At 45.3% G+C, this 59,835-nt stretch overlaps 2 protein-coding genes across 8 annotated transcripts; both read right to left on the reverse strand.

Annotated features, from left to right (window-relative positions):
• Positions 1-1,554: 1,554 nt before the first annotated feature.
• LOC149341333 (cyclin-dependent kinase 6-like) lies at positions 1,555-5,783 on the reverse strand. The gene is made up of 3 exons (XM_089543373.1): positions 5,543-5,783; positions 2,860-3,506; positions 1,555-2,532 (listed from the first exon to the last, which is right to left on the reverse strand). The coding sequence occupies exons 2-3, from the start codon at positions 3,457-3,459 to the stop codon at positions 2,164-2,166; spliced, it is 969 nt and encodes a 322-aa protein (XP_089399499.1). The 5' UTR covers positions 3,460-3,506; positions 5,543-5,783; the 3' UTR covers positions 1,555-2,163.
• Positions 5,784-6,445: 662 nt separating this feature from the next.
• On the reverse strand, positions 6,446-58,982 carry LOC149341334 (uncharacterized). Of its 7 annotated transcripts, XM_089543369.1 has the most exons (19): positions 58,667-58,706; positions 55,583-55,662; positions 54,648-54,932; positions 53,344-53,398; positions 49,178-49,287; positions 46,930-47,033; positions 45,283-45,376; positions 44,062-44,331; positions 42,962-43,366; positions 40,440-40,585; positions 35,936-36,109; positions 32,728-32,766; positions 29,291-29,373; positions 25,699-25,770; positions 23,085-23,202; positions 19,541-19,629; positions 18,509-18,768; positions 16,814-16,914; positions 6,446-7,717 (listed from the first exon to the last, which is right to left on the reverse strand). In XM_089543369.1, exons 3-19 carry the CDS (start codon positions 54,672-54,674, stop codon positions 7,582-7,584), a joined length of 2,283 nt encoding a protein of 760 aa, XP_089399495.1. In that variant the 5' UTR covers positions 54,675-54,932; positions 55,583-55,662; positions 58,667-58,706; the 3' UTR covers positions 6,446-7,581. The 7 variants fall into 7 exon arrangements, with proteins under 7 accessions (XP_089399495.1, XP_089399493.1, XP_089399492.1 ...); XM_089543367.1 differs by lacking the exon at positions 54,648-54,932 and having other exon boundaries at positions 42,962-43,363; positions 58,667-58,982; XM_089543366.1 differs by lacking the exon at positions 54,648-54,932 and having other exon boundaries at positions 58,667-58,982.
• Positions 58,983-59,835: the final 853 nt, after the last annotated feature.

Below are 59,835 nucleotides of genomic sequence, written 5' to 3' on the forward strand. Positions count from 1 at the left end.
TTGACAAGCACATTTGCAGACTCGCCGTCATGATGGACCTACTTTCAACTCCCACATTTTTCGTTTGTGGGAGATGGTACAGCCTCATTAACCCTTTCACTGCCGCTCCCAAGATAACTTCGGTCACAACACATGCACACTCCCTGCCGATCCCGATAATGCTCGTGAAAAAAAAAACAAAAAAAAAACGATGCAAACATGTCATGCCATCTATAGAGAGGCCCCATAAATTCATACAACCTGTAGGGTAAATTTCAAACAACAGATGGAGCGCATGTTTCTACATCCGCGTCGCTTTGCTTTGGTCTCAGCACAGCAGCCAAGGCGAGGCAGCGTGCCACATGCGTCCACGCTTTGACGTAAGAAATTCAAGAACTGTTGATGAATTCAGACTCCAATGATAGTGACAAGGAAGCAGCCTATCTAAGTGTCTTGTCGAGTGATGACAGCGATGAAGAGCCCCTACCACCGAAAAATCCACGTAAGAAGAGGAAATCCGACGGGCGAGATTTCTCCTGGAAGATTTATTTTAGTATAACTAACATTTATAACATTACCCTGAATAAAAATGACATGTCCTGCAAAGCATCCCAGTGCATTACTGGCATAAAATTTCCAGGAAACTAACGTGCAAAAAAAAACCCGGCAGGAAGTGTGCAGCGATGGGTAAAAAAACCTGGCAGTGAAAGGGTTAAGCACTTGCGAATTCACTGCCAGAACCGTAAGCTCCAACAATGTGTTGCCCAGCTTACTGGGACAGTATCTTGTACTTCATTCAGCTTGGCACTCTCCATCCTTGAATCCTTCTCTTCCCAAACCTAGCATACATTCAAGCTGGTTTGGGTACTTGGGCAAACATGCATCCCTTAAACCTCTCAAACAGTGGCTTTAGGCATTCTTGGTAATCAGAGCACTCATGCACTAGCCTGCGAATGTTTCAACCAGCGTCAGGAGATGGCTATACTGAGACAGCTCTCAATTCACTTTCTCCTCTCACACTGACAAGCCCTCTTGGTATCACTTCCTCTACCTCACTCCTCTCTCTCTTGTCAATGCGCTGTTATCTGGCAATAACTGCTGGTTGACACCTCGCCACCACTTTCTTTTGCTCCAACTTCTACCCACCTTCAACATAACCTGGTTTCTGCCTTTGTTGTTTGGCAGGCATGAAGAGGTCAGAGATACCCTTTAATGCTCACACGAGATAGCTTAGCATCCATGTGTCATTAACGATAGTTCCAACATTCTCTCCAAAGGCACCTGGACAAAATGAGCCACTTCACCCGCAAGGAAGGGTGATTTTGAGCTGAGATGAGGGGCATGGACTGGGTGAAGGTTGTTTCAGCGTAAATGCATTCCCAGAGAGGTTATAAAGATGGCCCCCACATTATCTGCAGTGCCATTGACTACGGTTTTCTTGTATACAGTTAATATACTTGTCAACGAAGAGGCAAGCACCAAATGCTTGCAGAAAGGTAGTTGGACTGCGCTGTCATCAAGACTGCACAGTAAAAACTGAACAACCAGCGCAGAAAAACAGGCATGCTCCACAAAAATGTCCAGCCTCCCAGTTTGATATCATCCAGACAAATGCCCTGCTTCACTGCTGTGCAAGACAACTGTGTAAATAGCACAAAGAGAAATACTGCAATCCATTCTGTGTGATGTTATGGCACTTCAATATGCCCACGAAGCTGTTTGTAAATGCCTGCTTCATCACAAGAGTGCATGTTTGGCACAGTTCCAGTGTTCACTGCTGGAAAAGGTAACCGTACATATGTCAAAGAAATGGAATATTAAATTCATTCCACCATTGGCACCATGGCACTGCTTACAGAGGTAGTTCATGTCCAGAGAACTATCCACAAGTACCTGCCTTGACACAAAAGCACATGTTTGCCATAGTTCCAGCCTCAGGCAGTGTCATGCAATTAATTGGGAGACATTCAAGGAAGGAGGGAATAATAATTCCCTCAGAGAACATCTCAAAGCTCATTCACAATTCCATGCGGCCAGATCAAATTTTTAAGCGAGACCTGAGCGACCATATCCTGCACTTAAGGCTCGCACTGGCGACAGCCACACTGAGGCCATTTTCGCAATGCTCCTTTAGACTTGCAGCAGCTGCTATGCAGGAAGAACTGGCTGTTTGTATAAATGCAATCAGGACACACTTTCTTCACCAACATTGGCCAAACATGGGTGTCTCAGAGCAGCCTTCGCTGTGATGCGATGGTGAGGGCCAAAACGCAGCATCTGGTGGAGCAGGTCGAGGAAGGGAGGTTCTAGCTGCGGCACAGCTTGCTCAAGGGAGGTTCCGCAGGAACTAAAGTTTGAGAATGCCTGCCTTGAAACTGCAGCATCAGCTGGCCACTCCTCCTCAGGTGGGAGCCCCATCACATCCAAGATCCGTGTTAGCTGGTCCGTCTCAGAGCGACCCCCAAAGAGTGGCTTGCGGCGTGCCATCTCCGCCAGGATGCATCCACAGCTCCACAAATCCACTGGTGAGCCATAGTTGGCTTGGAGGAGCACCTGTGAAGGTTTTACTAGTCTTAAAAGGGCAGCACTAAAACGCTTGCATAAATAAAGGAAAGCACATAGTATTGTTCCCCTTTGAGACTTAAGCAAGTTACTAGTGTCCTAAGGGCTTCTACTACCTATCTGTTTGCTTTCACATGCATGTACATACTTCATCAATCAATAACCATTATTTTCTGTCTTGACGACTCAGAAAAAGAGCTGATATGCCCACCAAGGTCCTTTCCAGTTAATTTCACATAATTATGTGATATTTGGACTCCTAAGAAGAATTTGTGAGCAGCCACTCATTCAACGAAACATTACCCCAGGCATACATACCTCAGGTGGGCGGTACCAAAGGGTGACGACCACAGGCGTCAATGACATCTCCCGCTCATAGAGACGAGCCAAGCCAAAGTCGGCCAGCTTGAGTTGCTGCTGAGCAGTTACGAGCACATTCTGAGGCTTCAGGTCACGGTGAACAATTCGATGCGAATGCAGGAACTCCACTCCAGTCAGCAGCTGCTTGAGCAGCCAAGCAACGAGTGCAGGGTCTAGGCCTGGCTCTGGGCATCGCTCTAAGAAGCCAGCCAAGTCCTGGTCAATGTGCTCAAAAACAAGGAAGAGGACCAGCTCACGCTCCAACCGGTTGCCATGGCAGATGTCCAGCAAGCGTACCACATTGGGATGCTGTGCAGCATCCAGCTGCCGAAGAAGGCCAATTTCACGCAGAGTTCCAGTTGGGATCCCTTCTTCATTCAGTGACACACGCACTTTCTTGAGAGCAACAAAGCGTCCCTCATTCTGCCGGTCCCGGGCCTTGTATACAGTGCCGAAGGCTCCAGTGCCAATCTGGGCAATTTCCTCATAGGCACTGCCATTTGTGATCCCCTCCACAGCCATGTCTGTTAAACAGGCATCAGCGGCTGGCCTAGACATAATTAAGGACAACCTGGCCAAAAGTGCACACTGCTTCTTTCAGGAACCTGCAAGTACATCATATTCCCAATTAGTGGGATGTCACATTGAAACTAATAAAAAATGAATACTTCTGAATTCCTAGCCATTACTGACTTCCTCAGGTGCTGCTTTGGAAAGAAACTGATGACATCATCGAAGTCAGCAACTGCAAAACATGACTCTTCTGTTGCATTCTACAGAAAGTTTTAGTGTCTCACTAGCAACAGTGGCACCTATCTGGCTACAGGATGCCGACTATAGTGTTGATGAGGTGTTTCATGGGTTTCGATGTGCTTGCAGGAAGTGATTGTTGTTGACCTGTGCTGAAATGGCACAGAACTGGTTATCCCTCTTCTCAACTTTTGCTTTCTTTTCCTTGACTGCATGTATGCAGAAGCTTTGGCACTTGAAAGAAGAAGATGCACAACACAGACAACACAGGAGGAAGACAGACAGACGTCTGTCTGTCTTCTTTCAGTGTTGTCTGTTTTGTGCATCTTCTTTTTTCAAAACCACACATCAGCTAGTCCCTCAGAATGTATTACTAAGCTTGGCACTGTTTACAGTGAGAAAGCATTGACTTTCATGTCAATTGTTGTAACCTGAAAAATATACTCAAAGCCAGGAAACAAATAAGGTGAAACAAAGAGATCCATGGAATTTAAGCACTGTGGAAACAGAAAAAGAGGAATGACAAGTTAAACAAAAGCAAAATGTGACTTTAGGAAGGTAGCAGCCTTGATTCATGAACAAAGTTTTGCACAGCACAATGGACATTTCAGTGGCTGCACTCAAATATATCCTGTCTGCTGCTTGTGTTTATATTCCTTTGATGGTTTCAATATTCTCAATGACATCTCAGCATTTTTAAATGGAGGTGCACTCCATTGTGTTTTCTTTAAAGTTTTTGATAGCTCCCAGCACTGTGTAAAGTAAAAGCATCCAGGCTGCAGAAGCTCATTCTTTCCTAAAATCAATGGGCATACCCCAGTATACTGACTTTCATAGAGGTGCATGGGCCTTATATTTTTTACTGGTGCCTTCTTAAAATCACTACGAGGTCAGCTGCAGTTTGCCGCTGCCTTAAACTAGTCATCAATTTGCCCCATCATGTTCCTGTGAAGCAATTCCAACTGCATGCGACATAAACATAATCACCAGAATACTTTGGGTTGAAAAATGCGCTACCTTAGTGCACACAAAGTGTGTTTTAATGAGAGAGGGCACTGTAAGCCATATATAGTAGGTGCACTTTTACTTACTGTTATACTGCTTTTGGGTCCGAAAGTTGAGCTTTAAGGTTTTAAGAACTGGGAAATGCTGCACAAACATACTTTTGTGTACAAGTACTTATGAACACAAGAATGCACTGTAAGCAGTGTTTAAAAGGCGCACTTTTATTGTTAAAACCTTGAAGTCCCAAAGTTTAGCTTTAGTAGTTATATCTGAACTTGCTTTCGAGGCTACTACTTCTCGCACGGAGGCTTTACCCAGGATAGTTCAGCTGCACAGTTATGTCCGCTAATGCACCCATTCACCATTTAAATTTAAAAGTTCCCGACCTCGGTCATCTAGGCCGGGCTGCTGTGGACACCTGTTAAAGTGGTGCGTAACCACGGAACGGACTGACCAAGGTTTAGGTCCGGTAAATCCCGCCCACTGTTGTGGCTCACAACAATATCTGAAACCTAGATGTCGAACAACACAATATTTGGTTTCGCAGAAAACGGCACGCAACTCTTGCCACGCAAGAAACGCGCATCAGTAAACTTTAATGCTAACCGCGCTGAGTCAGCTCTGTACACATTCACAAAACAGAGGAAGGGAACGAAAAAGACGAAGCGAGCGGACGCAATCGCGTTTGGCCAGCGCGTTCTTGCAGAGAAGCTGGTGCCACGGCCGGCGGCACCATGCTTACAGCTCGCTGCCGGCTGGCCTGCCATGCAGCGTTTCTACAAAATTACTCCAACTAAAATGCGGCCCTGTGAAAGGTGAGACTTCACGCTTTTCTGCTCAGTAGATTTTGTCATGACGCTCACAAACTTACGCTCGCGCTACTTACCGGCGGCGAGCTGGTACTGAATGTTTATGTCCCACGGAGCCTTGCAGTAGGACGTACAATGCCCGATTGCACCTACAGCTAACCTACTTAACCGTCGTAGTACGAGTTACGAATAGCTTCCTGTGAGGAATCAGTGTTCCCGTCATAACGCAATCATTATTTTGGAAGTGGACGCGTCCACCAGGCTTTCATTGTTCCAAGCAGCTATCAAAAGGCGAACCGAAGAAGACCGCATGATGTCGATGGCAATGTGCAAACGCCAAAACAAAACTGGGTCTGAGTAGTCAGGTGGTTATCGCACAGCGCAGTCAGCGTGCATGTTGAAAGCAGCGTCAATAATACGACGGCACACGGACCTTACCTTACTATTGAATAATGCTGTATGTCAAATTGTTCTGAACAAAGATTAACTGGCTTTGCGAAAACGAAACGCATTTTTTTTTTTTTACCTGTCAGAATGTACTATACCTTGCTACAGTCACGTCATGCATTTGGCAGCAGTGCTCGGCAGCACGCATTTCTAATAACAAAATTCCTTTCGCAAGAACCTTTTGTGAGGTAACTGAATCTCGACACCACATTCTTGCTTTTTACCACATGAACTGGTAATGAAGTTATTTCCTGAAAATAGCAAACAAAACTATTCTTTCCAGGGGTGCACTGCTCCATGTTGGTAAACACTGACACGGTCGCTGTGATCGCCTTTGTACTGGCAACAGTAATAATCGTCCTCAGAAGATCTCTCCGCAAGATGGTGATCCTGTGCATCATCTTCCCAATCATGCCGATGCTGACTCTGGTCGCCATCAACAGTCTTCATCCTGGGACTGAACTGCTGGCAACTCTGACAGTGATTGCAATCATCAGTTATCTCCGACGCAAGCTGTTCTACAACTAGAAGAATGCCGCGTAAAAATGCCGACGTTTATTTACTATTTACATGACATGCAGTGAGAAGAAATACTGCACAAACAATACAGGTTGTCAAATTAACATAAATGAACACTCGTGCTACTTAAAAGATCTCAACGTTCATTGTCTTTTGTACAGTTTACACAAACAAAACAATTTGAACATGAACTTTTGTACAGTGTAATGGAATCAGAAAAAAAAAACTCCTGCCAAAGACATTATATTGATGAATTTCCTGGCTGGGTGTAGCAGTGAATAATGATGCCAAGTGGCTTGGTCCAGGAGACTTTAGAGGTGACCACAGAACACCAGACAGCAACTCAGTAAACGGGGGAACACAGAGGGCTGGTGTCAACATAGCTGGCATGGTTGTACAAGTAGTGCCATGAAAGGCCTGTGTCTACCTCACAGCTAACACCGCTGGCTGTAAAGTTCCTGCTCACCCGGAGCATGCCATAAGTTAAAGGGAGCAAGACTCTCACATCACAAGTAATATACAAATATACAAGACACAGACGAGTCATTAAAAAGAACTGTAACCTTTCCTTAGGAAAGTTTGTTTCGTGTGGCATGGGCTGCAACACAGGTTGAATCTCCTGTGTCAGCTACTGGCTTGCCTGCCAGCACCCAAAAACTGAAACACTGGGCCAATGTGACAGCAGCTGCCACAACACTAACAATGAGGTCTCTCTAATGAACAAAACTGTGTGTGAGAGAGAGAAAGAGCAATGAAAGATCAACCTACGCTGCCACACATAGGGGGAAAGGCTTGTTGAGAGCTTTGCTCAGCCTTTGCTTTGACTCTGTTTCCTTTTATTTTCTCCCCAGGAGAGACGAAGCCAGTAAAAGACTCATGTAAAACCGTCCCTCCTGAGTGTAGGGTTGAAATGCAGAGCTCCCAACATGGGGAACCATGTTGCTAATCTCTGAACAGCGATGAGGTGTATAAAACAATAAAATTACATTCTCAGTAACTTTCCCTGCAGTCTGTTCAAGCTGGGAGGCCTGCCCAACAAATGGGACACACGTGGCTAGCCCCAAGTGTGAACAGTTGACAAAGCTTCCTGACGCGTAGCATCATGAGAATGTGTCCTGTACAGGTGGTGCTGAGGTGATGCGTGCGGCTCCTAGCTATTGCTTGGCTGGCGAGAGGTGGGCAGCGAGGAGCCTCGGTGCGATGAATTCTCGGCAGAGGACACTCCTTCTGGGTGCACCATCGCTGGCCGGCCAGGGAAGCCTTGCTGTGAAGCTGCACTCAGCTCGGTTGCCTGCAGGCACGATAGATGGCAGTGGTTTGATTGCTGAGCAAGTTAAACTCCCGACAACACTAAAACACAAATGTGTCTGTCCGTCAAAGATTACGGTACATGCTGGCGTAAAAGCATGCAGCAATATCAGGCAGAAAAGAAAGTTTGCATGAGCGCAGGCAAGCAACTAAGTGGGAATGAATAAAGAAGAAATGCTGACAGAGACTGGAGGCATTTGACAGCATAGAGTAAGAAGTGACAACAAAGTGGCTCAAGAGGCATGCTCCGAAAGTGTATGCAGGTTCTTCACAACATTGATTACATGTCGCTTGGTTGGTGACAATCAGCCCCACAAGGAATGAAGAAAATGCACGGAGCTGCTCTTTCGGCCATAAGACAACAGCTGCAAGAGACAAGCCGGGAGCTGTTAACAACATTGAATTCTATTAAATTCAATGTTCCTTCCACCACTTGCCAATTAAGCAAACCTGGTCAAAGTGATCAAATCATTTTATCTAGAAAGTGAAGCTGTGGAACTACCGAACTCAAATAATGAAAGAGGTGCTCCGGTGTTACGTCAAAGCAGAACCTATGAGAAGCAGCACTTCATGCAAAGCGCAGACAGAGACACATGCAAAAACAGGTTCAATTCCTAACATGTGCTAAGCACAGAGACACAGAGACGCATGCACAAAGAAGAGAACTTCAGTTCCTCCATTGGCATGCTGTCGTGTTAGAAATTTAATTTCTAAAAAAGTAAATAAAGAAAAGCCTTTTTTTTTTCGATTTATGCAGGATCAAAGGACGATTTTTTTTTAATTCGCATGACAACTACAGCAGAGTGTGGATAGAAGGGGAGCGAAAATTTGCTCGAATTATTTGAAATGCAAACTAAAGGTGGCCGGCAGCCTGAACAGAATGAGGGGCTGATGTACTGCAGCACACGTCCCCAAACAAAGGCTGGGGAAAGGGCAGAGTGCAGAAAAACAAATAAAGGAACAAATGTTCCGATTTGCTAGGATGGTGACAGAGCAATGTCATGCATGGTGCAAGCTGGGCAGCGAGAGCAGTGCATGAATGGCAATAACAGAAAGCTGAGCGTGCACACAGCCACACCAGCACCGTAAAAGTCGTGCACTCGATGGGGTCATATGATAAGCTACCATGGCTACTGGCACTCACTGCTCTCCACTAGGCACAAAGCATAGCTGCACTGCCATGCCCCACTGGCCGCAAAATGTTTGCTGCGTGGCCTGTTCGAATTGACTGTTACATATGTATAGTCATGCATAATATCACTGTTTTTTTTTCTCTCTGAAACACATGTGAAAGCTCTCTGAAAGTTAAAATTCAAATTAACCTCATCCTACTGCACTACAAAATGATTCCGTCTGTCTTTCTTTCACTTCAAAAACCACTTACTTGGACTTCACAATTTTGTTGTGGTTCATTTGTTTCAATGACTCTCCACTTCAACTACAAAGCTGTGTTGTGTTGGGTTTTATGGCACATAGGCGACTGAGGCCATCATGTGCCAAGCACAAGGTATTGCAAAAGTTTTTTGTTGAATATTGTAGACATGTAGAAAGTCATCACTGGTGTCATCACCTTTTGAACACATACACAAATTTTAGAAATGGCTACTAGTAAAAGTTTTAAAGGGGGCTGGAAAACCTCAGTAGCTTTCCTTGGCTGGACAAGGATATCGAGACTCCCAACCAATCAAAATAAAAACCTCAGCCTCCTTCTCAGGCGTGAAAAAGAGGCTGAGGTGTATTAGAACTAGAACAGACCAGTGGGTAAAAAATTTTGGAGTAAGAAATCCCGTTTCTTTAAGAAAGCTAAAAACACATGATATATCAACAACTGCATCATCTCCTAAAAGCAGTGTGGGATGAAAAGGGATGTATGATTTCATTATAAAACTGAATAAAGTACTTTTTCCTTAGTTTTTCCAATTTCGTACAAGAGAATAAAATGTGGTTAATCGTAACTTCAACACCGCATTCTTCGCAAATAGGTTGATCTTGTTTAGTGAGTAGGAAATTGTGTGTGAAGTTCGTGTGTCCTATACGAAGACAACAAATAATGACTTCCTTGAAGCGTTCCTTGACTTCCTTGACATCGCACAGTACACGGGCCTCTAGAATTTCTCCTCCAAATAAATTTCAGCCGCCGCGGCCGGGATCGAACCCGCGTCTTTTGGGTCAGCAGCCGAGCACCATAACCACTGAGCCACCACGGCGGCTATTTCTAGAGTGGAGAGCTGTAAGTAAACTAAGGGAGTCTGTAAATAATACTGTTTCTGAGGTTTTCATTTACTATTTTTTTACGGCTAAGCAAACAGCGTAACATTCGGCTGTGAAAATTGATGCACACTGCGGAAGTCTCATTATTTCCTTTTCATGCCCTCGTACTACTGCACTTCCTATGTAGGCATCTGTTTTTGAACCGTCAGTACAAAAGTCCGTAAAACCATTGTATTTTTCCTCGAGTGCAAGAAATTCTTGTACTATATGTTGTTGTGGGGTTTGCTTTTTGTGGAACAGTGAAAGAGGGAAATCGCATTTCGCAGAAAAGTTGTACCATGGAGATAGTGACTCTCGTCTGAGCGCAATGTCAGGTAATGTGTTCAGTACGCCGAGACTCTGGCATATCTCTTCAAAACACAGGAGTAGTGGCTTGGTAGTTTGCGATTTGTTATTAAAGAGTGTTCTGGATGGACACTTTGTAACTATTTCATAACAGATATGTTTCGGTAGGGAACAGATGTTTAGAATGTATGAGCATGTGAGCATGATTTTTCTGTTTGTAAGTGATGGTTCATTAGTTTCAACATAAAGATTGTTTATAGGCGATGTCCTATAAGCACCAGTTGAAAGATATAAACCTAAATAATGCACTGGGTCGAATCGTTTCAAGTACAATGGCCTTGCTGAATCGTATACTATACTACCATAGTCTAAGCAGGATCGTACCACAGAGCGATAAATTTTTAGAAGGCCTGCCCTGTCAGAACCCTAGCGTTTATGTGAGAGGACTTTGAGTATGTTCAGTGATCGAGAAGTTTTCTTTATTAACATGTTAATATGAGGCAGGAAAGTGAGTTTTTTGTCAACTGTTATACCTAAAGAAAAGATTTGTGTTCATTTTTTATGGGCAACTCGGTTTTGTTCAGATGCAGGGTCGAATTTGCCTGTAATCCTCGTTTGAGTGAGAAAATAATGGCTACTGTTTGCTGAGCTGAAAACTGGAAACCGTTTCTGTCTGCCCATGATGGTAGTTTGTTTATTGTTAACCGTGTTTGTCTTTCACATGTTGATTTGTTAGAGGATGTGCAAGCTATCTCGAGGTCGTCTACATAAAGTGAATACATAACGGACCTAGATATTATTTTGTTAAGAGAATTCATTTTTACAATAAAGAGAGTTGTGCTTAAAATACACCCTTGAGGCACTCCATTTTCCCGAATAAAATTCCTCAAAAGGGTTGAACCTAATGGTTTTTATCTAAATTAACGGTTAGATAAAAAGTCTTTAATGGAGTTCAGCATTCTGCCACGGATGCCGAGTTCAGCTAAGTCCTGAAGAATCCCGAACCTCCAGGTTGTATCATACGCTTTTTCTAAATCAAAAAAGACAGCAAGACAGTGTTGTTTGTGTATAAAAGCTTCTCTGACAGTATTTTCAAGATGGACTAGGTGATTTGTAGTGGAACATCCCTTTTTAAAACCACACTGATGGATATCAAGAGGTTCACAGGACTGAAGAACAAAGGTTAATCTTATATCCAGGACACTTTCAAAGGATTTGGCGAGGCAACTGGTAAGGGCTATGGATCTATAGCTGCTAGGAGACGTTGGGGGTTTACTAGGTTTAAGAAACTGTACAATAATAGCTTTTTTCCAGGCCTCAGGTATTTTGCCTGATATCCAGACTGTGTTAAAGAACCTTAAAAGCGCTTCTACGGCAGGCTCGGAAAGATGGGCAAGCATTTCATAATGTATTTGGTTGGATCTTGGAGCAGTTTTTTTTCCGGCAGACAGTACTCTATTTCTTGATTTCTTGGAGATTGTTGTACTATCGGGGACAAAAGTGGTATACTCCACGCGACCGGAGCCGGAGCAACGGAAAACTGCGTTTCAACGCCATCTGAAGGCGGCATCTCTGACCCAGACAGCCAATCTGTGACCTTTATTATCAGCAGGCATGTCGCTTGACTCGTTTCAATGTTTCGTGCTTTTGCTTGCCAAAATGCCGAGCGGCGCCGCAGCAGTAGCAATCTGGTGGCCCTCTTTTCATTTTGTGTCTTCTTTTTTTCAATGCGCGTTCGAGATACGGCTTGAGAGCCGGCGCGCGCACCGTCATTATGCGATCAAATGCCCATGCGCGCATGGCTAACTTGTCGTGTAAGCAGCGCATTTTTGAATCATTGAAACGAGCCGAGCGGCAGGCCTGCTTATAATAAAGATCACAGATTGGCTATCTGGGTCCGAGATGGCGCCTGTAGATGGCGTTGCAACGCAGTTTTCCGTTGCTCCGGCTCCTGCCGCGTGGAGTATACCACTTTTGTCCCTGATAGTACTTTCCACTAGCACCTCCACTTGTTGGAAGTCTTTTTGTTTTCTGGCTGTGTTTTTGTGTTCTAAAAAAGACTGCGTATAGTGTGATGAACTTGAAACTGCAGCGAAATGTTCCCCCAATATGTCTGCCTGTTCCCCTGTGCTTGTTTGTGGGCCAGGTGTTGTCAATAAAGGAATTGTGAATGGTGAAAAGCTGCCATTTAATTTTCAAACCTGCTCCCACATTTTTTTAGATGTGATTTGACTGTTTATAGAAGAGACGTAACTCTGCCATGATGATTTCTCGGCACTGCGACAGACGTACCGAGCTTTAGCTCTTGCCTTTTTAAAATTTATGAGATTCTCATGTGTTGGATACCTGCGAAACTTACCCCAAGCTCTATTTTGTTGTTTTTTTGCTTCCTTGCAGTCTTTTGTCCACCAGACTTTGTGATTTTGTGACCACACTCCTGACGACTGTGGAATAGCTAAGTGTGCGGTAGTTATGATACAATTTGTAAACTTTTCATTTATCTTTTCATTTATCGTTGGTGAGATTTTCTAAAACTGTATTTTCTAAAGTTGCCTTTGCTCTAAAAAGTGACCAGTCGGCGAGGTGAAGCTTCCAGCGCCATGGTTTTGTTGGGATTATTTCTGGTGAGGAAGTTGAAGTGATTAGCATAGGGAGGTGATCACTGGCATATAGGTTGTCAATTACATCCCATTTAAAATCGTTAAAAACAGATGATAAACTAAATGACAAATCTAAACAGGTCATTTTCCCCGAGGTAGGGGAGCAAGCAGTATGTGGCTTTTTCTGTATTTAAAAGACATAAATTACTTGTGAGGATGAAATCTTTGATTATTTGACCCCTACAGTCACAGCGCTCGCTTCCCCAAAAAGGGAAGTGAGCATTAAAATCCCCAACTACTAAATATGGTTCTGGAAGTTCATCGATGAGGTTTTGTAGATCGTGGACTGTTAGTGTAAAATGTGGAGGAATATATACAGAACAGATAGAAATTGTTTTATAGCTGATGACACTGACCGCAACGGCTTCAAGTTTTTTTGGGGGGTTTGATTTCTCTAGCAGGAACACCGCTTTGTACGACAATAGTGATGCCTCCCGAGAGTCTATTTGCCTGCTCGCAATCGCGTCTAAAAGTTTTATAATATCCAAGAATATTTACATGTTGTGGACCAAGATTGGTTTCCTGAAGACATAAAGCTACAGGTAACATTGACCCTAGAATATGGGTTATGTCACTGTAATTTTTTAGGCGTCCTCTACAGTTCCACTGTATTAAAAAAAGTCATGTTTGTGTGTTTTGGGTGGGAATGGAAGAAATTGACTTCGATTTTGGGCCTGTAATGAGGGCTCGGTCTTTTTTGTGCTCAAGAGAGCTGTTCCGCCGCAGCAACGCGGGCGGATTGGGAGTTATGTCCATCACCTCACAGGAGGTGCTGAAGGACCGCGGAGATGCCGTGGGTGTGTGGGTGTCAGGCCTCCCCCGGGAGGGGGAAGTCCTGCGGGGTGCCGACCCGTGGGCCGGTGCTCCCTGTTTTAGAGATGGCAGGGCAGCCTGCTCTGCATCTGTCCGGGGCGCAGATGGCCCTGCGTCAGGCTCCCTATGCGTGGCCTGGGCAGCTGCCGAAGGCCGGTGTGGTGTGCCGCCCCATCATACCGCATCGGCGAAATTTGCTCTTGCTGTGAAGAGGAATGTGCCTTGTGTTTGTCTGAATTGTTGACGTGCTTCCTTGAAAGTTCTCTTTTGTTTTTATGGTTATTATCTCCTTTTCTTTCTTCCAGGTCGGACACGACCTTGATTGGTTGGTTGGTTTATGGGCTTTAACGTCCCAAAGCGACTAAGGCTATGAGAGACGCCGTAGTGGAGGGCTCCAGAAATTTCGACCACCTGGGGTTCTTTAAAGTGCACTGACATCGCACAGTACACGGGCCTCTAGCATTTCTCCTCCAAAGAAATTCAACCGCTGCGGCCGGGATCGAACCCGCGTCTTTCGGGTCAGCAGCAGAGCGCCATAACCACTGAGCCACTGCGGCGGCCGGACACGACCTTGAGTACGTGGGGTGATCCCCTTCACAGTTAGCGCACTGCGGTGCAGCATTGCAATTCTCGGATTCATGATCCTGTAATGAACATCTGGCACAGGTTTTGCGGCCACGACAACTATGAGAGCCATGACCAAATTTTTGACATCTGAAGCAGCGGCGAGGATCTGGGACAAAGGGTCATACAGTTACTTTCAAATATCCTACTTCTATGGATTCTGGGAGCTGGCTAGAGGCAAAAATGAGGACTATATGCTTTGTGGGTATTTCTTTATTATCTTTATGGGTGTTTATTCTTTGGACTTCAGTGACGTTTTGTTCTTTAAGGCCCTCCAGCATCAGTAAAACCCCCTCCGGGGCATGTTGGTTCATAGCTGGCAAGAATAAGCTGGCAGAAGCGCCTGTTCATAGCTGGCAGAAGCGCCTGTCCTGTCGTTTTTCCTCCTTCTTTGTGTCGTCTTGTTGCGCTTTTATTCTTGCCCTCCAGCATTTCTTCCTCGGTGAGATTCAAGAAATTATATTCTGAAATGACACCTTTGACTGTGTTCAGTGCACTAATAGAGACAGCAATTTTTCCTAAGTTTGTTAAATGACCAAAAAATCGGTTTTCAAAAGTGACGTTTCTGGAATCTCCAGCTATTATTTTCCAATTGTACCAATTTTTTGCTTCAACAAATCAGCATTTTAACCATGATATTAAATTGAGATCATGGTGTGAGCTGAATTTATGCAGGAGCAGAAAATTCAATGGCATGAAAATTTTGGACATCTGGCTGTCTTAGTATGTCGATATCTCAACATCTAGGACAGATAGAGATGTCATATTGTTTGTTAAAGAAAGCTGAAGGCAAAATGTGTGCAATAATCGAAGCAGATTTGTTCAATCGCACTTCAAAAATTTATAATTTCGCAAAGTTTATCGATGCATTCCACTCACGCCTTGAATATTGATATTCCAAGTGCTGTAAAATTACTAATGAGGGTAAAATAGAAAAATGGTTCTGAATTATTGCACTCGTTACCCACCATACTGTGTAGCCATGGGTTAAAAATGACTTTTCATTGAGCAGTTTTTTTTGCACCGGGGTACTAATGAATGACTAGTTAAAATTAGTTATCTTGGGAACCAACTAATTTATGAGAAAGGTAATTTCATTGTTGAAATCGGTACAAAAAACTGAGCAAGGTGGTGTAGTTTCAGTAGGATTGGACTAAAAATAAAGAAAATAGGTCTAAGACCAGTGTCTCCCCTTATTCTTCAGACTTCAGTGACGTTTTGTTCTTCAAGGCCCTCCAGCATTTCTTCCTCGGTGAAATTCAAGAAATCATATTCTGAAATGACCCCTTTGACTGTGTTCAGTGATCGATGTGCACTAACCGAGACAGCAATTTTTCCTAAGTTCGTTAAATCTGATTGTTTTGAATATTGTGTTTGGCCATGGATCTGGAGGAGGATGTCGCCGCTGACTAGTTTTGTTACCTTGTAGCCAAGGCCCAAGGCTTCAGTCAGAGATTTAGAGACTATGAACGGGGCTATTTTTCTGGGTAGGATTTCCACTTCTTCGCTATGTATGACATGATATTTCGGGAACATTTCCTGTTTTTTGGTTATGAACTGAGCAGTTACTTCGGTCCGCCCTCTTTTCTGAGGGCGATCACATTGTGGGGGAGCGGGAGCCATAGAATGTATGCGTTTTTTAGCTGTGGTGCCAGCCACCCACCATGGAGCCCAACGAGGGGATGCGGCAGGAACTTGAAAGCAAGCCCTGCCCATGCCAGTTGTACACCCCAACTATAACCCAGTATGACGTAACCCAGGGTAGTTCGCCACACAAGGTTAACCCTCGCCGCCTGGAAAAAGGAAAAAGCCAATAAGAGAGGAGACGACAGGAAAGTTTTAAGAAAGAAAATAGGAAAGTGAAAGATGAAGGGGAGGACAGGAAAAGGCGACTGCCGATTTCCCCCGGTCAGGTTAGGCCGGAGGTGCCATCTACAGGAAGCTGGGGCCAAAGTGGTGTGTTGCCTCCGCCGAGGGCCCTTAAAGGTCCAAACGCTCGGCATCGGCTCAACCACCAGGATCCCCTTTTCCCCGAAAACGGCAATGCCACACATGGCTAAGCGCGGATGCTCGGGTCCGTGGTGGCGCACTGCTCACCATCATCCCCCTGCGGGGATGTCCCTGCGGATGCTCAGGTACCCGTGGTGTCACCACTCACCAACGTCTGCATGCTGTAGACGCCCCCCTGCGGGGAACTTCAACTACAAAAGGTGAAACTCCACACACCCAATTTTGATGTGATGATGCTCAATGTACTGATGCTTGATTGCATGATGAAGTACACTGGCCAACCTACGCAGCCTGAGGCCAGAGAATAGTGTGCCATCACATGTGACACTTGGTCAATCATTTTGGTTTTGGCTCCGATTTCTTTTATAGTTGGGATTGCTTTTTCGTCACCGCATTTATTGCTAATGTGAGCTTGCCTGGTGTGGCTGGTGATCGGCACTTGGCTGCGCTGTGGAGGGGAAGCCGAGTGGGAAACCCAGTGGCACTCCGGCATGCTTCTCCATGGAACAGCCCTGCGCAAGTTACGCAGTAGGACAGAAATTGAGATGCGTCTCTTTACATTATCAATGCTTAGTGAAAGATATGCAAGAACCCTTGTGAGGAAGGTTCAATAATTTTTCATGTGCAGAATCACATGCTGTAGCTTGGTCAGCTGGGAACACTAAGGCTTTCAAATGTGCTCACTCACTTGCCCGCTCACTCATGCACGCATGCACCTTTTTTAAAATGAACAAACCTAGCAAAAGAGTTCAGAACAGCAGTGCCAAGGCTTCAGTCATTTTTTTTTTTTTTTCCAGCATTGGTCTAAACAAGCTCTGAACCAAACAGTGGAGTTCTACAGAAACGCACAATGCACACATAATCCACACATTTTACAGCTACTTTCAAAACCATAGCATGGACCCTTTAACCCTTTGACTGTTTTTGCCGTACGGGTACTACGGCCGCATTCCGTCCCACGGCGTTTTTGCCGTTCGGGCACTGCGCTGACCGCTCGTTTGAAATTTCGCGCCTTTCTGAAAAGATGCGTGCTCTGGGATGTGCTGCCATCTTCTGAGAAGTACAAGAACTGCCAAGATAGAGCTTATGTTACCATCTTCCGGCAAAAAAAGCAAACTTCGTGTGGCTATCGGTGTTGGCCGTGGATTGCAACGGCGCGACCACACACCGTGGACGCGGCGTCGTGGTTTCAGTTTCTCTTTTCGCAATCGCAACAGAAGCGCAAAATTTGACTTTTGTGTTTGCTGGGACTTTAGTTCTTTCTCGGAGGTGCTGCTGCCACCTTCAGCAACTTATAAAAAAATGTTACAAAATTGCCTATGCTACAATCTTATGGAAGAAAAAATTCTTATTGTGACCTCAGCTCGCCCGCGCACTTTCGGATGCTCTGTGAGATTGCACCGATGCTCCGTGAGATCGCACCGGAAACGCCAAAGCTGATTTCTATCTTTGCCGAAACCCTTCCGGAGGCCCGTAGACCTGATGTTTATCTTTGTTGAGACTCTCTCGGTTTATCAGCCCTCACGGAGTGTCATTGCTCTCCAGTTTAGTTAAAGCTTGTGGCGGTTCGGGTGCCTAGTAGCACTGCGTTATGGCTGCACAGGCTGCATTCCCTTTGGAATGCAGCCTGCCACTTTGCCATTTTTGTTTGTTTTTCAAGGATCCTATGTAGTATTGAAAATTTTCATCGTTTTTATTGATGCTGTAATTGTAATCATCTCTCTATACATTTTTCGCCTATTTATTCTAACTTTGTGAGTTTTATTTGTTTGAAATCGCCAATAAAAAAATTTGACACTGAGGGCGAATTTTTTTCGAGAATATTCGACAGTCAAAGGGTTAAGTGCCTTGTCAACACTGTACTGTCACACAAATACATGTACGACATATATTGTCACAGCAGCGCAACACTCTCCTAATGCAAGTTCATGTTGTCCAGCATTATCGTTCAAATAAAATTGCACTTTTGTAACAACAGATCCGTAACTAGATTCATCGGCTAAGGAGCCATGTGCATGTGCTTATGTTTATACTATGCAACTCTTCTGTGAAATAATGCATGTTCTATTCTACTTCTCTTCCCTTCACACACACACAGGTACACACCGAAGACGCAGACATGCTTGCCCTCGTGGCAAAGCTCATGCTTGCAGCTGCGTTTGCCTCTGCAGTGGCCTGGGACACAAGAGGCACGGGAGGGCTGGACGTAGGCACCATGGGAGAGGCCGTACCCCCGCCCAGGGGCCCTAACAGGCGTGCACTGACAGCCAGCAGTTGGTCCCGGCGCGCCTGCAGGCCACTGATGCGGGACTCCAGCTCCATGTTCTCCGAGCGCAGCTGGTGCAGACATGACAGCAGTGATGCGACTGCAACAGGCACACGCCACGTAAGTAAGGCACGCTTCCATCAACTCGTCTGCAAGTCTTTTTTTTTTATGCATTGAGCTGCAATTTTTCAGTATGGATGACCAACTAGCCTGCACCTTTACGCTTCCATTTCTGTGAATAGAGCAGATGTGGAAGTCACTGCGTGTCTCGAGAGATGGGGTTGTCCACTTCTAAGGTAAACACATATGCATGCATGCTTGGTACTTGCGAACTAATGAGCATGTGCAGACAGCGCGAGAGGTGGCTGGTGTGGTTTCCTTGTACTACATGCACAATAATGAGGACACCAATCTTCATGAGGACATCACACCTCACACTCCTGCATACACCTTAGAAGTGGACCACCTTGTACAGGTGCTGTCAGAAGTAAATTGAAGGCAATATTAATAAAAAAAATTAATCATTAATAAAGAGAAAAAGAATTGAAATTATTTAAGTCAGATGGCATTGATTTAAAACAGCACAATCATTCGGCAACACACTTTTACGTTGTTTAATTATGGAACTTGTCAAAAGGAGCAGGCAAGTTCTCCATGACAGTTATTTCATTACGCATGCAGTATGAATGCAAAAAAAATTAAAAATGGAAGGCTCATGACAGCATGGGGACAGGAACTGCTGAAATGTTAGTGGTGCGTGTGTGCTACCATGATCACTATCATGATCAGTTGGGCAGCTATCATGATTGCTGCCTGACTGCACAGACACAGCTAAAAGGGCAAGCAAGAAAAAGTAGCAGCACTTCACTCACTGTCAAAGTGCTGGGCCTGCCTCATGAGAAAGCTGGAGCCCTGGTCCCATTGACGCTCCAGCAGCTGCTCCAGTGTTTGCGGAAGCAATCTGCCAAAGCAGCAACATGTACAGAGTGAGCGCAAAGATGGATAATGCTTGCCTGTGCTCAAAACACTCGAGAGTGTGCACTGGGAGAGAGCAGCACCCAGGTACAGATGAGTGATTGTGTAAAACGGAGTCTGCAGGTACCAGTTAATAACAAGTGCCAGCAATTACATGCAACTCCTCTGCATGCAGGTCTGAATGCATCCCTCTAAATGAGGACAAGGAGCTACAGCGTCACTGAAAGGACTTTTTTCTTTTTTGGTTGCAACAACAGACCGGCAGTGAATGCTGTAGAAGCCCAAAAATGCTAAAAATGAAGAAAATATTTAAAACAGATCACTGCCCACCATTACTACAATGCAATAAAGTAAGTACATATTGTCACGGCTAGACAGTCAGGACAGCCAGGACACGGTTTTACTGGGAAGCGCCAGGTAGCAGCGAACTCCCGAGCGGAACAAGAAGAAGCGACGACGAAGAAGAAGCACTGCCCGCCACCATGGCTAAGGCTAGCCAGAATAGCGGTTCAGGCCGTTCGGCCGGAAGACCGCGCCACGAGAATTCCCAGGAATGTGGCATTGCTCCCCCCCTCTGGAAAGGGCCGCCCTCGGCGCGGCAGGGCGTGTGGACCGACAGCCGTTTCCCCGGGCACGGGATTTTGGGGCACGAACACCTGTTGTTCATGGAGTGCCCGTGCAGAGGTGCAGTAGTCCTGGTGCATATAGCAGTTATCGGCGATTACTGGTATTTCAGTAGAAGCCAATCACGGGCTCTTCGTCGGTGGGCTCGTCGGGTCAGGTGGTCGTTGGTCTCGTCGTCGCTGCAAATTGTCGAGTGGAGGCTCTTGTCTCTTTCTAGCTGCGGTGAACCTACCCCCCAGAGGACGCCGTCTTCAGTTTTCCTGCCGTGGGAACGTACCTCTGAATTCGCCAGAGGTCGACAGGCAGCTGGGAAAAGAGAATCTCCTTGGCGATGGGGATCGAGACCGACGTCATGGCATAGTCTGAGCCTGCAAGTTGGACGTCAGGTACTGCTCAATCTCCTGAGGTTGCTTGCCGTAGCATGGTCAAGGAGCGTCTGAAGCAAAACCCCTTAAACCCATTCGACGATAGGGGCAGTGGCGCAGGATGTGGCCGGGCTCACCGCAGTGGTAACAGAGTGGCCGGTCCCTCGGCGTTCTCGACACGTCCGCTTTACGCATGGCGGGCCGGAATTCCTGCGGCACGGTGGTGGGCACAGCTGGACGTGGGTACTGCACAGCCGGCACAGGTGAAAAAGCTTGTGCCACTGCCGCAGGCCGTCAAAGTGCCTCGCTGTAGGTCATGATATAGGGTTGCGGCTCCGGAACAACTGGTGCTGGCTGCACCACTAGCCGGATTTCATCCCGCACCACGTCCGACAGTGCGGCGACGCTGGCCTGTGGAGCTTCGAAGCGGAGTTTCGCGAGTTCTTCACGAACGATGCTCCTGACGAGCTCTTGAAGATCTTCAGCAGGCAGATTTGAGCGGCTGCCATACTAGCCTGCCGGCCATACTGCGCGCCGTGTTCCTGCAAGAAGCGCTCCATGCTCATTGCCTCCCTTGTAAAATCAGCCACTGTCCTTGGAGGGACGCGGACAAGTCCAGCAAACAGCTGTTCCTTAACAACCCGCATTAGGTGCCACACTTTCTTGGCCTCGGCCATAGCAGGGTCGGCTCGATTGAAGAGGCACATCATGTCCTCAACGAACATGGTGACGCTCTCATTTTGCTGCTGCGACCTCGAGTGCAGAGCGACTAACGCCTTCTCTTTTCTTTCACTGGTGCCGAATGTCACCAGCAACTCGCGACGAAAAACTTCCCAGGTGGCAAAAGAGGTCTCGTGGTTCTCGAACCAGATCTTTGCTGAGTCCTCTAGCGCGAAGTAGACGTTCCTCAACTTGCGCTCACCGTCCCACTGGTCGAAGGCTGCCACACAGTCGAAACTGGCCAACCAATCTTCAACGTCCTCGAACCTGTCACCGTGGAACGTCGGAGGTGACCACGGCACGTGGAGTACGAACGGCGCGTCAGCTCCAAAACGTTGAGTGGTATGGCTACCAGTGGTGGATGTCATATTCCTTGCCGGTTTTGTCAGGCCGCTGAACTCTGGCTGTAGGCCTCACAGACGGCGGCTCGCTTTGTGGTCGGGGGTTCTGTCCACGCACTGAGAACTAGCTTCAAAAGCGTCTTCGGAGTCAGTGTACATGGGACGTTACCCAGCCGGCTCCACCAAATATGTCACAGCTAGACAGTCGGGACAGCCAGGACACCTTTTACTGGGACGCTCCAGGCAGCAGCGAATTCCCGAGTGGAACACGAAGAAACGACGACCAAGAAGAAGCACTGCCCGCCACCATGGCTAAGGCTAGCCAGAATAGCGGTTAAGGCAGTTCGGCCGAGAGACGGCGCCACGAGAATGCCCAGGAATGTGGCAATATAAATAAAACAAGAAGTCAACAAGGCACACACAAAAAAGCACAATTTTGCATACAATTGGTTTGGTTTGGTTTGGTTTATGGGGTTTAACGTCCCAAAGCGACTAAGGCTATGAGAGACGCTGTAGTGGAGGGCTCCGGAAATTTCGACCACCTGGGGTTCTTTAACGTGCACTGACATCGCACAGTACACGGGCCTCGAATTTCTCCTCCAAAGAAATTCAGCCGCTGCGACCGGGATCGAACCCGCGTTTTGCATACAATTAACAAAACCACGAACGTACACCAGTAAGCAAGACAAAATGTTCTGCATTCGTACCCAGCTACATCAAACTACCACTTATAATGGGCAACTGACACAAACTCTTCATATTACCTGAGGTAAGCATACACAGAACAAGTTGGCTGCTTTCCTTCAGCACAGGGACATGAGCAAATTCCTCTTTTCACCCTTTCAATGACTACTTATTATCATTACAATACGGGCACAATATTATGTTCTGCATTTCTCCAAGCACTTGGCATGCGTATGTAAAAGGAGGGACAGCAGGCTAGGGACGACGGGACGCTCGCTACCAGATCTGATTTTAACAGCTGCCAGTAGTCGGTGCCCCCTCCCCTCTTCCACTCGTCCCTTGTTAAGTGTCGCACGAAACGTGCCGCTACGCCTGAAGAAACAGCACAACGTGGAAGATTTCCTTCACACTGTGGGAAAGTTGCTGTCCTCAAAGCATGCCAACCACAGAATGCCTAGCACAGTAGAACTCCTCAACATTAAATGCCAATATTACAAGTTAAAAAAAAAGTAATACTTTCAATTTAAGAAAGTAATCATGTTAAGCTAAGTGTTGTTTTCTTAGGCAATCTATTGGCACTACTGGGGCACCAAAGAAGTGCAACGTCCGTTCTAAGCACTCATAAGCCTTACTATTATGATCCAAGCTTTCGCACTAGCTACAGCCATGTAACAGGGGAATGATGTGATAAAGATATGCTCACTAACCCTGGCACCGAGGCTGGTTCAGGCCAGGCAGGGCTCCGAGGCACGCTGGTACGAGGTGGCCCCAGCTGGCACGTTGAGGCCCAGTTCTCGGGAGGCAACGTTGCAGACGTTCGGCCCCCTGTGCCACAGAAAATGCACTGCTCCAGGATCGCACTTTGACTTGCACCTCCAGTGCAGACTTCATTTATCTAGCATTTCTGCTCAGAGAGGAAGTGGAGATGCACAGACGTCAACCAGATGGGTGCTCGAGTTAGCTACCCTGCACTGAGGGAAAGAGAAGACTGGTTCTGAGGAGGAACGAAAAGGACGAAGTAAGCAACGCATCCTCAGTTTCGATGCCAGTCTGATCGGTCAGTTTCTGCAAATCAAGGCAGAAAGTTGAACGAGTGGCGTACGTTCGTCCTCGAGAAACAGCAGCACCAAATGAACATGGGTGCAAAATAAGAACACTGCTTCCTTGTCATGTTGCCTTCTCTGTTTGTGTCCATGTAATGCTATTGTTCCCAGAAAATCAAGCCCTCTTCCACTAAGTAGTTTTTACACCCTCCCAGTCGCCAGCCTTCATGCCAACTCCGCACATGAAATGAGAGGAGTGAGAGCACCCCATCACTAGAAACTGTGGGGACGCCTTCGTCCCCTGCGTTCACTTTCCCGCATTGCACCCCCTACTGTAGTTAGCTCCTCCGAAACGCGCTCTTCTCAGTTTTGGTTACTTTAACTAACAGAAGAGGGCGCTCGCGTCGTAGCGACACCAGCGCCACGGATGGCGTTTTGCTGCGCGCGCGCGAGGGATAGCTGGCTCTCTTCTGCTCGGCACCGGGAAGCGACCGGACGTTTCGCTCGCAGCTCCGCTCTTCGTCGACGGGCGCCTCTTGGTCGGACTTGCTCCCGCCGAGCCCGTCCCGCTCGGCCTCGGAGTTTATCCCTTTGCCCTACCGTGGGCGAACGTTCGCTCGTAACCTTGCTGGTGAGTCGGACATCCTCGATTCCTCAGTGTATTTTGTTGCTAGCTGGCGTTATTGTTGTTATAGCAATAAATGCCTTGTTTGTGTCAGCCAGTGTGTCGTTCCTTTGTTCCCGCAGAGCAAGGCCCGCCGTGGTCGGCGTGCGCTCGGTAGGGCTCGCGACTGCGGGGTGGGGTCCGCGCGGTTTTGAACCATGTCAGCCGCGGTTAAACGGGGAGAACGTATTTATCTCCCCGATTTTAAACCCCACAAAACATACAGCCAAACTTCATCAATTCGAAGTCATTGGGGCAGCAAAATATATTAGAATATTCGAATTAACGAGCACAGCAAAAAAAAAATGGGGGGGGGGGGAGTGGGGGGAGCAAAAAGTTTATTTGCAGCAATGTGCTACCTCTACTGGACAAACTTAGTGATTACTTAGAATAATCAGCGATGCTTGTAGCCTAAATCCTAACCGTGGCGTACCACACAAAGAAACGATGCAGGCCGCCATGGAGCACAGTCACCATTCCACAAGCACAAAGCAAGAATGGTCACATTGTGGGACACGCATCGACACTGCAAAGGCCAGGGAGTGTTTAGATGCCTTGAAGAAGTGCCAAGCGCTACTGACACTGAAACCGGTATCTGAATACCTGCTGAATATCAGTACAGCATGTCTCCTCTGCACAAGCATGCTTTGACAGCCCACAAGTCTTATCCTGGGCCAGCTTTTGTCCTGGGAGTACTGGACATGGGGTGCTTCCACCTATCAAGCATTAGAATCACTCTGCAGTGTTACCTCGTGGCTTCGAAGGGTCGTCACTTCACGGGGTTTTCAGCGAAATCGAGATCAGGCATCCCCACATGGCACCCCAAGTCTTCAAATTAACCGGGCTGGTGCAGGCTGCCAGTTCGAATTATCTGGTAAAATTTGTGTTAAAATTATGGGACTGGAAAAATTCTTTGAATTACCTCAGATCTCAAAATAACAGAGTTCGAATTATGGGGTTTTATTGTAACACTGGCACGGGGCAAACTCATTTTCTTTTTTCTTCACGAGGCTATGACAGTTTCGCATCACTAGCACCACACTGGGACAAGTAAATGAACAAAGGCATCCACAGGATATGTACCAATTATGTGGCTGGCATTAGAATAAATGGGGTACTGACTGAGGACATCAGTAAATTACATGCATGCCTTTCTACTTATGTGATAACAAGAAGGCTAGTGTGACTTCAAATTAATGAGGGCATACCGCATGCAGAATGCCATTACTGACTGTAAGAATAAAATCAGTATACAGCTCTTGTAAGCAAGTGCCCATTATGCAACTGTACTGCCAACAACACTGAAAATGGCAAGTTTAAGAACAAAGACTTGCACAGTAGAAATACAAGGACAAGATTAATTTTTCACTCAAAACACAGTCATGTTTCTCAAAGCCACATAGTTCTGCTCATATCCGTGAAGTAATGACGTAGAATTCCTTGCACACATCTTACAAAAAGCATAAGCTGTAAGCACGTTACAAAATTAAGCAAAGATGATCACTGTGCCCGGTGACAGGCCATATTCATGGAAGGTAGAGAACAGCAAATTTGAGGTGTTTTGCTTTGAAGCATAACAGCAAGCTGGCAATCCACGATCCACAACGTCCTTACCACTTTTGTCATCATGGTCCTCAGGGGGTTGCATCTTGGCTTGAATGCTGCTGGACTCTAACGTGGCATCATCTGGCCAGCCAAAAAGCATAGGAGAGAAAGATGTGTCATAAAAAAGCCAAATGCAGCTGCAACTGTCATTGCTCAGAAAATAATTACACAATTCAGCAGCGGATAAAACTGTTCTTTTTCTACAAAAAAAAACACAGAAGGTCGAATGAAAGAGAATCGTGAATTTTAACATTCCAAGCAACACATGGGCTATGCGGGTCGCCGTAATAGAGGGGCTCCAGATTAAGTTAGCCCACCTGGGCTTCTGTAAGGTGCGCCAACATCGCGCAGCGCACAGAGAGATGGATTCAGAGCCAAACAAACAAGCAAAAAAGAAAAAAAAAGATTACGGCACACCCATCTCTCTCAGTAGATAAGCTATAGACGTTCACGAGTGATGGTAAGAGTTCAGATTCCTCTACCAGTAGTGCTTGGGGCATTAGAGTCTCAATTTAAGAGGACATGAGAAAACAACTGGAAAAGAAGGAATAAGAGGTCATTCCAAAGACTTGGGCGTGGCCAAACCTAGCTAATCTAAGACTACAACAAAGTTGTTTTTCTATATTTGCCTTCAAACATTGCTTCCCATGCTAAAGCTAAATATGGAAGAAACTATATACAGAAGCAAAAAACAACAACAAAAAAAGACTAGTCAAAACAATAATTAGTAAATTAAAGGCATACAGATGACCAAGATCAAGAAGCAAAACCGTGCACTTACAACATGTATTGGAAAGTCATACTGGTCTTGTAATGCTAACACTTGAGAATATTAAAGAAAATAAAAATAAAACCTACACTTACTTGACTTCAAACACACATGATACAGTTTAAAGGGGGTCCATAACATATAGGCCTAGACCATTGATAGAAAGCTTTATCTGTTGTCTCCAACGCTGGTTTATGATTTCTTAGCTGCATTTTCTTCATTAATAAAACTAGCCAAGGGTTTCTACTTGCAAAAATATGTGCGGGAAATGCACAGTGCACTGTGGAAATTCTACCTACCTTCCTTTTATTTGCTGTAGTTAGAGAAAAGAAGTTGGGTAAAATGTGAATGCTTTAAAGAAAAGTTGGCCAGCTGTGATGGAAGTGTACATCGGTAACGAACTGTCACTTCGAACTTCCTTTGAGAGGTGGTAACTGAATTAAGACACCCTGTAGTTATCCTTACTAGAACTACCGGAAGGCTCGCAGCATTATGTTGGTTTTCCAGTCTAACTCAGCACAAAACAAAATTAGGAGGACCATACAAGCTCTACAGTGTCTAACAGTCTAGTGTGAATGAAAATGATATTCCCCAACTCAAATCTAAAATAGAAAATAAAAAGAACGCCTCAAAGAAATAATATCTACAAGCTCTTTCTACTTCATGTTTATGATCTTTTCAGCAATAAAACTGTCTTGCTTAAATCTGTCTGGTTCATCCCTTAACAAACAGAACTAACTACACCTACAACAGGAAGTTCCTAAATATGAGTAAGAGTAGTATACATGGCATCCAATCTGTGAAATCATTGAAGATACGGCCAAAAGCTCTAAGTATACATAAATTCTGGCTTGCTAAAGTTAACAAAAATGCCAAAGCCATGTCGAATGACAATTGCAGGTAATCAGTGGCAACGCGACAAACTAGTTCGTTGTCACCTATAGTAATGCCGTGCACAAAGGATTCATTGCAAGTAAGCACTGATGAATCTGTGAGACTTCTTAGCAAAAATATTATTGTTCTCGTTTTAATGCCAGGTTAACAGACTTCAAATCAAGTTTTCCATGAAAACCAGTACCAGCATACCAGTTCAAGCAAAAATAAATAAAACAAAATCCAAGGCACACTGCTATGACATCATCTCTCATGTTCTTCAGCAGATCTTAGAGCAGGCAGGACACTCAGTATGCCAAGCTTGTTCAAATGACAGGCTTCAAGCTTGGGTAAATTATAGGGACTGGTAACACAAATGGGAAAAGAGAAAAACTGAAGTTTCTTTGCACTTAACATAGTGTGCTGAGACATGTCACAAGCCCAAACTGTGGTGCTCCTCTGAGCATGCCATATCTGTGCCATGGACAGATTGCATGCCTGCTACTATAACCATGACCTTTCTAAGAGTTTAAATAGACATTGAGGGCAAACTGAAGTTTACCTCCATGGATAAATAACCACATTCCAGCGATAAAGACACAAATTTCATTGAAAACAGAGCTTTTATAGGGTAAAAAAAAAAAGAAAGATAGGTGCCACCATCAGTGGCCGATTTCACAAGTACACTGCATTGTGTTGACAGTTTTTTGAATGCGCGTCCGAGAGGCCAGGCTGGATAGCCAATTACTTCAAAACAGTGACCACAGAGTCCTCTTTGGTGTAGACATGAGTTTGAGTAGACTAGGAGGAAAATTTTCTAACGCAATTTTCTCAGCAAGAAATGCATCTTTTGGTGCAGGAAAAACCTCAACATACCCATAAACAGCTATGGAGTCCATTTTTACCAAAAAAGATTGCATGGAGCTGTCCTCAGTGTTCCTTTTAATTGTGCATGCCCAACCAGTACCACTCGCACATCACAGTATACCAGCATCTCTCAGAATTTTGTTCATGCAGACCATTTTGAGGGACGATTGATAAAAAACTCTCATCAATGCTGTGATTTTTATGTCTTTGAAGTTTCCTTTTTTTATTTTTTTGCACATGATAACAAAGAAATCACAAGAGGTATTATCCTCAAGACTTGACTTAGGACTACAGAATTAATTCTCTGCTTTTCCCAAGCACGCACGCTTCTAGTCTTTCCGGTTGCTGCAGTCTATGAAGCTTCTCGGGGAGTAATGAAGCACTCCTGTGGAGCAGCTAAGGCAAGGGTAACTGGAGGAAGCCAAATGCAAATCCAATGCCAATGCATCCAATCCAATGCATCAAATTCAATGCATGGCATGGAAGCCAATGCATTCAAGAAGCAAAGAAGCACTGGAATTGATTCACAGCTGCTGCAGCTTGCATCACTTTACCCTCATATTATTTGTCAAAGGTTTGGTTTGGTTTATGGGGTTTAACGTCCCAAAGCGACTAAGGCTATGAGAGACGCTGTAGTGGAGGGCTCCGGAAATTTCGACCACCTGGGGTTCTTTAACGTGCACTGACATCGCACAGTACACGGGCCTCGAATTTCTCCTCCAAAGAAATTCAACTGCCGCGGCCGGGATCGAACCCGCTTCTTTCGGGTCAGCAGCCGAGCACCATAACCACTGAGCCACCGCGGCAGCTTATTATTTGTCAAACAGGACAAAGTGATGGAAGGTGCAGCAACTGGAGTGAATTATGCATTCCCCAGGGTTTACATCAAAACAGCACAGCAGTGAAAAATTACAGGATGTTTCAATACTGCCTCCCTGCTACAAGACATTTTTGCTCGGAACTCTGCAAACCAGAACTTGGCAAGACTACACAAAAGACAGTGGCAAATCGCCAAGTGAGAACACCCACAACAACATAGTATATGCGACAGCTTGTTATGCCAGTTACCCCGTGGACAATGATGAGACTTACCCGACTCTAGCCGAGCAGGCTGGGTGAGTACCGAGTCAGCTGATGCAGGGCGGCTGCCTTCTTCACCACCAAGGCTCAGTTCCCTGTGGAATGGCAGCACTCAGCCCGCAGTCCTAACAACTACGGTGATTACGGCTATCCAGAGGATCCATTTTAAACAAAAGGCTTGCAGAATGATGCCACTTTAAAAGGTAATTTGCATATTGCAATGAAATATGCTGTTTATTTACACTTCTGAAGCAGCCAGTACCATTTAAACTTTATAACAACTTTAAGGTGGAGTGAGACTGTTTTGTCAAAAAAATCTGAGATTATGCAATCATCTCACAGAGAATTTCTTTATCTTTCATAAAATATATAACACTTAAGTATTTGTGACTCAAAATTAGTTTTTATCTTTTCTTGTGGTCACGTCGACCGGAAAAATGGGTGCGTCTCGACATGCTCTCTTTGTTTCAGACCGAACAGTTGCAAAAATTCACTACTATAAAGTTTTTCATCAGAAACACAATTTCTGGTTTCGGCTTGGAATTTGGCCTTGTTTGTAGTATATTTTTTCAGCCACTGGTGCTCCTCCTGTAGCTCAACTACAAGGCATAAGCAAATAAAATTTTTCAAAGATGTTAATCAATGTCATTTACATAAATGGCACAAGAATCAATAGCCTCAGCTCATTTGTATTTTCCTGACTAAAAAGAACTATTAATGGGAAACAATTAGATTATAATGACAAAGGAAAAAACATAATAAATCTAGTTTTTGTTTGAAATGCAAAATTTTGGTGCCAGTTGTGCAAAGACTGCTACTCTCATATAAAATTTCAACATCCTGCAGATAGTAGATTTTAAGGAAAGGTACATTAGTAGAAAAAATAAAAACCAAAAATAAAAATGTTAGACAAAACGTCAATCCAGTTTTGAGCTTTAATATGAGCTGCATCTATGTTTTAAGATTCCTAACAAATTTTAGCCATAGCTTTTATTACAACTGCTGTACATCTAACTTTCAAAAACCCCTTTCGAAGTCTCACCTCACCTTAACAAGCACTTGACTACACAAACCAAAGGTGGGCACACGCAAGTGCGGTGTGACCCCTTGGTTTGATTGGTTTGATGCCTTACAGTAGACCTGCCACAAGTTACAAGCAGACACTAGTAGAGCAAGCAACAGTACTTAGTGGTAACAGCGGCTTCATACAGGGAGGTAGGTAGCAGCATGCTCAGTAAAAATAATGAAACCTGTACGGTGCACATATAATGCAATGCCAGACATACTCATGAAAGCAGAAGGAACAGTTTGTTCTACGCTGCGATTAAATATCATGAAAAAGTACACATCAAAACAAAAACAGGAAGCAATGCCCATGTACAATTCTGCAACTACGGTCTCAGGCCTCACAAGTATTCGCCAAAGTGCAACATGGCCTCATTAGCCCGTGCACATAAGACACCTTCGCAGACACTTAAAGGTGCACTGAAGAGGAATCTGAACTTGTCTTTTTGCCGCGGGAACTCGATCTACACGTTCCGAGCTTTCTTAGAATCTGCGATTTACTGCCCTGTGTGGCCAATTTTCCCAATTAAATCGAATTAACGTCCGGCTCCCGCCTTTTTTTTTTAATTCTGCCTCGTACGGTGGGCGGAGTCGACCAACGCGTGGAGCGCTTTTCACCCAGTCCCGTGGCGGCTTGCCGCTCTGCCATCGGCGGAGTAATACGTAGTAGTCCGTAGTAGCAAATAGTCCGCGCGTATTTTTATTTCTTCGGGCTTATTTTGCGGCTATATTATCTGCGAATGAAACTATTTATTCATGGAAACCTAAAAAACAAAATAAAGCGAAAGCAAAGCCTCCACGAGACTGGGTGAAAAGCGCTCCACGCGTTGGTCGACTCCGCCCACCGTACGAGGCAGAATTAAAAAAAATAGGCGGGAGCCGGAGGCTAATTCGTTTTAATTGGGGAAATCGGCCACACAGGGCAATAAGTCACTGTTTCTAAGAATGCTAGGAACGTGTGGATCGAGTTCCCGCGGCAAAAAGACATGTTCAAAATCCTCTTCAGTGCACCTTTAAAGGGGGCCCTGCAACACTTAATTCTATTCCTCATGCATTGCTCAGATCAGTGCAAGAATCACAGAAATGAGTGCGTATAAGCTGGAGCTGCCACACTTCTATAATTCGATACACAAGCAAGCAAAACGGTCACATTTCACTACATCTCACTTGCCTTGCAATCCGTGCAGTGCCTACCAAACATGCTGTGAAAGCTTGCATATCATGGCTGCCTTGATCAGGCACAGCTACAGTTGTTGACAGTGTCATGGTTCTGGTGCCTGGCACAGAGATGTTTTCAGCAGGTCGGGTGAGAACAAAGTGGGGCTCCCTACTCTATGCTTGGCGTCCTTCGGCGGTGTGTGTTGAATTGAAACGCCTTTAATATTTACTCCCCTCCTCCACGTTACTTTCTTTCCTTTTTAATTCAACAGCACTAAAAGCCTCACTGGAGAGAAAAAAACCCCGGCAGTGTCGAGCACCATCTGTCACAAAATTTACTGATTGGTTGATGGGGTGTGTGACGTCATGAGAGACTACATGACATGGCCAGGTGCAGTGGCGAGCTAGGATAGGAGTCAGCTGACAGGTGCGCTTGGTTGTATGCAGATGTGTTTAGACAGCTCCGCATATCAGATTAGAATGGAGCCCAAATCAACACCGCATGTGTCTACTTCAGGGGAAAATCCCCGCAAGTGGAGGGCAAACGCAGAAATATGTCGCTGAACATGGATTATCGGCAGCTGCACAGGCTCAGCGTATGTGGGGAACAGCAATGAAGGGGAGGAGAGGCAGGCTGAATGGACTTCGGACTTTAATGCTATCACATTCTCAATGTGTAATGTAATTAAGTGCTCCCTAAATTTTTCTTCACCCGAATCCCCAGTTGGTTTCCTGTGCTGCACAAGCAGTGCCTGCAATTCGTCACGCAATCAGTTCCAAGAGTTTCAGGCAAAGTAGCAAACGACACATTCAGCACTATTCACTGCTGTTTTCATTTGGTACCAGCATTTCTTCTTGAGTCTGTATTCAAGGTAAAGGAGCTAAAAAATTTAGAAGCGATTCATGCACTAAGTATAAAAGAACGCTGTGTAAACCAGACAAGGTAGCCGTCAATAGCATTTTCCCCCTCACATGTTCCACGGAAAATTTGCAGCCACTGTTTTCTTAAACTGCTCTGGAAGTGCTTGGAAATGAGCACTTCTGGAGCAGGTTAAAACAATAAATATTACCTCAGTGCATGCCTCAGCGTTTTCACAGATGCTCAAGCATACACCACGTTACGAGCCCTGTTTCTAACTTCATTAGAAACAAGAGAAGAACAAAAACTATTGATCAGCGTTACAGGAGCCCCTTGCAGAAAAGCATGAAAATAAAAGACAGCTCACCGATAATATGTGTGGTCAATATCGCCACCGCCCATCATCCTAAGAAACAAAAACAAATGGCAAAACAAAACTATGAAGCCAAACAAACAAAAAATGTTGTAACCACAGACGACAACCAAGCCTGGTAATACATGCACAGAACAAGCTACATCATGCGGGTGCACTTCTGATGCTTCACACATACCGGGTGTCCGAGCTAAATGTAACTAAACTTTTAAAAAAGGCGAAGTGTCCTAGTCCAGTGAAACCAACTCAGGGTTGTTCATAGTCGCGTGGCCTAGTCTTGAGTATTTTTTTCGCTCTTCAAAGTTAATTGATTAGTTAAGTTTAATTAGCTAACTTTTTAATTATTGACTTCAGGAAGAAAGTGTCAATGCAAAAGTTTTAGATCCCCTCGAAAAACCGCTAGTAGTGCTGTTTCCGTCAAGTTACGATTTACATAGCTTCATTTATTGGCCTTAAAAGAAAGTTGTCACGTGACCAGCTGCTCGCTCACTTCTCTGCCCCAATGTGCACCCAAAGTCTCATCGAGGAGACGACTTCAGAAAAAACGGATTTTATTTTTTAAGGCGCGTCTTGGGACGTTGAAGTGGCACAGTTGTCATGTGGAAGCTTTTTCTTATTGTGCGGGTTATGGTTAAAGGCCGGTAAAAAACTACATTAAGTAAATATTACTTTGCTGCAAATCTCTCAGTAAGCTGTTCCTCAAAGCGATCTACAACTTTTCCATTGGCACTTTGTTCCTCGAGTCAATAATTAAAAAGTTAGTTAATTAAGCTTGACTAATTAGTCAACCTTGACGAATGAAGAAAATACTGCAGACTAGGTCACGCGACTCTAAACAACCCTCATTTGGTTTCAGACTGCTAGGACACCCCGTGTTTTTTAAAAGCTTGGTTACATTTAGCTCGGACACCTGGTATATTGTATACAGCACACAGACAAAAAATGCCCAACATTGAACTCAGATTCACAGAAAAGCAGAAATGAGCGATCCAAGTGGCATACCCCCCCCCCTCTCTCTCTCCTTTCCCCTCTCCTATAAAAAAAAAAGTATGACATGCATGATAGACAGACTGTGCAAGTGGATGCACGAAAATGAAGCACTGTACAAGGCAGCAAAACCTCCGAAGCACTTTTAATACAAAGCTGCCAGCCAACTGCTTCCAACATTGCCAGCAAATGCAGGCAAGTATAATGCTGGTGCCTTTGCAACTTACACCTACCTCGAATGTACACAGGAGTAGAAAAAAAAAAAAGAGAGGGGCAGTACTTATTATCATGAGCATGCTCTCCTAACCTGGAAGCAGCAATCAGTGTGCTTGGCCTAAGTAACCGAAGCAATTAATAATGAATAACCAGGGCACGTCAAGAGTGTTAATAAAATGTAGCAGTGTAGCTAGCAACATATCAATTTCGAAAACTGTTGTTCTACACAAGATAATCTCACAGGCAGAGAGGCACGGAGCTAAAGACCCAGAGCAAAAACATTGATTACATGTTGTTACACTATGTAGTTGTTTTCTTTTTATGCCAATTCAGTTTTTTTCCTTCCTTTCTTCGAACTGTATTTGCACCTCGCCAAAATCCCTCCATTAAACTGCAATAAATAAATAAATTAATTAATTAATTCCTTAATAGTTAATTACCAAACCAACAAAAAAAATCTCTGCTTGTATTAGTACAGTTTAACCCCACACAAAAAAGATGTGAAGGTAAAAGTCTACACTGCTAACAGAGAACAGCTGAATTCATTCCTTCCTTGTTCTGGCTGGAAGTACGGAGCGAATTAGGCACAAATGCTAAGAGCACATGCAAAAAAAGGCTGACAGTCCTTAGTGCTGAAGTCAATGACACCACCATGATAGGCATAGAGACTCAGCCACAGCTGTCATTCTCTCATCACTTGATTTCAGTTCTTATTTGATGGTGAACAATAAACCTTGCAGTCACCTTTCTACCACCTCAATCTGCAACCCACTGCAAATGAAAGCAAAAGCAAATAGCACTTTTGTCCTTTATGTATGAGAAATGGATTGGCGCTCTTAGGACCGGTGATAGAAACCGCTGAAAAGCCTGCGTCACCCTTGTGTAGAGCACTCGTTTAGTGTGCACCAGGCAATAAAAACTAAGATTTGAAAGTATGTCAGGGTTTCCCGTTGAACTTCTCGTGCCCACCTTGCTTGAAAGTCTATGCGGCTCAACTTTTAGGCAAGCACTGCCTCTAAAAAGTAGAAGCTGCGAGCTGCAAAGAGGTGATTTTTTATTAAAGGAAGTGCACTGGTTGAGCACTCAAGACAAGGGTGATGCAGACTATATATGTATGACACACATCTAGAGGTACATGTACAGCCTAGATCAAAAGTAACCAGGCGGCATGGTTTGCTTCTCACGGCAGGTGAAACAGGAAAAAAGGTATTGAAAAATAAGGACAGCAGTTCTTCTCAGCATAGAAGAGATTTAGCTCTAGGGAGGTGCCATAAGTGCCATAAGAGCAGAGGATGGGACAGGATAGCAGATGCAGTAGCTCGACTGAAATCACACTGTGTGCAACACAGACAGGCTGCAAGCTGTGTCCGCCACCCATGCAGCATGCTGCCTCTGCATCATGTCTAAATCCTTATTTCATGCTGCAGTTACACAGCTAAGATACTTTGGTGGTTCGGAAGCATCAAGGATTGTGCAGAGCGATCAGAGACCCACAGTGAGGGATGAAGAACACGATGATGATACAAAATAGCAAATAGCAACCAAAGTTTTATTTCAGAGATATCATGTGTCATTTCTAATATCCTCTGGAGTCGTATATCTACTTACACACGCTGTCACTGAAATCAAAATTTTAGTTGTTAGTCAGCACTGTCTTCAGTCTCATGTTCTAAGTCCTTCACTCTGAGTCTCTGGTCGCGCTGTACAATACACGATACTATAAGGCTAAGCTAAGCTTAATTTATATTCATTCTTCTGCGTTAATAATCACAGCTTGATGATTCTTAATTACATCTGTGTTAATCTGCATTAAAAATCAAAGCTCAATCACAATAAGACACTTAATTTCGTGACTTCTCATCCGCACAGGGTACGGACCAAGAACAAGAGCCCAGGACGACGACAAGAGGGCACTTTTGCAACAGAAATGTTAGCAATGGGCAAGTCAAACAGGCACCACTCTGTTTGGGGGGGGTTGGTGGTGGGTGAGGTGACTCACGGGGGCAGGCCGTTGGTGGCGGCGCCGGCAGTCGCTGTTTGGCGAGAAGGCGACAGCATGGGGGGCGCCTTCTTGCGGAGCCTCGGGCCGCCCGACCCGGAGGCACTGCGCTTGCTGCCACCCGCACTGCCATTTTTGGCGGCCTCCCGTTCCCCACTGCTCAGCGGGGATGCCCTGCCACGCCGCACCAGAGCCCCCTTTTGTATTGGCACCAGAATCATGCCCTTTTTCCAGCCTATCACTAAAAATCAGCTAGCTTTTAGACATGACATGACAGTAAAGCTTAAAGCTCATTTGTGGCACACACAAACATACAAGTGAAAAAGTGAAAGAAGGAAAGAAAGGAGAAAAACGGTCAGAGCAGGACATGAAAGAAACTGACGCCCTCAGGTGACACACTGATAATTAGAGGTGTACCTGCATAAGCTAGCATGGGTACAATACAGATTTGTTGTAGAGCTTTAGCATGCACTGAAATTTCTAAAAAAGAAAGGTCAAATTCAGTGGTGTTGCAATGTCTCTGATCGGCACACAAATCACAAGCAGCTTTAGTTTGCTGCACAGAAGCAGCTGTTAATACAAGACGTTAAAAAAAAAACTAAATAACATATACTGTCACTGTTTCTAACAGTCTTTTCTCTAGGTCTTGGAAAGCGCTTAGGTATCTCAGAAAAACATGTCTTTCAAGTGGACATGCAACTACTAATGCACTGACATCAGAACCAATCTAAGTATTTCACGAATCACTTGGATTCACTCCTGATGTACGCATTTTGGAAACTCACCTAGTCAAAAATTGATGTTAGGGACTAATCCAATACAAATTTTGTAATAATAACGCAACCTATCTCAATGCTGTTTCATGCCACTGCTGTGTATGCTAGCCTTGAGCTGTGAGAGCCGTGCAATAAAAACTCCATTCCCACAGTCCTCTGTCCAACTATACGTTTTTTTATGCCTCATACGCCTGTAAATATATGAATTATCTGAAAGCATGTCCTTATATGTTCCATCCTATGCTAAAATAAAAGCCTCACAACACTACGCTTCTCTTCTATTGTTATCTATTGGTTATAGTGCTGAAGAAAAAGAAAGCAGTAAAGGCAGAAAAGCTCGTGCAAAAAAGGCAGAGCCAAAAGTGTGACAGACACCAGATTGCATGCACTTCCCTGCCACACTAAGCACAAGCAAGAGCAGAAATCGCAGCGGTGCGCATCAGGCACTTAGGTCGACATGTAAGCAAAGCAGCAATCCCACAGATGAACTACAATTTCTTGCAATGCCTTAAGCATTTCTGTTCTTCCAATCTGTCCCCAAGTGACCGTTTCCACCCTTACCATGAAGCAAGAATGCAGAGAATGGGAAACTCCTCACCAGCACAACATGGCAGACATTACCTGGTGGCAAAAATACAGGCTTCCTGCGTAGCCTTTTCATTCACATTCACCATGTGACAGTGGAACGGACAACTGGGTGCATTCCAACTCACCTGCACATGCTTCAGGACACTAGATGTTTCTTCAAGACTAGCTGGTACCCAAAAAGGTATTACACGAGAGTGGCTGTCACTCGTCACCGAAAACTGGCCACAACTGACTTCAAGCTGCTCAAGCTAGTTGAGGCACTAACATGCCGTCCTAGAAAATAGCTCCCCCCCTCTCCTATCCTTTCCCTTGCATACATTCTTGCTCCACAATCAAATCAAGCAGGGTACCCTAGTCACTCCAGACTGAAAGCATCAGTCAAAATTAATCAGTTGCTCATCTGGACTAAAACCACGCATGAAAATTGCACTCTGTGGTATAGGTATGTTTGGCAACTGGTTCAGCTGAAATGAATAAATAAATGAGAGCAAGACATTCCCTATGCAAGATGAGTTCAGACATTGCAAGCAGCCTGTGCAATGTCACTAGTTGCACTTGATGCAGTCTTTTTCCTTTTTCCTTGCTGCCAACAAAATGCATAAGCAGTACAGTCGAACCTCATCATAGCGAACAGGTAAAAACCGTAAAATAGTTCAATACGGCCAAAATTCAAAATAAGTAGAATCTTGATGATGCGAACACGGTTGATACGAATTCGCAAATTCCCCGGCCAGAGTGCGTTGCGCACAATGTCCAGAATTTCTGATGTTCTGAACACTATCCCTTGCCGCTACAAACAATATGAATTCCTGAGCTACGACCGCACCCTTGAGCACTAAGCACTGCCCGTACATCGTTGACGCTGCGATCGCTATTTGCGCTTTATACACAGGGAGCAGTGAGTGTGGTGCATGGCACGCATATCACCGACGTTGCAATCGCCAATCACACGGTATACACCACGAGTAGTGAGCTGTTTTTTGAGCGGCCGTAAATAAATCCTGTCAGCTGTAAACAGATTCGCGTGAATGCATTTCTCATACTTCTACTTATGAATTTTGTTTGTCTTTGATAATATGAAATTTCGTATGATACGAATTTTTTATGCGACCCCCTTAGATTCGTACTACGAATTTAATTTACTGTCAATTGTTATTGTGACTGTGCATTTTATGTTGCATCACCAAGCACTGTCTGCTTGGATGAAACTGTACAACCCACTCCTGTATAAGCCTGGAAACCAGCTGGGCTCACAGTGCTGTCAAATACATAAATAAATAATAAATAGAGCTTCGAATGTATAAAATTTTGCCCAAAACGCACGCAAAAGCAGCGCAATTTAATCAGTGAAGGGATGGCGACTAAGACAATCCTTACTAGACAGACAGAGAACCCTTTCCAAAGTTTTGACGATGTTTCGAAGGTGGTTGCGGTGATTCAGGAATCCGCAATAAACCGAGCGCCAGTTCAGTTGGCTTCCCCGCACAGCATCATCAGCATCCACAGGAAGCAGGCCACGCACTGGTGAGGGTGGCTTCCCGACATTATAGTGATTTCGCGTGGAAAATGCCCCTTCAAAGCAAAAGCTATCACAGTTTCCATCATCTCCCTGACAGCCGACAAGAGCCCAGCATGGTTACTGCAAGGCTATGACCGTCCATGGTGCTGCTTTTGGGGTGCTGTTGAGAGGTGTGAGATGGAGTGTACTGCAAGGCATGAAGGCTTGCCAACCGCCTGGCTATCAACGCTCTGCGCTGCTGTATGTTCTGAGGCCCTTTGGCTAGTGCGAGATATGAAGCCTAGTACAAAATAGAAGCGCCAAACTTGGTGGTAAAGCGTGCTGCGCCACTTGGGTAGTGTGGTAAAGTCTGCTGCCTGCCATAAGAGAGAGCATTGCTTGGCGCTGGGGAGTTCAATAATCTCTTTTGTAGTCAACCGCGTTCGATATACAAAGTAAAAATTGCACGTGTTTGACGTGTTTGTTAAAAATATTAAGGAAGAATTCGATATAGCCAAGAATTCGTAATAACCATGTTCGTTATATCGAGATTCGACTAGTAAAACATGATGCCAAGCAAGACTGCCCCAATGCTCCAAGAAAATAGACCGCATTATGTAAATTTTTTTTGGTTACTGGGGTTTAACTTCCCAAAGCAACTCAGGCTATGAGGGACGCCGTAGTAAAGGGCTCCGGAAATTTCAACCATCTTGGATTATTTTAACGTGCACTGTTTTCTGCATTACTGACAAATGGGCAGAAAACAAGAAGTAGTGCAAACTTAATGTACGCTCATGTGTCAGTGAGCTTTTCTGAAATGCTTCAAACATGGTACAGGACAGAAGTGTGGTTTCCTGGCAGTGTGCTAAAAAATACCAGAAACCCATACACTAAAGGACATGGCTCTTTTTTTCAAGTTAACAGATTTTGATATATTTATTTTGATATAGAAACCAATGTATAGTACTACTCCTTAAAAGAGTTTTTTTGCACGGTATAAAGAACTTTCCACTTTTCTGATATTACAATGTATGCAAAATCAAGTTAGGAAGAAAGGTTTACTATATATTAGTCCAAAAAAAAGGCTGATGCTTCTCTGTGAAAATCCAAGGTACTGAAGTAGCTACACTTTTTTAAAAAATGGCAAGCAACAATGCTTAATTTTTCACGGTAACTGTGGTGTGTGTAATTCTTTAACTACAGAGACTGGCTCGTAGCTTGCATATATCCAGGTTGACTGGAGGAAGATTTACCACCACCTACGAGTAGAACATGGGAAGCCATAAATTTCTCAAAAGAAAAAAAGAAAATTTTCATTTGTCAACAGATGCCAGGCCCAAAGAGTTTTTTGCAAACACATGGATATTGTTTTCCTACTGGAGTAAGCCTCAGTATTTCAGCTGCTTTGCTAAACGACTACAAAATTTGTTGCAAATGAATTAGGCAAAAGCCATTTTCAAATGGATCAGCCAGAACAGGCCACAAAATGCAATCCCAATGCAAGGTTTCAGTACAGACATGTTAGCGTATCAGGCACAAATTCCTTGCTAGTAGTTTCATGATGACCCCAGAACAAGTGCAGCTGCAGTGACACAGCAGCTAACACAAAGGGAAAATGGGGGGGGGGGGAGAATGTGCACACCTGCTGCTGCTGCTGCCACCACCCTGGGCAGGTGAGGGTCGCTTGACCTTGGGCCTCTTCTCACCATGACGGCTGCTGCCCACCAGGTTCTCGTAGATGCTGCTGAAGCTGGGTGTCGGGTTGCTGCTGCTGGCAAGCGATGAGGGCTGAAATGCAAGAACAGAGCTTCCCTGCTGAGCGACAAGGTTCAGAGCAACTGAAACCGGGCATTGCATTCACCAAATATGCAGGTGCTGATGTAGACCTATGAGCATCTCAAGACCTAACCCAAAAGATTTCACACACCCGAGAAAAAGCAAACCCAGATCAATGCCATCCTGAGAGTAAAATGCAAAAGTCATATACAGACTGACTGACCAACATGAAAGACAAAGCTTCGTGCCCATGCAGCATTTGAAATTGCATCCTCCCCATCCAAAACATGGCAATAATCCATTATGTCACAGCCCACGTTGCTTAGAAGTGCTTTTGAAAGTGTTAATATCCACAGCCGTGAATGCCTGTTTTGTTGATGAGTGGCACTGACGCCGCCGGCTACACTGGCTCCCTTTGGTAATAGGCAACCAGGTGTGTCATGAGTAACGCACAGCATCTACTTCATTCACGTTCAATTAAACGTTCCACTCTCACCTTGCCGGCAATCGGCACCAGTGGTTTATGCATGCCTGTCAAACAACCTCTGACGAATTCCCAGAAACCGGCTAGCTCACTAAAAATATTTCTGGGATGCCCCAATACCTTCCCCACGGCAACACTAAGTTAATAAATAATTTTCAAAAAAACAGTCGACAAACCTTGTCATCATGCAAATACCTTTTCTCACACCTTCTTTCCAAAATATGCAGTGGCAGGAAAAGTTTGGCTGCTTTACTAAGACAACCAGTGCTATGACTGTTTCAAGGAAAGATATGATGAAGCTCGACCGTGTTTAACAAGAGCTTCATCAGGGAGTTTTTTCCTTCCATGCTAAAGCTATACCTGGGTTGAGAGGCACACTGCAGGGGAAAGCTCTGTTTAAATTTTGAGCATGAAGAGTCCCTTGAGATGTACCGAAACCTCTAATACAGTAGAACCCCGTTCATACGTTTTTCACCGGACCGGGAAAAAAGAATGTAACAGCCGGGAAAACGCAACAGTGAGGAAAGCATGAAAAATTAACGAAAACAGTGCAGCTTTGACTTGAAATAATTTATTTCCGCAAAGTGACCTTACGACTTTACAAAATCGAGAATGGTGGATTGCAGTTTCTTTCGCTCGCTGGAAAGAACAACGCATTTCTCAATAGCCTGGAAGGCTGCATAGCTGTCAGCGTCGTTTTGCGGTGCGACGCACATACCTGCGGAGGAGGTCCAGAGCCGCGATGGCTTCTCCAAAAATCAGATCTGCCAACTTCCAGGAATCGTGCGGCTCGTCGTCATCGTCATCGCAGTCAGCGGCTTCACTCACAACCGAGTTCGCAATGATCTCGGCAATGCTTTGACATTCCGACGTCATGATGGCAGCATCCACGGTGACGTAGTCGCCGCATGCGATTCCCGTGGCACCAAGTGCAATTCATAGCCTCAGTTAGCTCTTGATCACGAGAGGCTGCTTACTACTCTTCATCTTCCATGGCAGTTTTCACTTCCATGCGAAAGCCACACCGCGCGCAGCAGTGCTGTGCAATTAACGCACTCACTGCAGTCCATGCTGAAGCGACGTAGTGCACAGCGTCAAGCACTGAAATGGTCGTGGGCTGCTCTCCACGCTGCTCCGCGTAGGCCACGCTGGCTGCCTGTCGACTGCGTTTAGTACGTCTAGCTCTTTCTCAAGGGGAAGCGCCTTCCACTTGCCCGATGCTATGATGCCATCAAAGCACGACAAAGATCGCGGCATCGTGGCTTACAACATGGTTTACAAGTTCGACGTTCCCGAGGCGAATAGCCATCTAGTGGCCACCTAGTGGCGGCCTCTCCAACTAGCGTGCAGCTTCTTGCAGCCAGCTCCGTAGCCAAGCCTAGTCAAGGCTCGCCAAAAATCAAAATGGCGGTTGGCTGGTTGACGCACATTGCCCGGGCGGGTTCGGGGTGCCCGGTTGCGATGAATCATGCGGGAATATTTCCTCGGCTACAACGTAACAGCGGGGTTCCCAATACATTGGATCCTATGTAAGTTATGCCGGGACCCGAGGAAAACTACGTAACAGCCGGGAAAACGCAGCAGTGAGGAACGTAACAGCGGGGTTCTACCGTATTTTGTTTCAAACCTGTGAATTCATGATAAGCACTAAAATGCCAGCCAGCACTGAGGCACCCAGGTGCAAATGCATTTCAATTAAGGCAGGGAGGAAATGGCTTTCAATCAAAGTAAGGACAGATGGCATATCTTCATGGATAATGTGGTACATAGAGGCACAGTAGAACAATACCCGAAAATCTCATTTAAAATGCACTCCCACGTGGGTCACATTGGGAACAAAACAGCTGTCATGCCTGTGGCTATGGCAAAACAGAAAATGCAGGAAAAGAGAGTAGTAGTCTCACAGGGGGTGACAGGGGCTCAGTCTTTGCCTGCAGCAAAGGTGTGGGCGGGGGTTGTTGCTGCTGCTGCAGTGTTTGCTGCTGTTGCTGCTGTGGCTGCTGCTGTGGCTGCTGCTGTTGCTGAGCGGCTGCAGCTTGCTGAGTGGTCGTGCTTTGCTGAACAGCTGCAGCCTGCTGAGTGGTTGTGGTTTGCTGAGCGGCTGCGGTCTGCTGTACAGCCACAGTCTGTTGAGCAGCTGCGGCTTGCTGAGCGGCTGCGGCTTGCTGTGCGGCCTGCTGGGCCTTGGCCTCCTTGGTGCTGCCCAGCGGGCGACCCCGCTTGCGCTGCCGCTCCCCAAACACGGGGCTCCCAGTCTGCACCACTGTTGCCTCGGTGAAGTTGGCCGTTGTGAACTTGCCTGGCAGCTGCTGGCAAGGTGGACACAATGGCACTCGGTCAGACAACTCTGCTCCAGAAATGCAGACTTCAGCACACCACACATAGTGCGCCCGGAGATGACACGGGGCACTACGCGTCTGCTTGGCAGTCAGTGTGAGGCACAGTGTCAACAAATGGGTTCATGCTTAACTTGTTGCTTTCTGCCAATGTGCACATGCTACAATGGGTAGTAGTGTTCATTCTCTCTATCTGGGGGACTCCTGGCTGCACATGCCTTCCATTCCAAAGATTTCTTTTTCTGGCACGCCTTTTCATTGTCAAAGAAGAGCCAAGAAGACAAAGATGAAGAAGAGACCAAAATGACACAGAAGTGTAAGCAGCCCGTCCGAACTGTTGCCAAGAAAAGAAGTAGCTCTTTTGGATGACATGCAGCCAGTATGTTTGATTTTTTTGTTCAATACATTTTTGTTAAAATTTCTTAGTAAAATTTGGTTGCGTATAAGAACCAGTGCTGTTTCGGTTTCACTTCATCTTTACCTTTTTAGCTATGAATGCAAACCAACTATTCCAGCTATCCACTTTAGTTCTGCTTTTTATTTTCTTGCACCCACACATGCGCACAGAACACAACAGAGTTTTGTTCCCAGTTAGCACTCTTGTATGCCTATTATTTCCTGCGTCCCGCTTCTCTTTCAAGTTAAGTTACGCCAGAGGAGCAGCTCACAGGCAGTGGGGTGCTGGGAGTCCCAGTGCTTGGCGAGGGCGACGACCCCCCGGATGTGGCACCATTGCGTGGCTCTGTGGCATCGCTGCTCGCACCACCATCCGAGGACACCTGGCCATTGCATGGCGGCCGAATAGGGCCACGCCGCTCCGAGCAGCCCCCTTTGATACGGGCTCGAGCAGGCTTGCGCTCGGGGCTGCTCTCATGTGAACCACACTCAGCTGGGATTGGCTTGAAGGCTGGGATGATCTTGATGTTGCTGTCCCGCTTCTGGCAACACATGACACAAAGCACCGAGGCCATGCTGTCAGTCAAACAGGGGAGGAAGGGCTCAGAGGAGAGCGTACAAGAGCACACACTACCAAACATGTTATCTCTGCTAAGGGTTCTGAAAACAGGTAATGAAAGACCCAAGGAATGCCCACTGTATGGCCTTTCTTTTTGGTGTTCAGCAAAAGCGCGCCAGTTGCTGCCCTGACCAATACATCACAAACGCCTGGCAGTAGGAGCTTACCAGTGATCAGCCATGAAAGTCTCAAAGCCATAACCAACTGTTTGCTCAAAGGAAAGCATGCTATTTTCATTTCTATGCAACAGAACTTGTGTATCCACCTGAGTAACTAAAGGTAGATGCTGGCTTAAGGAGCTATGCACCCGCACTCTTTCAATCACACGTCTGGAAGCAAGGGCCAAGAAAAGAAGTTTCCTGGGGAAATTTTCATTGTTGCAGTAGATCCTTACGCTTCAGAGCCCCTGTTTATGCATTGCCCCAATGATTTCATGCAGTGGCTAGTGCAGAAGCTCAGTTCAAGGAAAGTGATGTCCAACCTTACACTCACTGAACAGCGGAACCAGCTTATAGCAGATGACAGCAACTACTGCACTGGGTGATGAAAAAAAAAAAGCCTGCATACAGCTGCACGCATTTCAGTGACATTACGCATGCACTGGCCAGCAAAAACCACACGAAGCACCCAAAGGCACCTTAAGGACAAGCTTATAAAACCCTTGTTTCCATTGAAAGCAGCCATGCTACCATCAGAAACACTGGACAACTTCATTTTGGCTTTATAGTGTGCCTCTTAATTATGGCTCAACTAACCAACTCAAGGCAACCATGAGTGTACCACCAAAGTTTGCAGGCACCATGGCCCCCGCAAAAAAGAGTGTGCATGCACAATGAGAGCAGCAAGGTTGCCCTATTCGTGTGTGGGCACCCACCAGCTTCTGGTAGTGGTAGGGACAGTATCCACAGTACTTGACATTGTCCATGTAGTTGCCAGCTTCTTCACAGAGCAGTCCCGCTGCCTGCGCACTGCATGGGCAAGAAATTTGCACCCAGTCACAATGGTGGACCACTTGGCACTCCTTGCTGATGGCACAGCCACCAATCCAACTAGCGCGAGCTGCAGCATGAAACATGCAGGGCACAACAAATGCACACCAATCGTGCGTGTACATTGAAATTTCATCTTGTTGTCGCTACTTACAGCTGGCTCTAAGCACAATGCAACTGATGAACTGACAACCCCAAAGCAACAATTTAAGCGAATGTAAGGCAGCAGTGGAGGATGTGAAATTAATTTAACGCATGAGCATCCTACTCTGAGGCCACGTGACATAGGCTACACGTGCCTTTCGTTTTGGCCGGTGCTTGTGCTGTCCGCACCTTCTGCCCAGCCCCCAGCAGTTTCCTGTCAATAAACTGACCACTTGATGGCCTTTACAGTTGAACCTCGATTAACGAACCTCAATTTAACTTTGTGACTGCAGAAATCTCGACTTAATGAAATTCATGATTTAACAAATTTTTCTAGAGCAAGTATGCAAGGTTCAATTGTAACGTGTCATTTATGTGGTAAGGCCTAAAAATAGGGGTGTTTTTACATTTCGTCTCTAAGCGAGATGCTTCAAAGGTTTCCCAACCATTTTTTGCATAATAAAGCACGGGGTTTAACATCCCGAAGCTGCCCATGAGCTACGAATGGCACCATAATGCAAGGCTCTAGATTCATTTCAACCAATGAGGTTTTTGCATGCACCGACGCTGCAGGGCACACAAGTCTTTGCATTTCGTGCCCACTGCAGTGTGGTAGCCTTGGCCAGGATTTAATCCGCAAACCCTGGGTTCAGCAGCCAAACGCCACGGCCACTCAGATATCACTGGCAGGTCCTCAGATAACTCTCGCTTGGGGGGATGAGGGTCTTGAAAACTTTTTTTTTTTATTTGTTAACATATCTTTCTGAAACTTAGCACCTGGGTGTATCATTGAATGCTGATTTCGAATATGCATTTAGATTTCAAATATCTCAGCTGGAAGGAAATATATGGCAAAATAAAATATCCTAATTAGGTCATTTCTTACGGGCCTTTTTAGTAATTTATTAGTTAAATAAACATTTTTGAAGAATAAGCAGACATTTGCAAAGGCCCAAAGCACATCCTAAAGCTAACAAAATTTCTACAAACTAATTTTGTTGATCATAAATAAACAACAAAGTTTGAAAGAAAAAATGACGTGGCAGTAATTAGCCCTCACTTGGCCTAACTGCTCATATATCATGTTTAAAGGAAAAAAAAGCTTTAGGATGTGCTGTGGGCCTTTGCAAATGTCTGCTTATTCTTAGAAATCATTCTTTAACTGATAAATTACTATAAAGACCCGTAAGAAATTACCTAATTTGAAAGTTATTTTGCGATAAATTTTCTTCCAGGTGAGATATTTGAAATCTAAATGCATATTTGAAATCAGCATTCTATGATACACTTGTGTGCTAAGTTTGAGCAAGTTATGTCGAAAAATAAAAAACAAGTTTTCAAGACCCTCATCCCCCCTTAGCAATAGGCACAAGTGCAGGCCTACGCACCATGTCACGTGGAAGTACTGCTTGCACCCAGACTTGTTGCACTGCATGCAGGCCCCGATGGATGCCCTGCTATCGTGGTGCTGCTGTTCGCAGATGAAGCAACTCTGCAAAGAGAGAACCCACCCTTCCTGCAACAGGCTGACCAGGCCAGACAGCACTTCATGGAGAATACTGAGACCACAGCGGTCTGGTGTAGCAAGCCGAGTTACACTACGCAGACAGCTCTGCAACACGCTGCAATAATTAAAGAGACCACAATAAAGGAGACCCCACTAGAAGCCAGTGCACGTAACAGAATTCAGAGGATTTCAGACATACAATAAGTCAATAACAATTTGGAGTTCCAGCAAAAGAAACCCCACATTTTCACCGAAGCTGGGAAGACAGGTCTGAGAAAGTTGCATAACAAACTGACTTTCACTTCACACAAAGAAGTGCATGGGCTTTGCATGCCGTACAAAGTAGGAGGGGTATTTACGAATTACATACTCAAACAGAGCAGTCACATAAAAGCATTTCTGGTGATGACAAGGACTAGAGCTCCGCCTAGAGGATTTGCATTCAGGTTCAATGCCTGATTGTTCGTCACCAATGCCAGTTTGCTCTGAATTCCTAAGGCAATGGTTTGGGCTACTTGGTGAGGCATAATAAAGTGCACAAAGCAGAAGGAACAAGATGAGATGAAAGGCAGAAAATGCATCGGTCTTGCCCCATGCAGTCTCATCGTGTGTTTTTTCCCGCCTCTCACACTGCCGATCGTTTAGCTTTTTTCTTTCTTGTGCACAGTTCTTTTCATCAAATTTCCTGTCTCTTGTATACTACATGTGAAACAGAAGTCAGTTGCTGCTCAGTGCTCGCCATATTCCTGTTCGTGTCCTCTTCCCACTGTTTTGTGCATCCCTTATCCCGTACCCCTGTTCCATATACCTGCCAGCACCTTAAACCTATATTCAAATCATTCAATTGGAATAATGGTGGAAAACGCCACATTCTGAGCAGTATGGCTGCTTCTGAGCAAGTAAAGCTGTACAAGCAGTATCCATAACTTTCGCTTCTGCCATGGCCACGAAGATTCACTGCTTTCGGGGTTTCCTGAAGTTACTGGGCATGCTGTGAATGATTGTAGCATGATGCAGTGCAGCAGACACAGTTATCTGCAAGACGGACCGGGGCCCACCCTGGCACTGCACTGCAAAGTAGCATGAAATGCTGCAGAAGAGCAATTGATTTTTTTTTTTGCTGACCGCAAAGTTTCGCATGCATGAAGAATTCTGAAAAACTTTGAATACTTGTTTCTGACATAGTAACGTCTAAAAGGCATACTCTAGATTTCTTGTTCTTCTATTTTGCAACCAGATATGTTTGATATTTTGGCGAGTTTTTGTGCATGACTCAAATTTTGCCCATCAAATATTTTTTCTTCTTTCGTAAGCAAGATATACTGTTTTTCTTTTCTATCACTGAAAAGATAATCCTGCTAACTACACTACGCTGTGCTGCAATAAAGAAAAATTTTTAAATCCATGAAAAAAGAAATTTTATGCACACCACTGTGAAATTGCCTCTTTACTCATAGTAAGGAAACAGTTAAGGGTTAGGGCACTCATCTCAGGAGTTACATTCAATGCCATCTCGCTATTCCCTGTCCAGTTCAGTCTCCTCACTTCAATCTGTCTTTCAAGCTGTTTCCCATCTTGGTCCCTGCCCTCATGGACCTGGACTAAAGAAGTTCCAAGATCCAGAGCCAAAACAGACTGACTTGTAACACGGTTCCCCAAGCAAACCAACAGCAAGAAATCTGTCCCCCATTCTCTTGTAACAGTGGTAGCTGTTGGGATGAGGTTCCGGGTTTTGCCTGGAAGCGTGTCACAAATATGAAGCTTCGTGGAGCGGCAGCTATGAGCTCACTGCTGTAGCAGCAAAGGTAGATTCACGTGGCCACAACAAGGCGCATTAGTGTTGCGTGACGTCAGATCTACCAATATATAACGCGGCTGCCACAGGGTTTGCATCATTCTCTCTCGCCGCGAAAGAAGACAGAGCTACGCTGTTGGATAAGTCCGCTTTTCATCGTTTCATCGTACATGCGATCAAGAGTGCATACGTTTAACCTGCAAGAATCTGGAACAACATGCCGCAGAATTCGAGCAGGAACAGCACACCGCACGGGCCCAGTAAAAACCGCAAGGTAAACCACAAGATAAAAAAGTGAATTTTTGGTCAAACAGGGTGGTGGATGGGCACACACCTTACTGAAGCGGTCCTGCGGCACCAGCTGCAACACAATGGGCTCCATGGTGGTCACGTTGCCAAAGCGCACCTCTGGGATGTACAAGGCACAAACAACGTGTGCCCAGCCTGCAAGGAGAGCCAAGAACGCCACCATTCCAGCACAGCTTCTCTCTCCCTCCTAAACTAGAGTCCAAGCCACAATAACCGAACTTGCTGGGGAGCACAAATGCACTTAATCAGTGAAAAAAAAACCTACCAGGCTTAAGGTATGTCAACACATTTGAAAAAGCGTTTTTTTTTGTAAAAATGACATTTTTTCTTTTTTATATTTTGGGAACCCCCAAGCATTCAAAAATGTTTTGCAGCAAGAATAATGTTCGTATCTTATTTTGTTAAAAAGTTATAGCCAACTTTCGAACAGGTGGTGGGCAGTTCTGAAACCGAAACTGATGTGGTTTGGTAACAGAAAATGATAACTCAGCGATAATCAATGGCGTATATTGAAAACTTTTTGTTTTGTTTTAGTTTGATATGTAAAAGATTATTCAAAGGCAATTTGTAAGGCTTCCTTTTTTTTAAATATTGATTTAAATTTCCGCAAGCGGGATGCATGACGCTACAAGCGTCTCAGTTGTTTGCTTTGCGGGCGCTTCGCGCTATCGCTTTGAATGCTACCGGATTCGTCCTTTAGTGATGGCAGCAGAAGTACAGCAGATATTTTGAGGGAAGCAGGCATTGAATCTGGCCACCACAGTCTCGTAGCATGTTGCACCAGTGACCAGTACCGTGTGATGGAGGCCCAGCGTCAATCAACAGGTGAGGCAAAACGTCTCCGCAAAAAAAGACGGGCAGCAACAAATGCCAAAAGAGAGCTCGTGTCAGCTAAGGAGGGCCCTAGCTATGAACCTGGAGGATTTTAACTTCCTAGGGCATGATGATCTCGTTTCTACAAGGATTGAAAAACTTTAATCTTGTTTTTCTCTAAACTTTATTTCTTGTATTTTCGTGTTGCGCAAACAGTGATAACTTCAAAATGAATGAATATTTTTCAATGAAACTTTGCATGCTCGTTCCTTTGTTATTAGCCTGTGCAATGAACTAGGATAAATAAAATCGAATGGTGAGTTTTGATATAATGAAGTTTTATGTCAAGGAATGCAGGCAAAAATGACACATTTTTTTGTTTTCTTTGGCATTTTTGCTATAACATTTTTCCCAATTATCGGATGGCAAAGATCCTAGTTGGTTGCACAGTACGGTTAGTTGGCTAACTCTGTGCCAAAAAGTTTACAATTCCTGCTCTCCATTCGCTAGTTATGAATGTTTGCATAATAGCCAAGTTTGGGCAATTTCTTCTGAATAATAAATGCCAGCATGGATTTTTTCACTTTTTTTTTGCTTTTGAATATCACACAAACCGGTGTTTTATAAGGTAAATGTGAAATAAAGATTTAATAGTCAAAATTTAAAAAATTTTTGAAAAAGGTGGTGACATACCTTAAGCACTCAAATATGTTAACACAGGGGAACAGCCTTTGTTTTGTAAAATGAAGCAGAGGAATTCTAGTTCATAACATAAATCATAAAAAAAAAATATTCTCATCCCCGTCAAAGTGTCAAACCCTAAAGGTTAAGAAAATCCGGAGGACTGATTTCATGGACAGAAAAGATATTTGTAACTAGTGATACATTGTATTTCAAAATGCAAGTTGAAATATCAAAGTACTCAAAAAAAACCTAGAGAAAGAGGAAAACTCTTTCTAACCACATGCCACAGTGACAGCTCTTAGTGATATGACAAAATGTGCCAGTTAGTTCAAGCACAATTAAAAATTTAGATGACAGTTAATGCACTGTAAATTGCCATGGATAAGTCTACGTTTTTCAAAAAACAGCCACCTGAAATTGGGGGATCAACCAATGTGCAGAGTGGACGCATTTGCGGAGTGTAAGGTGGCTTCGCCCGAGCTGCGATTAGCGAGCACATTAATAATTGTTTTTTTTGGGGGGGGGGGGAGGAAATGGCGCAGTATCTGTCTCACATATCTCTGTGGACACCTGAACCGCGCCGTAAGGGAAAGGATAAAGGAGGGAGTGACAGAAGAGCCACTGCCTGGTTCGGGCAGAATGCATACAGCTCCAGGTGTCAAAAAAGAAAAAGATTGACTGTCAATTTGTGTAGTTATGCTAAATGCAAATTAGAGGCGCACTAGTACTTCAGTTTTCACTTGGCGTTCGGATACATTGCTCAAGAATGGAAGTTGTTCGGATAGAGATAATGGTTTAATGCCTATATAGGCGGAATTGGTCATTCTCTACTTTACATTTATAGATCCCTAGGAGTCCTCTTACCACACCTGGCGCAGTGGTGCAAAGGTTAAGCGATGCACCACTGCCCTGCGATGGTAGGTGCAGCCACCGGTGGGGCTTGTGAGACTCAGGTTGCCTCATCCCAAGTAACCTCTCACGACCAATCATTAATTGAACTGCCACATGCCACGGTGTGCAGTTTGCTCACAGTCTGGCGGGCAGGTAACGTGACCTAGGTTGCCTACCTGCCACCTAGGAGAGCCACCTAGGAAGAGGCTTCGGAAGTGCGCCTGCACTTAAGCCCATACACAGCAATTTCCACAATCTTTGTCTGAAGCCTGCTTGACCTTGTGGCAACCGGTCCCAATGCTCAAATTTTTAGCATCTCTGTACGTGTTTTTTCTTTTGTCAGCCTCCATTCATCATTCTTAAAAAAGCGCAAAAAAGACATGGTCGCAGAGAAGAGACGCGAGATAGACACAGAAGAGACGTGAGACGGACAAAAAGAAAGGACGTGTACATCTCTTCGCTGAGTCCATGTCTTTTTCGCACAGTTTTAAGGATGATCTGTCACCGACACATCCAAGCTTCCTATACTGACTCCTCTCGTCACCAAACCAAATCCTCAAAAAAAAAAAAAAAGAGCATTACCAAACTGCACAAGATTCGTTCATGTGTGCCAGCTACTTCCTGGAAGCTGGATAATGTGCATTCACTGCTGTATGGACAACCTCACTAGTTTTCTGTCAGCCTCTTCGTTTGCACCGATGGCACACTACACAAAAGGCCTACCACAGGCCTTAAGCCTGTTTCACATGCAAGCGAAAATGCTAGCGAATCCTGCTGCCGCAGCGGAAAAACCTGTTTTGAGTCGTCGCTGCGAGCGATGAGCGGCGAGGTTTCAACAAGTTGGAAATTTTCACTGCGACGCGCCGCTCAATCGCTCAGTCACTTGCATGTGAACTGGCCTTTACACATATTTCTCTCTTTTTTTTTTTTCAGACAAGCTCAAACTATTTCTGCCAACAGTAGTTGCCTACAGCTAGTAGACCTCTAAAGTAAAATCTGTTCGATTTGGCTGCACTAGCTGCACCTGTTCCAAGTAATGCAGCACTTCTGCATTAGCTTTGTCAGTGCAGCATGCACCTGCTACAGCACTGCATTCATTTTGTAAAAGCACATGCCTAGTGCATCCCAAGTTCTGGCTAGCTTGCACTCTACAAAGTGTAAGTGCAGCTGTAGTGCAGCAATATGGCGGCGCCAATATGTAGCTCAGAGAAGATATGATGGCATTCTTGATGAAGTGGCGGCAGTTATTTGTGGTGTCAGAACTGTAAACCTGAACAGTGAAATAGAGCCCCATGGGCGACATATCGGTGCATATTCATAAATCATGTGTAAGGTTGGTTGGTTTATAGGGTTTAACGTCCCAAAGCGACTAAGGCTATGAGAAACGCCGTAGTGGAGGGCTCCGGAAATTTTGACCAACTCAGGTTATTTAACGTGCACATCATCATGTGTGTGTGTGTGTATCATCATAATCATGTGTAAGTTACATGCATATGCAAAGACTTTGTTTCAGGGGGGCTGGTTCTTAATAAATCTAATATTTGAAATTCTTCACGCGGTTAGCGATGTCAGCGGCCATTGATGTGGACGGCATGGAGCTAGCTGCCAAGGAGAGCAAGACAACCAGGCCCACACCTGGCCATAGGTCTGGGAAGCAGGCAATACCAAGTTGCACAGCTGTGGAACTTTGCGGAACTGGTGCAGCAAGTGCAACCAAATCTAACAGACCTAAAGTGACATATGTTCCCACAGTCAGTTCAAAGCCACGTAAGCAGAAACCGCAGCCGAGTAAGTAACCCTCACCTCCATTGTCAGTTCTCTTGAGTGCCCCATCCCTCGACGGACACAGCTCACACCGCTGCAGATGGCACATGACAAGATGTCAGCACACGCTACCAGTTGTCACGAAGCCTTTACAACTACCACAATGCATGCACAGAAAGGGACATGTGGTTTCAAGCACTCTATGGCCGTTGCAAAATCCTCTTCGCTCATCCAGAATAGTATAGCTCACCTAGGTTCGTCTCACAGTAAAGTTGCAGCTTAGTATCTAGTACTTGTGCAGTTCACATCATAAATGCACAAGAGCAGCTGGTCCATAGAAGGATTGATCCAATATAACCCATGACTAGGAGTAGCGAGGTGATCATGCAGTTCAGGCAAAAGCACCTTCAATTCATAATACACTACGTGTAATAGCATACAATTCTACCACTGTGACAGGTCACAGTTTTAGTCTCTGCATTACCGTAAACTGTCCATTAGGGCCCTGAATGCTTCAATCAAATGGAAGCGCACATAAGCAAAGGCCCTATGTTTGCTCACAGTCACTGCTGTTTAACACATCTGCACCATGTTAGTTGGCCTTCTGTCTGATGCATCTTTCTTTTCTTTCCTTTTGCTTTTATGAAAAAGAAAGTTCATGTACAAACATTGCCCCTGCTCTTCATTAAAACTATGACACATGTCTTGCTTCTCTCTAGTGGCGACCCTTCTTTTTCTCATGCGCGACCATAAAGCTCTCGTTACAGCATATGGTGAGGGTCTGGATCTAGCACTGCTGGCATCTGGTGTGTTTTGAGTTCCTGACAAGAAATGCTGAAGGCATTGTAAAAAAAAAGGCACTAGCCTTCAAATTACAGCCTAACAGACTTTCCTTAAATTTGAAGAAGCTGTGTTTCTGCAGTTTAATTGCAGCCAAAAATGAATTAAACAATAGCAGTCAGTTCTTTCAGTCTTGATATCTAGATTCGTCAACAAAGCACCCTGTGTCTTCGTATATGACCACGAGATGGCACTAGTGACACAGAAGTCACTACATTTGAACACAGAATAAGATGCTATGGTACACACATGGACACCCAAGGTGTATAGAAATGATACTGTCTACACACTGTGTGGCACGTGCACAAGCTGTCATTTGTCCTGCTGAGCACACGTGCACAACTGCATCTATTCGCCAGTACCTCTAACCTGTGACTAGGCTAGCTCTGAACCTGTATTCCAAGTCAATCATTGGTTTAACCACTTCCTGCCCACCAGCATGCAACAAGCACACCTGGAGTGTGCTAGCACAACAAGCAGACTGGTTCTCAACAACAAATCACCTTGTCCATCCATAGGCCGTCAAGCATTCAACAGACAGCTTGGGTACCAATTGGAAAACAGTGCTAGTTGCCTTCCAGCCTGACACCAGTCCGTTTGCGGAAGTGTTGCGCCACACAAAGGCGAATTCTTGACCCGCCTCGAGGCTTGGGAGTGGCGGAAAGTGCGCAAGATGTCTTGCAGCCAATTCACTGAACGGTACTGGCAAAGCAGGAAGGCAATGGTGGCAGATCGAAAGGCAGGAAATGGTCAACTTGGAATGCAGGCCCCTGCGTCACCTACAGCAGCTGGAACAGGATGGCATGACAGTTCCTCGCATGCACACGTGCAGCAGAGAAGGGAAAATGTTGGGGCATGAACACTGCTCCTCACGGTAACACCCTCACAGTTCACACCCAGATTCAACCCTTTTCGTAGCACGACTTAGTATATATATTGATATATACTGATATATATATATTGATATATATCTTATATATATTGCTTGATATATATTGGCTCTTGATTGCGGACTGCTGATAATTACACGATATATTCAGGCTATGTTGGCGGCATTTTCTGTATGCATCCCGACGCTCGTCACTCACCACACATTCTGAACATTTTGGGCACCAGCAGAGATGCAAGGTTAGCCCTTCATGCAACAGCTGCTTCTGAGCATTCATTCAGTGAACTTTTGCACTCTAGATGCAAGTGCAATATGACAACATTTAGTTACCCAAAACATGCAAACCCATCGTCTGGACAGTCTCAAAACACGAGAAATAACAATATCAAAGAAGTCACACCAAATGGAACTACTTATGCAGTCCTACATGTCTCTACAGTGCTGTGCACTTTTCTTCTATCTGGATGAGCGGTTTTTGAGACTACAGGTAGCCACTTCCTGACGATTTCAACAACGGTTTGATAATATGAGCAAAAAAATTTTACTCACAACACGAGCGCATCTCTCCTGTGACTCGCACTTCCGGCAGAACCAAGGCCCAGTGGGTACTTGGACAATCCCATAGCAGGCTGCAAAGAGATGGAGGCCTCATGAGTAAAACCAGTTAACTGACCCAAATGACATCTGGAGGCTATGCTGAGTAGAAGATAGCTACTGAAATTAATGCATAACCTACAATCTACCCAAAGCCCAAATAATACACGCAAATACAGTAACCCCCAAATAGCTGCACTAAAGACTAAATGCCCAAACTGTACAGGTGCAAAGATTTAAAGAACGTTGGGAAAGAATTACATCCAGCAGGGCCACATCACCAGGCACAACTGTCACAACTGTCACAACAATACAACAACAAATATACAACTGTCACAGGCACTACACAGGGCCACCTAAGGCCAAAAGTAAATGATTGCATTCATGGCCATCTCAGCAGATTTTAGGTAGAATGGTGCACTGACTGGAGGCAATAACCCCTTCAGTGGTGGCGTCCACATTTGTGCATGCAAACTTCTTGCAACTCTCGGTGCTTCTAAAATGTATTTTGGTGTATCGAGGCGCTCCATGGATATTCATAGACACATCTCAAGTAGATCACTAAGGTCATTGCACTTTAGGAATGAGAAGCTTCAACACAAACATTTGATCATGACAGATGCCTCCACTTCTACGGGCCTGCACATGAGCAGTTCCGAAAAACTTATTGCCATCATACCCTTTCAGTAGTATATATAATCACTGTCACTAATTAATATAACTATGAAATTTTCGTTGGATATTACTTAAACTCGCAATGCATCAGTGCGACGAGACTGGTGTGATGAAGGAAAAAATTGTATGCACAAATGTTCCCAGCGTGCCTGAACGCCCACAATCTCAGTTAACCTATACAAATTACTTCCACAAATTCTGCAATAGCGACTTGAAACGCGTGTTTTGCGAGTTATAGGTCTTCAACATCACTTACGCTCAATCAGAAAATCGACCATATCATCAGCAGACGAATTTTTGCTCACATGGCATCGACGACTATAAATGTCAGGAGCATGTACAAAGTAAGAGGTATAGCAAGTGTCAGAAACAGCATGTCGAAAACGACTGCCTGGAGGCCACTGCTTGATTACACCTGCGTCATGGGGGTGTGGAAATCTTGATTTTTTAATCTCCTTGCATCCTTTGAAAGCCAACACGAAGAAGTGGCCACTGCATCATTTTTGCTGTTTGGAAATCCTTGTGTACAGTCAGGCCGGAATGAAACGCGAACAGAGCATGTCAAGAAAACAAAATATTTTACCTGCCTACTTTCAGCTGAAGTGTACAACTAGCCTGATTCATGTGTCTGGGGTAAAGGGCCTACTGAAATGCATAATCGAAAATAGGTTGTAAAGGAATATCTCGTTGCAAAGCAGAAATGTATGACATATGCGTGTTCGCGTTTCATTCCGGCCTGACTGTACATATGTGGCAAAAGAGGGCAACTTCAAGAAGGTCTTGAAACATGCCATGGCCTTTCAGTCATACATAGCCCGCTGCTTCGTTGCAATTAAAAAGCGCTGCAGCTAAAGGAGTGCAGCTAAAGGAGTGCAGCTGAGCAGTACTCCGCTGAGTAAAGCACATAACTCTGCACTATTGCCCGCCAACTCTACAAAATATGATGGACTCAACCAATGGCCAAGACATCTCCAAGAACTTTTTCCGACTGTGCAGGAAAAACAGCTGCACTTCAAAGTCCAGAGCTCCATGTAAGAAGTGGGAGGTAGTCTTTCTTTGTTGGGCGCAATGACTGCTTTCAAGAATTTTGAAGTAAATGTGATTCTGGGCTCTGTGAGCCCTAGTCTTCAAACTGTAGTGCGTAGCAGCTAACTACTCAAAGGAATCGATTTTTTCAACTGTGAAGCTCGATACAATGCCAAAGTTGTAAGGTTGCCATTGTAAGGGTGTCCACAAATGTGCACGCGACCCAATTTTTTTTTTTTTAATGGGCAATAAAATCGATTCCGTTCATTGCAATGTGTTGTAATAACTAACACTTACATGGGCTCATGAAATTCAAAATTTCCTTCGCCGTATTTCGTAACTTGAGCTCGAAGGGGACATCACAGATACTGCTTCCCGGGCACTTCGAATTCCCGACTTGGGACACTTTCAACAAGTATTGCGCGAGTGAAGGTAGATCAAACTGCGTCCCACAGACTTTCGTCGGCAGAACGAAATCCCGCATACAAGACACCAGGGGGCTCGGAAAATGCACAACGTGAGGCCGCTGCAGAACCCCGCACAGATCTCGCAAAGCCGCTGCCAGCCAGCGACGCGTATCACATCGAAGTGCGCCAGCGCTGTGTTGCCCCAGTGAAGAAAGCAGAACCTGAGACAGACAAGCGGTCGCTTCTATTCTACAACAAAATGCTAGCAGAATTTGCAGCCGGCATCGCGGACGACGTTAGCTGAGTCTACCAGATATCGAGTCAATAAAAAGTGTCAAAAGTAGCGAAATGCATGAAGCGGGAGCCGTTCAATCACACGAGCAGCTGAACGGCACGCTGCTGCACACGTCTCCCGCGCGTCGAGCGGATGTCTGGAACGCAGCGCGCGGCACGGAATTTCCCTTACCATGAAACAGGAGACAAGCACGAAGGCTAGGGCAAGCGCTACTCATTCTGAGCATGGTAACAGAAGAAACGAGACCCAGGGGTGCCAATAAGCGGGAAAAGTGTGACGCGGCCACATACGGTGGTCAGGAATACGTTGAGCCCGCGATGCGAGAAGCGAAGAACGCGCAGAGTGCCCGAGACAGCGCGCACAGCTCTCGACTGAAGGTCTGCTCGCAGGGGCACAGATGCACTGGCGGAATAAAAGTGACCGGATGGTCCGCACTCCTCCCGAGGCCTGAACCTGACGCGTGCAGTTTCGCGGAGTTTATGGCGGCAACTGGACGTTCCCGACAATAGTTCGAGGGCCGCAGCACGGTTGCCGCCATAGCTAAGCGAGAGGAGCGCGCAGTCGGCGACCGCTCGACGTGCAGCCACGCTGGGCGCCCAAGCACAGAATGACCGCTCGGCAGAAGTGGGTCTCTACCTTGGTGGACGGCCACGGTGCAGCCCTGGCCGTCGCAGTACACCAGTGGGTTCTCGGCCCAGCCGCGCTCGTCGGAGCAGACGCAGCAGCCGCCCACCATTTCCTTCATGGTGCCGCCGCCGCGCCGGTCGGGGCCCGTGCGATCGCTTAGGGAGGCCGATCAGTCGTCCTCTTCATCGCTGCTGATCCATTCATCGAGGAACTCTTCACGGTGGGTCCTCTGGGACCAACCGTTCACCAAAGGCATGCACCCCCGCCACCACCTCGCAACCGATGCGCTTGTGCTTATTTTGTTTTACACACACGCTTTCATTAGGACCGCGCAGGTGGCCAGTCGAGTATCGGGCTCACGCCAACGTGAGCGCAGTTTTCAAGCGCGCACTCGCCGCGCCTACGCACGATCGGGATCTCAACAGACCTTTTTTTTTTTATTCGAGAAGTCTGCCATCGTTCAGATCAGATTTTATAATTACAGTTCCTTTTATAAGACTTATCAGACTTAGCTTGCGGTTTCCTCGATATTCCTCGAGTACTGAGTGATAGGAATTTAGAGGCGTCCTAACGAACGAACAGGTTGTCAAATTTCGGCCGAAAAATTAAAAAAAGAATGAAGAGGGCAGCTATGCTTGAGGGTTTGAGCGCGTCTACTTCAACGTAAATTGGTAAATTGGTTTTTGAGGAAAGGAATTAAATGGCGCAGTATCTGTCTCACATATCTCGGCGGATACCTGAACCGCGCCGTAAGGGTAGGGAAGAAGGTAGGAGTGAAAGAAGAAAGAAAGAGGTGCCGTACTGGAGGTTTTCATGAATACATTTTTCAAAATTCACGTTTAATCCTATGAAAATTTCCTTATGTATACCACTACACCTTGACCAATCCCCCCACGTGGGTATGTGCCATTATAAAGAGGTGAAGAAGAAGAAGGTCTCCGGAATAATTTCGACCACCTGGGGATCTTTAACGTGCACCGACACCGCACAGCACACGGGCACCTCTTGCGTAAACGCGGCCGCCGCGGTCGGGTTCAAACCCGGGTACTCCGGCTCTGTTGACGGGCGCCTTACCACTGAGCCACCGCGGCGGGTCCATTGACTTCAAAGCCCATGCCATTTTATTTAAGGCCAACCAACCCATGCTCGAACACTTTGCAGCACAATCTAACTTTTCG

This window comes from Amblyomma mixtum, chromosome 5, assembly GCF_055824585.1.
Source record: "Amblyomma mixtum isolate Tamu chromosome 5, ASM5582458v1, whole genome shotgun sequence".
In the NCBI taxonomy this organism is placed as follows: Eukaryota; Metazoa; Arthropoda; class Arachnida; order Ixodida; family Ixodidae; genus Amblyomma; species Amblyomma mixtum.

Coding starts and splice junctions, on each gene's coding strand:
- LOC149341333 (XM_089543373.1), bottom strand. CDS start 3,459: ATGTCTAGGCCAGCCGCTGATGCCTGTTTAACAGACATGGCTGTGGAG. Junction 2,533..2,859: donor TTTGGTACCGCCCACCTGAG/GTATGTATGCCT, acceptor AAACCTTCACAG/GTGCTCCTCCAAGCCAACTA.
- LOC149341334 (XM_089543366.1), bottom strand. CDS start 58,775: ATGAAGGAAATGGTGGGCGGCTGCTGCGTCTGCTCCGACGAGCGCGGC. Junction 53,399..55,582: donor AGGAGAGATGCGCTCGTGTT/GTGAGTAAAATT, acceptor TGCCATCTGCAG/CGGTGTGAGCTGTGTCCGTC. Junction 19,630..23,084: donor GAACCAGCCTCGGTGCCAGG/GTTAGTGAGCAT, acceptor CTGCTTTGGCAG/ATTGCTTCCGCAAACACTGG.